Here is a 72,089-nt window from a genome sequence, read left to right as displayed (position 1 = left end):
TTTTGGGAATATGCCCACTGGTTTGCTTCGTGAACAGTGGTACTAGCATTAATGTTGCATTTAGTTTTAAATTCATTTGTTTGTTTGTTTATTAGGGTTTTAAGGTCATAAAATGTTTTACACCATTGCGGAAAATTTTGTATCGTCAATTTCCATGTTTTTAAACTGTGGGTAAAAACCAGAGCTCCCAGAAGAAAACCACAAAGGGAGAACAAGCAAACTCCACACAGAAAGGACCTGGACCAATCCTTCTGGGAATTAAACCCAGGACCTTTTTGCTGTAAGGTGACAGTGCTATTCACGTAACCATTTCGCAGTACTAGCATTCAGTTTTGAAATAATTTGTTTCCTTATTAGAATCTAATGTCATATTTCACACTTTACATTTATGACAGCACAGGTAGTTAGGTTACACATGATCCATCAGTTCACCATCACCGTCATGTGTTTGACTGAAGAACTGATCATAGTAAAATGTATTTTACTTTGCTGGTATTTGCTGGCATTCTTTAATCTACCAGTGAAATGTTCACCACGCCACTGGCTGCAACTCAGCCCCAAAGCATGACTAATCAACCTCTGAGTTTAAATCTTCTTTGCAAATTCTGACACTCAGTTTTGTGGTGAAGATGCAGGAAAGGTTTTATTCTGATGACTCTTCCATAAAGGTCATACAAATTTGTATTTTGTAAATATAAACACATTTTTGAATTTGATACCTACAACAGAACAGAGCAGAACAGACACATCAGATGTAAGAACAGCATATTTTCAGACTATTTTCAGATTGTTTCAGCTCAGTAGTGCCTTAATAGGGCCATTAAGTTAACAAAATTACAACCTAGTACACATCAACAACTTTCAAGACAAAACAATAGAAAAAATAAAATGAAATCCATGATTATTTCCAGGTCATATTTCTGAACACGATAAAACTTAAAATAGTATACATCTTTAACCAAATAAAATAAGAACTGTCACATTTAATCCCCAATATGTGTCACGAATGCAGCCTCTCTGTGCTCCTGTGTATGTGCCATTTTGGTCCCACCCCCCCTTCCCCAGTGCACGGCTTTTGGTTAGTTGCTTGGTATTGACTGTTTGGTAATCTTGTTCGTGGTATTTTGTCTTGTATGATGGTCAGATGAAGCCTCACTGAAGTTTTTGAAGCTTCTTGCTGATTGTGCTGAAAATGTTTTGAAGCATTGAAAATGGACATCGGCGCACTGTCAGTGAGATAAGGCACAGCACCAAAGCTTTGAATCAGTCCCACCCATTTCTGGTGGTTCATTGACGTTTTCGAAGCTTCCGACGTCATAGCCACGTGAGGGTGAGGACTTCAATACAAGCTCTGATACATTGAGTCGAATCAGGATTGTTTAGGTTATTGTTTCTTGTGTTTAGATTAGCATTTGCATTTAGATTAGCATTTAGCATAGGTCATGTGTTTGTGTCTGGTCTTGTCTTGTGTACCCCTGTCTTGTGTTTTGTGTTCACGTTAGTCTGTTCGTTACAATATAATTCTCATAGTAGGAGCACCTAACCGGAAGACTTTACCACAAAGGACAATACAAAACACTGACCTAATAGATGTTCGTAAAATAAATCACCCTCAAAACAGTTAATAGAAGAACTTGTGTGGCCAGGCTTGATCGATTACATATTCAATAGCAATACTGCATCAAACTGCTAAATGCATTTAATTCCCAGATAGGATTCTCTGATCACCATGATGCACATCAATTACACCAGGGCTGAGATCCACATTATTGAACTAATACAGGTTGCAGCTTTTTGCTTCAGCTTTACAACTTTCTGGAACAAGTAGAGGAAACAAAAGGATGATCATGAGTCACTTAATAGTAGGATATAAAAAAAGGTCCAAATCATGCTACACTGCCTACACTTCTACAGATACCAAAGATAGCTTAAAAGAGATATATTAGGGGAAGAAAAAAAAACACATAATAGAACAAACATTCTTTACAATAAAACATTACAATAAAAACAATTAAAATACTTGTAGTGTACATGCCAGATGGGTAACTCGCATAGGATAAAAAATAAATGAGAGAAAGAGTTGTACACCTCTACACAGATCTGTATACAACAATAAACTGAAACAAAGGATGTGAAAACCTAATAATGACAAATTTACCAAAGCTACCCAAACAAGACTTGGAATAGATGCACCAATACCACTGAAGAGCTAGAAACTAGAGCTGGGCAGTTCCTGAATCACTCAGGTTAATGATTCGAATCTTTGTACTGAATCAGGAATCACAAGTTCGAAATCACAATTAACCCGGATCCTATAAGTCCTCTGATTGGCTGCTGCTAAGTACACAAGGCGAGTGAGCAGCTCACTGGAAACACCACGGACTCAGATGATTTGGCTGAACCGACTTCACTCCAGTCCATGAATCTAAGTAATAAGTTAAATATTCCAATAAACAAGTGCTTAAACACACTGGTGTTCGTTCTGTGGCTGATTTTATGCACATGCTATTATTATTATTATTATTATTATCAGTAGTTGAGGTAATGCAGTATATTTTTTTGTAAGCAAAACAACAACAAAATATAGTTATATTATTATTAAAATGCAAATGTTTACAGGTTACTTTAGTGCTGTACCACTAAGGAGTATCATAGCCCCCATAGTAATTTATTGACTGTTTGCTTTGGTGCCACTGTGGTTGCCTGAATGGGTGAAGTTACCATGGCAATTTGTTGTTGACCATCCCCCTTGAACCCTTGACCCATTAATATACCCATCTGATTGGTATGTGGTCAAGGTGTCTCCCGCATGGTCAAGATTACACTTTGTAAAAAAGTGCCAACTTGTCACTGACAAGAGGAGTGTGAGGTGCCAAGAGAATTAAGAGAGAAGGATTTATTTACAGAAGATGAGGGCATGGAAGACAAGTGATATCAATTGCAATCAAGATGTCAGTACAAGTGACTCAACTGACTCAAGTGAACTGGATCACATTACTGAGTGACTCAGATTAACCCGAGTCCATAAAATGAACCAAATTTACCACCACTACTAGAAACTGCTTCTTCTGAAATAGTGGCTGAAAAAGCACCTGTTTCTTTAGGATTCAGGCCACCCTATTGGGGATAAAATTAAAAGGGGTAGTAATTCAAATAATACCAACTTTCAAATCTATTGTTTCAGCATATGCAGATTATGTCAACATGTTCATCAGCAATGAAGAGGATTTTAAGAAACTCCAAAGCAGCCTAAACATCTACAGCAATGCATCCTCCGCACAAGTAAACTGCAAAAAAGTGAAGCACTATTGTGCAGGCCCTGAAGTAAGAAAGAAACCCCACAATTAACAGGCAAAATGCATCAGTCTGCCTCAAAATAGAGGTAGCAGAAAAGAATGTCTTAGATTCTCTGAATTGTTGTCTCCTATAACAAATGTCATATTGTGAAAGAGTGCTAGTAATAAGCAACTTAGGGACACTGACCCTGTGGCCATTGCCTAGCAGTTTTGAATTCTGCTATTACCTGCCATTCAGAGAAAACTTGTAGACTTCTTTTGGACAGGCCAAGACATGAGGGAGGGCAGGGACTGGTAAACCTGGAGGGCAGAATCAAGACCTTTAGACCTCATACAGTACAGACATTGTTATACTATATACAGGTGTGCTGGAAAACAAGAGGCTGTACTTTATTGAAAAGTGCAGGGAGTCTGGGATTGGACAAGCAGCTGTTCTACATGGACACAGAGAGAACAGAACTGACAAACCTTACCACATTATAAATGCACAGAAACTAATACAAGTAACTTGTGAGGGGGAAAGAATCAACTTAGTCTTTTACAATTTACACTGATCAGCCATAACATTAAAACCACCTTTTTGTTTCCACACTCACTATCCATTTTATCAGCTCCACTTACCATATAGAAGCACTTTGTAGTTCTACAATTACTGACTGTAGTCCATCTGTTTCTCTGCATACTTTTTTAGCCTGCTTTTACCCTGTTCTTCAATGGTCAGGACCCCCACAGGACCACCACAGAGCTGGTATTATTTAGGTGGTGGATGATTCTCAGCAGTGACAATGACATGGTGATGGTGTGTTAGTGTGTGTTGTGCTGGTATGAGTGTATCAGGCACAGCAGCACTGCTGGAGTTTTTAAATATTGTGTCCACTGATTGCCCACTCTATTAGTCACTCCTACCTAGTTGGTCCACCCTGTAGATGTAAAGTCAGAGATGATCGCTCATCTATTGCTGCTGTTTGAGTTGATCATCTTCTAGACCTTCGTCAGTGGTCACAGAATGCTGCCCATGGGGCACTGTTGGCTGGATATTTTTGGTTGGTGGACTATTCTCAGTCCAGCAGTGACAGTGAGGTGTTCAAAAACTTCATCAGCACTGCTGTGTTTTATCCACTCATACCAGCACAACACACACTAACACACTGCCACCATGTCAGTGTCACTGCAGTGCTGAGAATGATCCACCACCTAAATAATGCCTGCTCTGTGGTGGTCCAGGGAGAGTCCTGACCATTGAAGAACAGCATGAAAGTGGGCAAACAAAGCATGCAGAAAAATAGATGGACTACAGTCAGTAATTGTAGAACTACAAAGTGCTTCTATATGGTAAGTGGAGCTGATAAAATGGACAGTGAGTGTAAAATAAAAAGGTGATTCAATGCTTTGGCTGATCGTTGTTGTTACCCCTTTCCAAAACAATTACACAAACACCATGACAAAATATTTCCTAAAAGCTGAAATCTCAAAGCTAGGACATCTTCTTGATTTCGCTACCAGATTATGTAAAACAGCACAGCAAGTATCGAACTGGAAAAGTATTAGGCAAAATTAAGAAAACCATACAGCAAGCTACAGGACCTAATGGAACACCAACGGCTAGACAGTGAGACACCATTTTCTTCAATCAGAATAACAATAAAAGTGGATAGCAGGAGATTAGAGATTACTAAACTTTAAAACTTTTGAAATAGGCACCTTCAAAAAGATAAAAGGCAAAAACCACCTGAAATATCCAATAAGAATGAGAGAATGTTAAAGGATGAGATTCCTGAGCAACCAGAAAGCAACAACCCCACAGTAAAGATTACTGTATAAATCATTTGTACCTAAAAAGACAAGAGATCTTCGATTGAGGGTATTACATGGAATAATTCCAACCAAAAAGTACCTCACATATTTCATCTCAGGTATGAGTGACCCATACCAAAGTAGTAGTAAACAGATTGTGGAATTCTGTTAGGTAAAATATCAAGGTGTCTATAAACTTTTGGTGACTTGTTCTTCTTCTTTAGCCTCTGTGTTGCAACAGAGGTACTCATTTCATTAATAGCTAACCACAGCACCTGTTTTAACAGTTTTTATTCCCCGTCCGAACAACCCCAACACCCCTAACCATTAACTTTGTTTTAAGCTATACTCGTAAATAATTCTTTTTGTGCTCTACCATTTGAATTCCACTAAGCTTAGACATAGGCTCACATTCTCACGCACACATCGGCTATATAATCGTAATTCTTCATACAATAAAATGAATACAATAAAATGAACGTTTCGTCGGTTCGAAACTTAGCTCTGCCATCCGATATGCTGGGCGCCTACACAAACAATGATTGGCTGTTGTTCATACAGGGTGAGAGCCGGACAGGGACTCCACATATGCATTGCACATAATTGATGCAATTACAACCTCTGCTGGCTGATTGATGCTGCCTGCATAGAGACGAGGGATTATGCGTTGATCAGGGTGTGTCTCTCCGTACACAAAGCTGATCCACATATGAACTTTCGCCTTGTCGGCTACTGTCGGAGGGTGTGTGTGTTAGTCACAGCTCTTCTCAGTCAGAGTGGCGGTCAACATCAGTAGAGAGTAATCCAAACTAATCCAAACTAAGTGTAATCCAAACTAATTATAATTGGATACGACTAGATTGGTTAAACATTTGTTTAACATGTTTGTACTCTGAGCAATTTTTAAGAACAAATATAAATGTATTATTATACACTTCTCTCTCTCTTTCTCTCTCTCTCTCTCTCTCTTTCTCTCTCTCTGTGAATGTATTTTTTAATCTTTCTATTCTGTGGGTATCACAGTTGTGAGCATTGCTGTGAGGAGAGGTAAGTTTCCATGGCAACCAGACCTGACTCTATGTACCAGCGCTGCCAATCAGCCTAAAGTGAAAAGAAGGAAAACTAGGAAAGTGAAAAAAGCTAAACATACATCTTTACAGAAAGCTACAAATGCTAGAGTTTAAAATTACATCATTGTCACATTCTAACAGTAAGCTCAGGAACACACACACACACACACACACACACACACACACACACACACACACACCAGGATTTATTGCATAGTCAAATCTGCAGTCATACCTAGCAGTACATTTCCACATATGCATAAAGAAACTTATATTAAAGCATAAAGATCAACTTGCTAAGGGTGAATTTAGGCAGCTAAATCATTTCTTCCACATATACACACATGGAATTTTCTTCCAGTAGTGGGTAAATTTGGAGTCTATCCTAGCTTTTCAACACAGTAACACCCTGGACGGGGCTCCAGTCCATCGCAGGGCAGACACACACAAACACACATTCACCTATACGACAATTCAGTGTCTCCAGTTAACCTGATTGCGTGTTTATGGACTGTGGGAGGAAACCAGAGCTCCTGGAGGAAACCCACGCGGACACGGGGAGAACATGCAAACTCCACACAGAAAGGACCCGGACCACCCCGCCTGGGATTGGAACCCAGGACCTTCTTGCTGTGAGGCGACAGTGCTACCCACCGAGCCACCATGCCGCCCCTGTGTTAATCTACTGTTCTTTTCCAGCAATAACATTTAAGTGTTTTAAAATTCAAACAGCTCCGCTGCATAACTACTATATCATTACCATGTTAGTTTCAATACAGTGCAGACATCTGGTCAGTTGGGGCCCAATAATGGGTTTCATTTCAATTGATTAATGAGGCAATAATGAATTATCTGGACCATCACACAGTGCAAATGTGCATTGTGATCAGAATTTTAAATACTTTTTTTTTTGAAAGAATAGACATTGTGTGCTCTGAACCAAAGACAAAAATGGCCATTCAGACTGTTATCAGCAACAGTCACTGCCCTTGTAAAGATAATTTTGGAGCAACATATGCTGCCTTCAAGATGTCATCTTTTCCAGAAACGTTCATGCATTTTTCCAGAAGATGATGCAAAATCACATGCTGCACACATTATAAACACATGGCTGTGAAAAAAAACAGGTACTGAACTGGCCTGCCTGCACTCCTGACCTGTCCGCAAGAGAATGTGTGAAGAATTTTGAAATGAAAAATACGACAATAACAACCCCGTACTGTTGTACACGTTAAGACATGTTTTTGAGAAGAATGGGACAAAATAACACCTGAAACACCTCATTGCTCGGTATCCTTGGTGCCAAAATATCTTAGTGTTGTGAGAAGGAACAGCATCATTACAAAGTGATAAATGCTTTACCGTCCCAACCATTTTTGAAATGTGGTGCAGGCCTGATGTTGGGATGCCTTTCTGCTGCAGGAACTGGCAGGCTTGACCATTTGAAGAATGAATGAGGAAAAATGTTATGCCTTCTTATGCCTTTTATTGGGAAATTGAACCTTGGTGATGGTTTTCACCAAGGCAACCAAGGCTTGCTTAAGAAATCAGTCCTGGAATATCCTGGAGTAGCCTTCCCAGTCTCCAAATGCAGCACAAAAGCCATCAAACCTTAATGGGCTCGAAGCTTTGGCACAAGAACAATGAGCAAAGATTCCACAAGTGAGGTATCAGATTCTACAATTGAGGTGTCAGAAGCTTGTAAGCACTTACCAAAATCGCTTATAAAGGGGTGTCAAGGCAAAACCAAGTATTTAGGCTAGGGACACATAGACATTGTACATTGTCAAAAATCTACATTTATTTATTTATTCATTGATTTTTTGTTAATATTGTATTTAATTCTATACACATCACCAGCATGGAGTGATTTTTTTTTCTGATTGCAACTCAGAACTCAACAATATCCTAAAACTACCAGCTACAATAAATAAAAATATGAGAAGGTGTAGTCATGTTGTGTAAGAGCAAGTTGCTACGGTTTCAGGTTTAAGTCTTTTTTATCTTAAGTTCTTATTATGCTCTGTCCTGGATCTGCCACTGATGTGCAACATTTTTTTTTTTGCAATTTCCCCCCCAATTTTCTACTTAATCTAGTCGTATCCAATTACCCTGATTGCATTATGCTTTCTCTGTACCGACACTACCCTCCACTGCTGACTGATGAGCAACGCAACTGACACACGCCCCCTCCGACACGTGTGCAGTACCGACTGCATCTTTTCACCTGCACGAGGCGAGTTCATATGCGGATCAGCTTTGTGTACGGAGAGCCACACCCTGTCCACATTATTCCTTGACTCGCAGGTGCCATCAATCAGCCAGCAGAGGTTGTAGCTGCATCAGTTATGAGGAACCCTGGTCTGACTTTCCCACCCTGTGTGAACAACAGCCAATCGTTGTTCATGTAGTCGCCCAGCCCAGCCAGATGGCAGAGCTAAAATTCGAAGCGATGTGTTCAAAATCCCAGCTCTGGTGTGCTAGCATGTTTTACCGCTGCACCACCTGAGCGGCCCAGGTGCAACAGTTTTAAAATATGCAGTAATTAGCAAAGCCACTCCTAGCAGTACCTTACAAATATAATGCAAGCAATTAGAGGTAAGGATCTTGTTCAACATTGACAACTTGGCATGGGTAGGGCATGAACTAGCAACTTTCTGATTAAAAGTCCAGTAACTTAACAACTGAGCTACCATGGGCAGTGATAGCTTAGTGGTTAAGGTACTGTACTAGCAATCAGAAGGCTGCTGGTTCAAGCCCTATAATCGCCAAGTTACCATTGTTGGGCCCCTGAGCAAGACCCTTGTTCACTCATAACTGTAAGTCGCTTTGGATAAAATGCCAAAAATGTAAATTTCCCATTTACATTCTTGGCATCCATTGGAAAATACATTAGTACATTAGTGGTGTTTCTCATATCACTGGGAAATTCACACTGTAAACCAAAAGTGCTATATTGTGCATTTTATACCAAATTATGTAAATAGGCAAGTAAACATTTATTTATATAGCATTTTTGCAAGATACACCTTTATTAAACTCGTTTTTGTGCTTCACCACAAAAAAAAAAAAAAAAAATGTAACAAACATGATACAATATAATACAAATTAAAATAGAAATGAAAATTTCACATAGAATAGCAGAAAAACTTGATGAGTCAGTCTGCAAAAGCTAATGCATCCACGTCTTGCGCCTTTTTTAAAACAGCTCCGTAGACCCAGCAGGTGTAATGTCCAAGAACAAACTGTTCCACATCTTAGGAGCACAAACCACAAAATCTAAATGTCCCTTTTTTCCCCACACATAGTTCTTTATTGAATAATCTTGGCTGAAACACCTCAATGCCTTAGCATTTAAATACAGAACTAACAACTCAGAAATATATTGTGGACCATCTCAATGCATTGCCTGGTATGTTAAGACAAAGATCTTAAAATTTACTCAGAAAGCTACAGGAAGCCAATGCATTGATTCTAGTACCGGTGTAAAATGTTCCCCTTATTTGGTCCTTGTTAGAATGCAGTCAGTAGCTTTTTGGACCATTTGAAGCCACGTCATGTCTCCTTGACTAAGAAATGTAAATGGAGCATTACTATGATTTAACCTTTAAAATATAACAAATGAATTATGTTCTCTGTATCATGAAAGGATTTTAAAATAGGCTGCACTATCACCAACTTAAAACATCATCCAGAACTAAGAGATAAGTTTACGATTAATTGTAGGCGGGTATTCACAGACTCAAAAACCATTTTCAAAAACCTGACTGGTGGAATATGTAAATGAACACACATTGATGAGTGCTCATAAGCTACATGATACATCAATTACACTAATTCTCACAGATGTTCACTTTTATAAATACTAGTGTTATGTAGACAGACACTGTGGCCAAAAGTATGTGGTCACTCCTCTTTATAATTAGGATCAGGTCTTTCAGCCACACTCATTACAAACAAGTGTATACATTGAAAATTTTATAAAATTGTATGCTTCCAGCTTTGTGGCAACAGTTTGTTTAATAACAATCTAATTCCAAATGCTCTGTTAACTAGCCACACATATTCACAAACATACTTTAAAAATATGTGCAAACCTTCAAAGTGTGTTTTTTTTTACTTTGATACACCGTTCAACGTATGACTTTCAACAACTGACTTTATGCAAATATAAAAATGTTTTCTTACCTGCAAAAGTCAACACATAAACAGCAGCATAAAAGAAAAAAAAGAGAAAATCACAATTAAAATTACAGTACAACATTAAAAAATAGCATAACGTCAATAACGGGTAAGGGAAGCACATTCTGTAAAGTGTTAGGTGAATAATTTGCTTTATTTAAAGGTACACAAAAATGTGATTTGAAGACTAGATGACTATATTATTATTACACTTACAAAGAATGCATTTATGTGCAATATGCAATTATTTTTTTTATTTTTTATGGACAATTCTAACACAATATTTCTTACAGTTGCTGTTGTTAACACCCTTCATTTAAACACAATATCCAATAATTACACAATGCATTTAAAAATAAGTAATTACTTTCATTTAATAACTATATATATAATATAATAATATATATAATAATTATATAATGGTGAACAAATTTAAATATGGTGTTTTCTATAAGCAGCTGTTCAGTTACAAAGCAAATAAACAGTAATGGCACACTTAAATTTGTACAGGTTTGTTCTCTGCTGGGGATGTATAAGTCTTTCTCGCCCTTCTTTTCTTTCTATTTTATAAAAATGCACCAGAAAAGTAAATTTTATTTTGTTAAACTCCACATTTGTTAATCACACCCAGTTCACTAGTGTTGAATGGAGAATTGGAGTCACCAGTTGCCATGGTAACCTGACCAGTGCTGGGCGGCATTTTTTTTTGTATTCTGCCTGTCCTTTTTATTCTGATGTACCCTGTAATTTGAAACCTTTTGTCAGTTTTCACCTAACATACAATAGTGGCCACATTGCCAGGGTGACATTAGCAACACCTTTGCTTTTAATATTAATCTTATAACAATCCTAGTTAAATATGCACATGTATATTTTAAATTAAATATTTATTTTTATATTTAGTTAAGCCCAGTGATGATAATGCTACAGCACATATTAGGGGTTAATTTTTCCTTTTGCTTCTTTTTACATACTGTAAAGATATGGGAAGTTTTTCCATGTTTTATAAACTTTCTTTTGGCTACTTTAGGACCCTCCTAAAATAATAAAAAAAAACATTCCAGTAGGTGGGTGTTAGTTTTAATTTTAATGTGATACCTGGAAATCTGGATTGACAGTATAAAGTGGTCAATAAAGTGGTTACTAATCATTTATTTATTATTTTTTATTCATTTCCCTCTTTAATTTCTTTTCTCTTTTATGATTGTTTATTCATCATTTTTGCACTCTCTTGGCTGTCGTCACTCCATAAATCACTAGCGTATTTACTTAGCACCATTAAAAATATATGTGTTTTAGATGCATATCACAACAGAATGTCTCCTTCAGTGTAAGGACTGTAAGAGGCAATGAAAAATGACAGCATCACCTGGCATTAGCTCATAAATCATTCAGTATTCACTCTTCACACTGAGTGTGAAAGCTAAAATGAATTTATAGGAGCAATGCACTGTGGTGACTTCAGTGACTTCAATCTGACTCTTTCAAAGCTAATTCAGTGGTCCTATATTTCACCTACAAGTGTCTGCATTTGTGGCACGGTGGCTCGGTGGGTAGCACTGTTGCCTCAGAGCAAGAAGGTCCTGGGTTTACTCCCCAGGTGGGGCGGTCTAGGTCCTTTCTGTGCAGAGTTTGCATGTCCCCCCCTTGTCTGTGTGGGTTTCCTCCGGGAGCTCTGGTTTCCACAGTCCAAAAACATGCAGCCAGGTTAATTGAAGACAATGAATTGCCATATATTAATTATAATTGCCCGGTTTTAATGTTATGGCTGATCGATGTAGGTTATACCCTAAAATTGCAAAGATTTTCTCTAATACACTTAAGCAGTGAGCTGTCTTTACTACTAAAAAAATCCAAGAAGTAAGAAAAACTAAGAAATCCACTAGTGAAACTGAATCTAAGAAGTGTGAGCTGAATCTGAAGACGTGTGTGCTACAGCTTTGAATTATCTCTCTGAACTTAGCACTAATCTCTAGAGTGCACATTAAAGCAAAACTCAGGTCTCTTAAGACAAAAAAAATAAACATTTTCATCTTACTTGCTGTATTATGTATTTTCTTCAGAGCAGTGTTGAAGTTTGCCCTTGACTTAACTGCTGAGGGCAAGCAAGTTGGCATATTGACAACAATCAAATGATGAAAAATGAAAAGTGATCACATAATGTCCCTGGGTGTTTCCATGTCTCGTCTACAATATGTAACCTCTCCCCAAAAGCCTTGAGCAAACTGCTTTTTGCTATTGCAATTTACAATTTAATAAATACAATTTATTTATGCACACTATTTGTCACGCGTGTACCAAGACTGGAGGAACCAAACAGCTGAAAGTCACACAGTGAGTGACCACGTGTTGGTGATCCGAGAGGCAAGCGTCTTGTGTCACGACTGGTATCGCAGCAACGATGTGCCACAGTGGAACAGCTCACCCACCAGTACAACAGTGGGTAAGCACAATCAATTTTAGACACAATCATGTGACAAACCCTGTGTCGAACAGGGTACAACAATCGGAGTGTGCAACACCTTGCATGGTCCAAAGAATGGGTCAATGGATCTTGGACACATAGAAAAGAGTTGTCTGGAGTGACGAGTCCGGTTTCCTGTTGAGACAGGTCCACATCCGGTGGAAACCGCATTAGGCCACGTCTCCTGGTTGCAAAGTTGGAGTGCTACAGGCCGGTGGTGGTGTTGTGATGGTGTGGTGAGCATTTTCTTGGTATGCCCTAGGACAGTTAGTCATCATAACACAATCCCTAAATGGTGAACACTACATTGGCCTGTTAGCTGACCATCTTTACCCATATCTTTCTTGACAACAGTAAGATTTTGGAACAGCACAATGCCTTATGTCATCGGGCTTGGATTGCTTAGGAATGGTTGGAGGAACACTACAATGAATTCTCCACACTGTCTTGGCTTCCAAACTTGCTTGACTGCAACAGCATTGAATATGTTTGGGATATGCTCTAACCGGTTGCACAATCTGCTCCCATTTGCCCTCAAAATGTCCAATTACTACCTTGTGTAGTCTTGTTCCTGACGTCTCGTGCTGTAGTTAATCAAAAAGGACCCGCTATTAGCCAGGTGTTACTAATCCAGTGATCATTAAGTGTAAATGTTACTCTTACACGCAATAAGACACACTGCAGTTAAAGCTTTGCACTAGACCAGTGGTTCTCAAACTGTGGTACGCGTACCACTGGTGGTACGTGAAGCAGCACGAGGTGGTACGCCAGATAATCTCGGAAAAGTAATTACATGCACCGAAAAAAAAAATTAATAATAATAAATAAAAAAATAACAAAATGTGTAAATTACTAATAAAATTCTTATAATTCTGTTTTAATAAAATCAGTTTAATTAAAACAAATCGTATTCAAACTAATGTGTTATTTAAAACATTCGGGGCTACGCAGACACCGTACTTCATTACGTCTATACTTCACGTTCGCGGTTTCCATCTGGAAATTTCCGAAACGTTATCAGTAAAGTTATCAGTAAAGTTATCAGTAAAGTTATCAGTAGATCTCTCACTTTAAAGCTCACTGATCTCGTTCCTGGCTGCTCCGCTAAACAGACGCATCCCACTCACTCACATGCCGATTCTATTGAACGGATCTTTGAAATAAACGAAAGGAGCCGAATCTTTTATTTCTGCACAATTCTTATCGGCTGTAATCCACCCATTCAGCTTCCATCAGTAAAGGGGAATTAATCGTAAATCGTAATGAAGGCTGTGTATTGTCGATATTCAAATCCGAAACACTTTCAGTATTGCGGAGAGCGAGACACACACACGCACACACACACACACACACAGAGAGAGAGAGAGAGAGAGAGAGAGAGAGCTGGTAGTATAATTACAAATAATTGAGAAATAAACTATAAACTTGTTTAATTCTGTTAAATCTGATTATTTCAATGTGCTTATGTTTTAAAGCAGAAACAAACACAGTCACATCTCTGTACAAGAGAGGATTTTTCTGAAACTTAATGAAATGCAACCACAGTCTGTCTCTTCCCTGTAATGTTTTTGCCTTTTGAAATTAATCTTTCTTATTTAAGTGATGTTTGAATTAGCCCTACATTTAATGCAAATTTGATGTTAATATCGAGGGTGTCTTACCTAGTTTACCTAGTAGCGTGAAGAGTCACTTTTTGAACGGCTCTTTGAAAGGAACCGAGCCAAAAGATCCAGCTCCCGTCAAGAAGCCATAATTCCCATCAGTAATATATATATAGAGTATATATATATATATATATATATATATATATATACACACACACACACACACACCTAATTAATGTGAGCCTTATGTGGTTCTGTGATGAGAAACATAGGTGGTACCTGGAAGTTTCGGCTTGATAATGGGTGGTACTCGGTCTAAAAAGTTTGAGAACCACTGCACTAGATGGTTTATAAATTGTGCCAGTTTTCCCACTCTCAGCACTATTATACAGTATATAGCACTAGTGTCTGGTTGATATTGATGTCTACAGACAACTACATAGTAAAAAGATGAAAAATGCAATGCTTTTTTATTACACATCTCAACCTCAAAGCTCTGCAACAACTACTTAAAGACTTAAAAATGTCATAGATGATCTTAGTCACCTGAGCTTAACCCCATTTAGCATTGATAGAGAAAACCAAGCATTTGGATAATGATCTTTAGAATAAAGTTAAACCATTCTGGGATTTTAAAGAGCTCAGCTTTAGAGAGCTGGACACAGTAGATATAAATTAGTTCTGAACATTTGGGATCTAGGGACTATCCTTGCTAATCAAATAGTTAATATTCTTGGAGTATCTCAGTTCCTTCATTTTTTCCACACACATGAGACATCTCATGGACTTTGGTCCTTCTGAGACTGTCTATCAGGATAAAGTTAATTACTGATCTTTTTTTAATAAAGGGTAGAGAGATTTCACATTTTAAATGATAAAGGATCTGTCTTTGCAGGCTGTCAAGACATGTCTGGTGTTGCTGGTGATTGGCATTTGGTGCACTTACTTTTTTAAGAATTTATAGTAGCAACTTGTCAGTTATTAGCTAGAGATCTGCAAATCAGTCTATGATTAGTCATGTTCCATTGTGAGAGCTTTGGACTACTGGTTGATAATCAGATCTAATTACACCTCTTTCTTCCGCTAAGCTCATTAGACTTGAAGCCTAGCAATTCAATATTTCAACAGAATTGACATGTAGTAACACTGAATAGAAAAGTCAGGGGGTGCTGTAGGCATTCAAATTCTCTTCATCCACTATTATAAAAAAGCTTTTTCCACCTAGCAGTTCTGCTCACTGCATACTGATAACACACCCCTTGTGCACTCAAACCCATTGACCAGAGAGAAAATAGTGAGCAAGATAAATATTACAGACACTGTGTGAGATATAGCAATTTCCTGTGATCAAGGGCTATCTGTCCTCTCCCTTTCACTTTTCGTCGCCATGCTGGTGTCATGCTGGTCTGTCTTTTCATTAGTTGTGCTCCATCAGTAGATTTATTTTAGATATATTTTAGTCAGGAAAGAAAACCTCTGCCTCAGTACTAAAATAAAAATGATTTACTTCATGAAATCAGTGAGGTGAGAAACTTCATACATCAGTAATTAATAGTATTTAATAAAAAAAAAGTAATTAATCCTTCTTTATGTGTATGTACAACGATCAGGCATAACATCATGACCACCTTCCTAATATTGTGTTGGTCCCCCTTTTGCTGCCAAAACAGCCCTGACCCATCGAGGCATGGACTCCACTAGACCCCTGAAGGTGTGCTGTGGTATCTGGCACCAAGATGTTAGCAGCAGATCCTTTAACTTCTTTAAATTGCGATGTGTGGCCTCCATGGATCGGACTTGTTTGTCCAGCACATCCCACATATGCTCGATTGGATTGAGATCTGGGCAATCTGGAAGCCGAATCAACACCTGAAACTTGTTGTTGTGCTCCTCAAACCATTCCTGAACCATTTTTGCTCTGTGGCAGGCAGGCATGTGCACAGACATTTTTGGGGGCAGGTGCTCAAGCCAAAACAAAGGGCACCTATCTCCAAAATTATTAATAAAAAACACAGTAGAATATTTAACTTATATATTTATTTTGTAACACAATCAATACACATCTAATCAAATAACTCAAATTATAAAATTGCATAAATAAATGAAAAACAGGCAAAAACAAGGCCATATTGTCTGCACTTTTTAATAACCAAACAACTGATACTGATACATCTCCCTCATTTGCTTTACTGGTAGATGGCCTAATCCAGGATAAAAGAGAGCTGCTACCCTGAGCTGCTTGTTGTAGTTCTTTTTCTTTCTGCTTTTGTAACCTTTCTTTTCCTGGCATTATTGATGCAAAATTTGTAAATGAGATGAATCAATGCTGTGCATAATAATCAAAAGTGACTTACTGAATCTCTATAAAGGGGAGAACACACTATACATCATTTTACTGTTTTCCTGACAGAGTTGAAGCATTACACTAATAATATACCATTACTAGTATCAATTTACCTCACCAGACTGTCATGTAGCTCAACTTAAGACCTACCTTTGATTTCAAATCAAAAACCCACTTTGGTTACTTAATGTTAACAATGGGCCTATTATTATGCCAATAAAATCAAATAGACAGCTAAACATTTTCCTATTTATTCATCATTGTTTGTACGCTGTTCTATTTTATAGAGCATTATATTTCACATTCTACATATATTAGTTTGTAATGTTAATTATTCCTCATTTGTAAACCTCAACTGTTGAAGAATAAATGCTTGCATGAAAATAACTCCTTGATTAAAGGTGACTTTTCCTACACAGTGTTTTGGCCAGGATGCTGTAATTATAAAATATTGTATGTTTGTGTCTATTTTCAACACTTTACTGTGAGAGCTACATGACTTGAAATAAAAGCAGTATTTATAAAACAAAGTTTGTAGGTTGTGAGGGACATTAATAAGTGTATATTAAAAATAGTTTGACATTATTATAATAAATTACATTAGAGTTTAATAGATTTATTTGTCTCCAATATAAAAATATTATTATTTTAATATTAACTTAAATTAAAATAAAATTAAAATAAAGGTCTTATAAAACAAGGTTAGTAGGTTGTGAGGAACATTAATATGTGTATATAAAAAATAGTTTGGGTTTATTATATTAAATCATATCAGCGTTTAATAGATTATTTTAGTTACAATATACAATTATTATGGATTTACGGATTTTAACTATAAATTAAAATTAAATTAAAATAAAAAGCATTATCTATAAAACAAGGTTTGTAGGTTGTGAGGAATATTAATATGTGTATATTAAAAATAGTTTGACTTTATTGTATTAAACTACATCAGAGTTTAATCGATTTATCCCTGATATACACTTGTTATGGATTCATTGATCTTAAGTATAAATTAAAATAAATTAAAAATAAACGCAGTAATTACAAAACAAGGTTTGTAGGTTGTGAGAAACATTAATTTGTGTTTATAAAAAAATAGTTTGACATGATTCCATCAATATATTAAAAGATTTGAATGGATTTATTGTAATGAGTGCAGAGTAAATGTTCCCTACGTTTTTCTGTTAGTTTGATGACGCTCCCTAACGCGTTAGCTGAAGTTGGCGCTTGTTTCTTTAAATAATTACATTTAACCTTAAAATTATTATAAAATAGTTTTTGTAGTATGTAGCCTACTTTCATCTGTGTAAGAATTCGTAAAATAAGAAGGTGTTACGTGTTTTTTCAACCATTTATATAGATCGGAATAGCGAATGTCAAACGAATGTTGAATATTAAACTTTGCCGCAGTTATTTGACATTCTCCTGCAAAATGTTAGTGCTCATGCTTTTTTTTCTTCAGGCTTTCACATCAAAATAAGTAAGACTTTAAATGAAACAAAACTAGTGAACTTGTCTAATTTGTAAAACAGTTAAACTGTCTTTAAATTCTCTGTCTGTCTGCTGCAGTTTGTCCACCTCCACCTTCATTAAATATGACAAACATCGGTGAACAGCTGGACAAGGCTTTGAAATCACGTATTTCATGACTCATGAGTACAGAACGTGTAGGCTCTGTGTTATGCATGGATGCTCTTTGTATGAAACACTGTGATTACCTGTCTGTAGTGTAGCAGCGGTTTGGCCTGGCGCTGAGCACCGCATGAGGAGGAGGAGGAGGGAGGGGCAAGGCGGGGATCAGATTGGGGCAGAATTCTCACAAGAACTCAAATAAATGCCCCTCAGATATCAAAACACTTTTGGGGGGAATTGATGACAGAGAGGGTAATTTTTTTTTTTTAAATATTGATGAATGTAGAAAAAAATTGGGCTCCAGCAGAAAGGGCACTTTTCTCATCTAGGGTGCTTGAGCACCACTAGGGGTCTATCTGTGCACGTGCCTGGTGGCAGGGAGCATTATCCAGCTGAAAGAGGCCACAGCCATCAGGGAATACCATTTCACTAGTGGCAAGATGCGGTCACTTTGCAGGTCACAAAATCGGCATGCATTGTGGGAGATGCAGTTTATGTACGATTTTACAGTGTATTTTAAGGCAATCATACATCTTTTAAGCTCTCATGGGCCACATACAATTACGTGGATTAGGCGTGCGGGCCTTGTGATGTGATGTGAAGGAAAAACACATCTACCTGAAATCAATACAAATGATAAACTATGAGATGTATAATGTATCAGTGAAAAGGCATTCTGGTAAATATAGCTGGGTTATTCTTGCATCTAATAGAGACACAATAGTTGCTCAGGTGGAGCAGCGGTAAATACGCTAGCACATCAGAGCTGGGATTTCAAATACATCATATCTAATCTTAGCTCTGCCATCCGTCTGGGCTGGGCGTTTGGCTGTTGTTCATACAGGGATAAGGAGCCGGATAGGGACCTCATAACTTGAGGTTGATTGTGTCTGCACAGAGTAGAGGAATAATGCTGATCAGGGTGTGGCTCTCCGTGCACAGGGCTGATTCGCATATAAACTTGGGTGGTGCAGGTGAAAAAATGCAGTCGGGTACTGCTCACGTGTCAGAGGGGACGTGTGTCAGTTCGCTCTCCTCAATCAGGGGTGGGGGTCAGCACCAGTAGAGAGGAAGCATAACGGAATTGGGTAAAAATTGGATGTGCTAAAAATCGGGAGAAAAAGGGAGAAAATGCATTAAAAAAAATAAATAAACACACAGTAATAAAATCAGCCTAGTATTCTTTTTTTTGTTGGAAATATTATAAGAAAATATAAGACTTTTTGAAAGCTCTGGCATTACAGCATTTTCTGCTACAAAAAGTCAAACATGATTGTTCTTCTTTCAAGAAACTGTTATCAGTTATCTATTGTCAACATCCAAATTCCACAGAGACGTTAAAAATGTAGACAGAACATTGCAACTGCACAATTTCTCTGTCTAACACACATATGCATAATTCATTGTCTGAACTGCAGCTAGGAAACATTATGTGAACCACTGAGTGTCAGAAAGAATGAAACAGTTTTATATGTGTCAGTGTGCTCCAGAGGGGCACTTTAAATATGTTACTGCAGCCAAATCATGCATCTCAGCCACAGAGAACTGCTTTCCCAGACACCTGAAGAGATATAGCTAGCTCCAGCAATTTCGGTAGAGCTGAAAAATGGATGCCACAATAGAAATTATGCCAAGAAAGCTAAAGCTCTTGAAACTTTTCAAAGACCCTTTATCATGATATAGTCAGCTTATATTTAGACTTCTGGCTTCTGGTTGAATTCTGATACAGTAACACAGATTAGCTATGCAGATTATTTCCCCAAATGTTTATTTCATTATTTTGATTAAGACTGATATCAGTTAAGATATCCTCACATAAAATCTTAAGATCTACCAGTTTTCCTGGTACACACAAAAAAAAACAAGTCATGAGTCACACCTTTGCACACAAATCCATCATGATAAGCATTCATAACACCTGATAATCCTACGTTAAGCACATCAGAATCAATTTAAGATAAGGTTTGAAGTTTATAAGAGGTTTACACTGAGAGAAAAGTTTGTGTTATGGTTAGATTAAAGTTTGTAAGGTTGGTGAGCCTTTTCACAAGTAATTGCCCCGTATGCCTAGTTCACACTACATGATTTTTGCCCTGATTTTCGCTCACCAAGCAGATTTGCTGGCTCGGGAGCAACTCGGCATTCGTTCCGCGTTCGAAACTCTGCTCTCAATTGCTATGTGTGAACTGCTCAACAACTCGATCCGAGCGACTGAAGATAAATATCTAGCTTGCTAAATATCTGGATATGAATTGGCCAACTGGCAATGAGTGTGGTGTCGAACAGCCAATGAGAACGCAAGATATGGAGTGAGGGGAAATACAGGGGAGGAAATGTAAAAAGGTGGGACAGGGGCACACACTCAAGTTTTACAGTATTTCTGACCTTATCGTTCTCTACAAAACGTAACACCAACGTTGCATTGCAAAAAATATTTATTAACCTCCAACTCACTATAGAACAAACAATTCCTGCTGGCCACGTAGCCAAATCAACTACGATTCATTTATTTTTCCTACTTGATTTTACGCTGCACATCGGCGCACAAACTTTGATGGCTCACTACTTGTTGACGTGCATTTTTGGATGTGGTATCATTAAACCTTTCGTCACTTCTCGTGTTTGTTTTTGTGACAAAGCATAGTTTGGGAGACCAGAGAAGCTCACCTACGATTCCAGTTGGTGATAGATCATGTAGTGTGTGACCCCCTATCACCGATCAGTCATGTACGTAGTGTGAAAGCCACACCGACTTAAAAGACTTCAGAGTGCAAGAGATCCAGTTGTGTAGTGTGAACTGTACTTGGCATTAGAGTCTAAATCCACCACTACTCTGCTCATTACTGCCATATCTGCTGTATCTAAATATCACTTAAATAAAACCTGACAGAGTAAAGCAGGCTAGAAGGTCACAAAACAGCACCTGATGCCACATTCTAAAGAGATATACCAATTGGCTAAACTCAAATTTAATAAGCTCTAATTTATTAGTATTTATTGACACATATGACTTACAACATTAGAAAGAGGCTAACAAGACTAAAATAAAGAGTAAGTGCTCATCAGAAACATGGTACTCTAATACTAATGCTAATTGCTAATGTTAACAAAAAGTTAATTACTAAATTAATCTACAGTCTAAGTATATTCTAACCAAGGAACACAAAAGCTACTAAAACATGATAAGAGCAAGAAATCTAGGAACACTGATATTCAGCAGAGCAGTATGGACAGGATGTTCTATGGCAGTCCTGATAATGTATAAAATGAGTTGCAGGTGTAGTAAATTGAGGTAAAGTATGGATGGGCATGCGATAAAGTATGCATCATTGGTCTTGTGATTCCCTACAAGGTACAGTATATAGATTCAAAACTAATTTATTCAAATATATCAGTCTGAAAAGGGTTGTAAAGCCAATGCTAAAGCTCAACAACTCCAGCAAACCACAGTAAGAATGTCACAGATCTGACCTCTGTGCACATGGACTTTGTTCATGTGCCACACCCCCCACTCCAGGAGCACATATTGTTTTGTATTCAGTCTCAAGCCAACGTCCCTCATGATGATTGGTCTCATGCTGCTAATTACTGGCAGCTGCACCTTGTTCAAGGGGTATGCAAAGGACATAAAAGAAGGCAGTGGTGGTCTTTTGGGAGACTATTTTGACTTTGACTCCATTTATGCCGCTTGGTTCTTTTTATTCCTTGGTTTGTCTTGTTCCTGTTTGTTAGTCTAGTTCATGTTAAGCTTTGTTTTTATGTGTTTATGTTAGCATTTAGTCTTTTTTTTTTTTAGAGAAAAGCTGAAACTACCCCAAATCTAATGTTTCACAGACATTTGAACAAAACAGAATAAGTGACAAAAGAACTACTCACTACTTCTCTGTTAATTTACATTGTTTTTATTTATATATTTTTTAAAAATTATAATTTTTGTAAAGCATTTTGTTTAAATTTTTCATTTGTTTACATTTGTATAATTATTAGTATTGGTATTTTATTATTATAATATTAGTAATATTGTAATATAATCATCATATTTTATAATAATTTCCGGTCCCAGTCAATAACATTTAATAGTAACACAATTACCACTCAAACTTCTATTCTCTCCTGCACGATTCCCTTCCATTCCTCTTCATCTGTTAACAATTTAGTCCTATTATTCTCTTGTGATTTCTGATTAGACGTTCAGGTTACATGAAGTGCTATTCTGAACTTTTTGACAGTCCTTAACATCTGCTTTCTATCGTCAATAAAAATTTGACTACTATTGTTCTGTTGTCTCCTTATGTCAAGAATTTTCAGGTTTTTTTTTTTTCTTTTAAACATGTGTGCTATCTTCCATCACCATTCACAAGGCAATTCCTTTTTATTTTGTACTGTTTTGTACTTTTTGGCTGTCGCAATGAACCCTCGGAACCAGCCCCGCTAATTAGTTCACTAATGTTAGACGCCCTCCCTCAAAACACTGATTATTCGCCAGTTCCTCTTGGTGGTCACTGATGTTAGATGCTAAATTCAAGGGAAGGAAAACCTCCCTTACTGGTATTAAAATCCAGGTTTAATGAGTCTCTGGGATAAAAAGCTTCAATAATGGAAGTTAATGAGAGGCCAAACTTCACTAAAGTAATTCTTGATTGTGGTAGGGGGTGCTGTTGCTATTGGAGACAATTTTGTTTGTTTATTAGCATTTAAATGTGATGTTTTACACTTTGGTTACATTCAGGTAACACATGATACATTAGTGTAACTTCAATGTCACCGTCACACCATCACAAACACCATCATGGGCAATTTTGTATCTCCAGTTCACCTAGCTCACATGTCTTTGATTTTGACTTTGGCTTTGATTTAATTACAGACAGGATGAACCCAGAATGTTTCATGTTTTGTCTGGTCAGCTTCATTGAATTTGTTAATATACATCCATTCCTGTATGCCATACCTTCAACACATTCCAAAAAAGGTGCGATGGTAAAGCTTTTACCACTCTGTAATGTTGATTGATTTAGTGTTTCAGGTGTTATTTTGTCCCATTCATCCTGCAAACATGTGGTAAAGTGTGCAGCGGTATGGGGTTGTTGTCGCATTTTCTGTTTCAAAATTCTCCACACATTGGCCCAGTACCTGTACCCTCTTCTTCCGCAGCCATGCCTTTGTAATATGTGCAGCGTATGATTGTGCATTGTCTTGTTGAAAAATGCACACACATCTGTGGAAAAGATGTTGTGTTAAAGGCAGCATGTGGCTCTATAATATTAATGGGCTTTTCTGCATTAACTCTGCCATCACAGAAGTGTAAATTACCTTTACCAAAAAGCACTGACACAGCCCCATACCATGACAGACCCTGGCTTTTGCACTTGGTCCTGTTTATCTTTGGTCTTGAGCACACAGCGTCCATATCTTTAAAAAGATCTGGAATACTGAGCAAAAAATAAGTTTCCACTGTGTGATGGTCCATACTAGAATCCTCCAAACCCAGAGTACTTGACACAGAGTCTGGACATGGTTAACATAAGGCTTCTCTTTTGTAGACTAACAGTAGACTATATCAACTTTTTTTTTAATTACTAGCCCTAAATAGCCCCAATTGCAACTTTTTGGAATGCGTTGAAGGCCTGAAATACATGAATTAATGTATATTAACAAATTAAATGAAATTCACCAGACAAACCATTAAATATCTTGAGTTCATACTGTCTGAAATTAAATAAAAGTCAATGTGAAACACTGTGTTTTTTTTTCTGATTTGTGGTTGGATCAGAGGATATTAGAGGATATAGTGGGGCATCACCCTCAGGGCAGCCCATTTGGAATGTTACTTTCATTCAATTAAATAGGCTGGAGTGAAGCAGCAAGCAATAATCAGCTAAATGCGTAGTATATTACATGCATACATTTATGCACATGTATTATTAAATTAGGACCCACATTAACTGACTGCAACTCTTAGGACACATTTTTAGTACACAGCGAATTCCAGCATTTAATAATTTGTAAAATTAAATTTTTATATTTTATCAACTGCTTTATCCTGGTCCTGGTAGATGCCCGGACAGCTGATAGCACTGCTGAGATTCAAACCCAGATCTCAGCGCTGGCCAAGTCCCTACCAAGTCCCTTCAGACGGTAGTGAAAACGGCCCAGCACATCACAGCAACCACACTCCCACCCATACTGAACATTTACAGCAAAAGATGTCGGAGGAAAGCCAGGCATATTTCCTCTGACCCCAGACACCCCAGCCACTTCCTGTTCTAGCCACTGCCATCTGGGAAGAGGTACCAAAACATTCGAGCTAAAACCACCAGACTTAAGACCAGTTTCTATCCACGAGCAGTTAAACTGGTCACACCTGCAATACCAACCAGAACATAAACATACACATACACAATTCTGACTGTCACTATCTAACCCTGCACCCTACACATTACAGGTACTTAGCTTCTCTCACAATAAACTCATAGGACTGTACCTTCTCATTGCACATGCACTTTAAGCTGTTCTCCTTGTTTACTTAAACCTAAGCTGCTAACACTACCTCAGACCTGCCTATGCACCGATGCACCTTGTCAATGCACATTTGTCTTTGTCCATGCACCTTGTCTTTGCACATCCCCTCTCCCCTATTGTCTTTGCACTATTGTCTTTCGTTTGTCTGCACTGGAGATGTAGCCTGGCAGTGTTTCATTATACTGTACCAACCTGTGCTGTATAATGGCAGTAAAGTAGAATTGAAGTGCCTGATTATTATTACATTTATTTTTTTATTTTTTTTGGATTTTAAGCTCATGTTTTACACTCTTCGGTTTCATGACAGACACGGTAGTTACTCATTACACAAGATTCATCAATTCACAAGGTTATATCGAACATAGTCATGGACAATTCACCTCACTTGCATGTCTTTAGACTGTGGGAGGAAACTGGAGCATCCAGAGGAAACCCACACAGACACGGGGAGAACTCCACACAGAAAGCATCTGGAACCCAGGACCTTATTGCTGTGAGGCGACAGTGATACCCACTTAGCCATGCCGCCCTTATTATTATAGACATGCCATGGTGGTTGAGAGTAGTAGTAACTTTGTATTTCTTTATGCAGATAAATGTCATCTTGCATTCATAGGCCTACACTTTTCAAATACACCCATACATTATTCTATGTAGGTTTTATTTAAAACTAAGGAGTCTTATATTATCTAGACAGCCTCCAGATAAGGTATCATTTATTACCATAAATATGTTAAAATATTAAAAAAAATTAAATGGATTTGTGTTACAGACTAGCACGGATTAGTAAGGACTGCTATGAATTACAATGATGCCCTGAAATAATCTTTTACATTTATAGAATGCATTTGTTTATAATTTGAATTTACTTTCCAATTTATTTTTAGTGGCGCCTTTTATCTTTATGCCTCTCTGTAAATGTTTGTGCAGACAAGAGCTCCCCCGGGCCACAATTTCCCATTACTTTGAATTTCTTATTAGTAGAGATTAACCTGTCTATAAAATACAAATGGGATTGATACCTGAACTATGCCATTACAAGCATTCAATTTAGATATGGTTTTATACACTTACTTTCTCGCTCACTCTGGTTTATCATTCACGTTCAGAGTTCTTATTCTGATATACTGTTATAATCAGGCCTTTTTTAAAACAACAGAGCCATATGAATGAATGTAGGATGAATAATTAGGCCACTAATGGAGTCTAACTGACCCCCGCTGACAGATACAGATAGAGGGAGGTAGAAATGGTTGGAGAAAGAGAGAGAGAGAGAGAAAAGATAGAAATGTAGTGTGAGCGAGACTAATGCGAAATTAATATGTCTAATCCACCCATTAAACCATATATGCTTCATCAGAACTATGAATAGCTATGAAAATCACACACAATTGAGTTCATTTATAGTAACAAACAAAGCTGTAACTCTCATCAGCTCTTGGTTTTCTTTAAAAATAGTTCATAAAAAATAAAATAAAATAACAAAAAGTACAACCCCAAATCAGAAAAAGTTAGGACAGTATGGAAAATGCAAATAAAATAAAAATGCAGTGTTCCATTTACTTTGACTTTTATTTGATTGCAGACAGTTTGAACCCAAGATATTTCATGTTTTGTCTGCTCAACTTCATTGTAGGCCAGCATTTTAGGCCTGCAATACATTCCAAAAAAAGTTGGGACGGGGGCAATTTAGGGCTAGTAATGATGTGAAAAAACTAAGTAATGATGTGATTCCAAACATGGTTTGGTATAAAAGCAGCATCCAGGAAAGGCTGGGTCTTTGATGAGCAAAGATGATCAAAGGATCTTCAGTTTGGCAAAAAATGCATGATAAAATGATTGACATGTTTAAAAACAATGTACCTCAAAGAAAGATTGGAAGGGATTTGCATATTTCTCCCTCTAAAGTGCATAATATCATTAAACGATTCAAGGAATCGGTAAGAATTTCAGTGTGTAAAGGCCAAGGGCGCAAGTTTGAGCTGAACGCCCGTGATCTTCGATCCCTCAGACGGCACTGCATCAAGAACCGCCACTCAACAATAACTGATATAACCACATGGGTGAGGGATTACTTTGGCAAATCTTTGTCAAGCACAACAATACGGAGTTACATGCACACATGCCACTTAAAACTTTACCCCAGAGGCATCTAGGATGGACCATCACACAGTGAAAACATGTATTGTGGTCAGATGAATCAGCATTCCAGATCTTTTTTTTTTAAATGGACGCCGTGTGCTCCAGACCAAAGATGAAAAGGACCATCCAGACTGTTATCAGCAACAAGTCTAAAAGCCAGGGTCTTTCATGGTATGGGGGTTAGGGTTAGACTGGTACATGATGATATATAGTTCTTACAAGATCTGTTTAGCTCCATATTTTAAGAACCAGGCTGGCATGCATAGATCTCACAAGCTTCTAGAGACACATGTGAACTGTTGCACTCCATGCCCACAGTTGCTAATGGTACCATACCATAGTCCCCCAGGAGGCAAGACTGGAGATCCTTAATCTGGTTTAATTTGTAAAGAAAACTTGGTTTTGATAGTGAGGATGCCTTCTGGAATATAGGGGGAAGGCAATGTAGCAACTGCAGCCTTATTGGCTGGTTGTGACAGAGTACTGCAATATGCTGGGTCATTGGTATCTGCACTTGGGGTATTGTAGTATGTTGTGGATGTGTCTGCTATCGTATTTTAAGTAGTCTTGTGGGAATATGGGTTTGTGTATGTAGCTAGTGTGTGTGCTGGGGGTGGGGGGTAGTTCACCTACCAGCTAGAAAACGTGTAATAACCTATAATATAGCATGCTTTATGCTGGGGAGATGTTATTTTCTTAAAGCATTATATTATCATTGTCAACTCTGAATTTTACTTAAACTTACATGTACCATGTATTAGCTTAGGTAATGTAAGTGCAGCACTGTACTATAGGTACAGGGGACCTGGGTTGTAATTTAACTTTGTATAAACATGCTGAAGATTGGCTGGCTACTGTCATTAGGTAAATTTTATTCACAATTTTTGAAATTGATTAGTTCCTGTAAAGGGTTTTTCTCTGCTTTGTGCACAGTAAGTGTTAAGTAAACCCTGAAAGAAATGTATTAGGGAGTCCTAATCCAGCTGGTGTCAGGATAAAAATATATTCCCTGACTTTTTTAATAAATTTGCTGGAAGCTTCTTTATCCTTTTTAAATGATTTTTATTACATTTGCTGAAAGGCTCTTTATTCTTTTTTAAAAGATTTTTTAATGCATTCACTGGAAGCCTGTTTATTCTTTAAATAATCTGAAAATAATCAAGCAGCCCACTTTGCTTTAATTTAATCACAGTGGTTTAAGCCAGGAATAAAACCCAGACAACTATTTCAAGTTTATTTTCTAAACCACAGAATAGCAGCAAATTATTCACAATTATTTATTAATTAATTGGAGGCGGCTCAGTGGGTATCACTGTCACATTCAGCAAGAAGGTCCTGAGTTCGATCCCCTGGTGGGGCGGTCCGGGTCCTTTCTGTGTGGAGTTTGTATGTTCTTCCTGTGTCTGTGTGCGTTTCCTCTGGGAGCTCCGGTTTCCTCCCACAATTGGAGATACAGTGGTACCAGTTGGTTCTGGGAGTGGCGTTGAGTTTCAGTGTATTTTTTCTCATAGTATGTATGGGAAACCTGTTAATGCATTCCATGGTCCCGTGGACTTGCATATATTTTAGACTAATGAAAAATAATGGTTTTTTTTATTTATTTTACACTTACACCGACCAGGCATAACATTATGACCACTGACAGGTGAAGTGAATAACACTGATTATCTCTTCATCATGGCCTGTTAGTGGGTGGGATATATTAGGCAGCAAGTGAACATTTTATCCTCAAATTTTATCCTTGATGTGTTAGAAGCAGGAAAAATGGGCAAGTGTAAGGATTTGGGTGAGTTTGACAAGGGCCAAAGTTCCTGGTCTGCAATGGTCAGTATCTATCAAAAGTGGTCCAAGGAAGGAACAGTGGTAAACCGGTGACAGGGTCATGGGCGGCCAAGGCTCATTGATGCACGTGGGGAGTGAAGGCTGGCCCGTGTGGTCCGATCCAACAGACGAGCTGTAGCTCAAATTGCTGAAGAAGTTAATGCTGGTTCTGATAGAAAGGTGTCAGAATACACAGTGCATCGCAGTTTGTTGTGTATGGGGCAGCAAAAAGGGGACCAACACAATATTAGGATATTAATATTAATATTAATGTTATGCCTAATCGGTAACACAAATATAATATAAAAAACACTAAAATAAAAAGATTCTTACAATTTCTCAAAACCCCGAGCTGTAACACAAGTTTAAAAGTGAAACAGGAGAAAAATCCAGCTAAACACAGATACATGTGGATGCTTACAGAGTGAATTTGATGGTTATTCCACACAAATGCAGTTTCGTCTCATTTGCGCACTTTGATGACGTAATACCACACCGCTCAAGCCGAGCGCTGAACAAAGTGGTTGTTCATTGTTAATTTGGAATTAAATAAATAAATGGAAAAAAAAAAAAAAACTGAACGTTAAGTTTAAGGGAAACGTTGAGTTTAAGGGTACAAATTTCTCGACAAAGGGCGTTGAGTTTCAAAGATTTTGAGTTTAGGGGACGTCGAGTTACAAGGTACCACTGTACAAAATTGTCCGTGACTGTGTTTGACACTATACTTATGAACTGATGAATTTTGTGTAACAAATAAATACTGTTTCTGTCATAAATGTAACCAAAAGTGTGTAAAACATGACATTAAAATCCTAATAATTAATAACAATAATTAATAAATTGTCTGTTTTACCACTGCTTTATCCTCTTCATATTCATGGTGGGTACAATTAGCCAGGCGAAAGGTAGGAAACACCCTGGACAAGTCGCCAGTCCATTTCAGGGCAAACACACACTTTCACACCTAGGGCAATTACCTAGGAAGCGCCACACCTAGGTAGCTCCAATAAACCTGACTGCATGTCTTTGGACTGTGCGAGGGAACCACAGTTCCTGAAGGAAAGCCATGTGGACACGGGGAGAACATGCAAACTCCACACAGAAAGAACCCGGACCGCTCTGCCTGGGAATTGAACTAATTATAATGTTTTTTCTTGTCTTTGACTTAAAGCCCATTAAAAAAAGCCTATTGGCACTTGGGTCCAGAAGTCTAATGCATTTGCTCACTAAGATATCAGACTTTCAAGTTTAAATCTTACCTGTGCTATCAACCAGCAGCCACCCCACACAGGCACAACTGGTTGTGTCTAAGGGAAAAAATGCTGCCTCTGCTGGCTGGTGAAGTTACCTGCACAAAGTATGGTTGATGTACAAATGATAGTAAACAGTGGTCACATAGCACAAGCTTGTGACAGCTTATATTAAGCAAGGGCAAATGCGTTTTGCATCATTTGATGGTAGAAGTATATCAAATCTGACTGACAACAGTATGTGGATATGGACAGAGCAAACCATCTGAAAGATGTTTTGGTGCATAGTCGTGATGCAACCATGTAGCAACACAGAGACACTTTTATAACTGTATTAAAAAATGCAGTAGAGGAGAGAACAAGCAGCTTTTGCTTCAGGGAATCCCAGACTAAGTTATCTCCTCAGTAATGATGGCAGGTTATTGTACCAATATCAGCCCCGTCAAACACTATAAACCTATTATTGTCTCAGGGGTTAGATAGCAGGTACATGATAAAGCTTGTCTCGTACACCTAATGCTTTATCTGCATACACCGGGCCATTATTCAGTGCACCTTGACACTGTAACTGTACTGGAGAGATAACACAATTTCCCAAAATACATTCACTCTGGGAATTCTTTTTTCATTATTTTATGCAGAGCAGACAGTGAAAGACCTAAATTATTAGCAATCTTGATTTAAAAAATGTGATGATACATTCTTGAGGTTTGAGCCATTATTGCTTGAAAAGACTGAGCCTTTGGTTTATCATCAACATACAACCATAGTACCTTCACCTGTTACCAATTTGCCTGCTAATTATACAATATTTCAAAAAGGTATAACTTAGCTCTTCTATAAAAATGTCACTTTTTACTCCTGTCCCAACTTTTTTGAGTGTCTGACAAGTCACCACATTATGAATTTGTTCATATTTAAAACTGGAGGTTGTACACCTTCTACAACTTCACAATTTGAGGGATAATATTACATCATTAATTTGCTCCAGGTGGAAGATTTCCTACAGTATGTAGTCATGGTTTTCTTCTCAGTGTTTGCTGGCTCCTCTGTGGGCAAATCTGCTTTCCTCTGAAACTGGGGCACCCGTACTTGCTCTGGTCTGATTTTCTGCTCGCTATAGATGCCACCACTCTTTTCTCTTTTCATTGGAACCCATTACAGAAAGAGCTGAAACCAGCATTGTTTAGCCAAGGGAAGCTGCTCACCCTGATCCTGGCTTTATTTAAATCCCACCAAAGATTTTCTGCTGGATTTAAATCTGATGAAGACTGAGTAAGTCTGGAAAGAGTAAGTCATTCCAGAATATTCCAGGAGTGATTCTCTAACCAAGCTTTGGTCAACTTAAAAATGTGCTCACGGTCACCAATTATCACCAAGGTTTAATTTTATTACAGAAGGCATAACATCCCCCCTCATATTTGTCTAGATATTTATTGAATCCATGATGCCAGTCACACAATTAAAATGGCCAGGTCTTGCAAGAGAAAAACATTCCCACATCATCCATCACCCACCTCCATGTGAACAGTATTCTTCTGATCATAAGCATAACCTTTTTGCACCACACTGCTAATCAAAAGACCTGACAATTGTAGTTTTGATTTGTCCCAGAGCTGTGTGAAGTAGAGTTGTCCCAGAGCTGTGTGAAGTTCCCAGTGGAATACCAATATATTCAAATTAACCCTTCCTCTGCTAGTCAAGAGTGACTGCATCATGAAGTCCAACCATGAAGTCATTAGTTGTGATCTTATTATGGTTGCCACTGATACATTTGTCTCAGCCTTCATCAGGTTATTTTGTAGAAACACATGGTTTTTTAAATTTGCTAAGGCATCTGGATAAATTTTTGGGCATTTATCCATTGCTAGACAGGTTTCACTCACTCACTTTCTTAACCGCTTATCTGATTTGGATTGCGGGGGTGCTCGAGCCTATCCCAGCTTTTCAATAGGCGCAAGGCACACATAGTAACACATAGTAACCCTGGACGGGGCGCCAGTCTATCGCAAAGCAGACACACATACACACACACGCCCATTCACCTATAGGGCAATTCAGTGTCTCCAATTAACCTGACTGCATGTTTTTGGACTGTGGGAGGAAGCCGGAGTTCCTGGAGAAAACCTCCCAGACACAGGAAGAACACAAAAAACTCCGCACAGAAAGGACCCGGACCGCCCCGCCTGGGGATTGAACACAGGACCTTCTTGCTGTGAGGCGACAGTGCTACCCACCATGCCGCCTTAGACAGGTTTGCTTATATTATTTATTCATTTATTATTTTTTTTATTCAATGCCATGGTAATAGTGCATGGCACATGGTATCAAATGTGGCACTTTACACTAATCCTTTCATGTCCAAGTAAAGTCAGAGGTGACATTAATTTGCTTACTCAAATAAGTAACAAAGATGATTTTTACTACAACCCCAAATCAGAAAAAGTTGGGACAGCATGGAAAACGCTAATAATAAAAAAAAACAGAGTTTCTAACATTTAATTTGACTTTTATTTGATTGCAGACAGGATGGACCTGATATATTTCATGTTTTGTCTGCTCAACTTCTTTTCATTTATTAATAAACATCCATTCCTGCATTTCAGGCCTGCAACACATTCCAAAAAAGTTAGTACAGTAAAGCATTTACCACTTTACGACTGTAATGTTGCCATTTGTTTTCACCACACTTAAAATACAATTTGGCACCAAGGATACCAAGTGATTTAGTGTTTCAGCTTTTATTTTTATTTTACCTTAAGATGTGCAACAGTACGGGGTCGTTGTTGTCGCATTTTTCATTTTAAAATATGGCTTCTTTTTTGCACAGTAAAGTTTTAAGTGGCATTTGTGCATGTAACTCCGTATTGTAGTGCTTGACAAGGGTTTGCCAAAGTAATCCCTCACCCATGTAGTTATATCAGCTATTGTTGAGTGGCGGTTCTTGATGCAGTGCCATCTGAGGGATTGAAAATCACGGGCATTCAGCTTAAGCTTGCACTCTTGGCCTTTACGCACTGAAATTCCTTGAATGGGTTAATGATATTATGCACTGTAGAGAAATATACATTTCAATAATTTTCTCATGCATTTGTTGACAAACTGGAGATCCTCTGGCCATCTCTGCTCATCAAAGACTCAGCCTTTCCTGGATGCTGCTTTTGTACCAAACCATCATTACAATCACCTGTTGACATCAGCTGTTTGGAATTATTTCGTTTTTTCACCTCATTACTAGCCCTAAATTGTCACCGTCCCAACTTTTTTGGAATGTGTTGCAGACCTGAAATGCAGGAATGGATGTATATTAACACATGAAAATGAAGTTGAGCAGACAAAACATGAAATATCTTGGATTGAAACTGCAATCAAATAAAAGTCAAAGTGAATGTAAGAAACACTGCATTTTTATTTTATTTGCATTTTCCATACTGTCCCAACTTTTTCTGATTTGGGATTGTATTAATGTTTGTATGTAGCTGTCTTATTTACATAGTCTCAGTGGCCTCCTGTTATTCTTTGTATTTTTTCTTACCTGCTGTGTGATCCTTGCCCCTTGATTATCATAACCAACAGTTTCTTGTTGGCTTATTTTTTTATTAGTACTCCTTACCCTAAAGGTCATGCATGTGTTTATACACCAGTGATTTTCAACCTGAAACAGTCAAGCTACTTGTGGCCGTTGACATCTAAAATCCACAATACCAAAGATTACTATACAGTTAATACTGACTATTACATTTGTGACCTGACAGACCTGGCAAAATTGTTGCAACAACTTGGTTTTACATAATTTATTAAGGTTATGTTGCAAGGATATGGCTGTGTAATTAGTTTATAACTAGTATAGTTATTTGAGATAGTGTTATGAAATAACACTATCTAAAATAACTCATAATGAAACAAGTTTGGAAGAAAATGACATGGCTGAAACTCCATTCCCTTCTCTCCACCTTGATGAATCCTTGGCCAGGCCCATTGCTCCCTATTTCCTTCACATTTCTTCACTTGTTTCCTAACTAAATAAATTAAAGGTAGAGGGGTGCTCAGCACAAAAAGGGAGCCACCCTGGGCTCCAGCCCAGAATTCTCATAATAATGTCTATAGTTTTAGAATGCAAATGTATGGCTCAAATGTGAGACCTGCAATAAAGCATTTATTCATCACATTTCCTTCAGCTTTCCATCTAATATAATAAAAATGACTTTTTTATATTTTATTAATTTATTTAATTTTGCGGCCTAATAAAGCCAATTAGCCCTTCATCTTAGAGTGCTGGAGCACCTCTTACCAAAGCACTTCTCTAATGCATCATGAGGACTTGGATGAATGTGTTTACCTGCTGCAGTGTTTGTGTTTAAGATGTTCCAATAATGTTTGTGTTTCTACCTTTTTTTATCCACTTTTCTTGGTGAGAAATACAAACACAGACCGGTATCTAACCTCTCAGCTCTTCTGTTCCTATTATTACCTTGCAATCTTTTGTCCTGTTGCCTCAGGCCATCTATATAGATATAATAACAAAACCACTGTAAAATTGCTTTTAAATAAGGTACACTGTAAGACCAGAGTTATGTGAAAGACAGGGTCTGATAAGTTTGGTGTAGCCCGATCAGAGCTACAACCTTAAACTAATTAAAAAACTACTCACATGTTTGGGATGAATTAGAACATCAACTATGAACTAGACCTTCTTTTCCAACATTAGTGCCTGACCCAATAAGTGCCTTTCATGAGGTGAAAAAAAAAAATAATAATGATGTGATTCCAAACCAGGTGATTGTAATCATGGTTTGGTACAAAAACAGCGTCCAGGAAAGGCTGAGTCTTTGATCAGCAAAGATGGTCAGAGGATCTCCAGTTTGTCAACAAATGTGTAAGAAACTTATTGAAATGTTTAAAACAATGTACCTCAAAGAAAGATTGGAAGGGATTTGCACATTTATCCATCTACAGTGCATAATATCATTAAATGATTCAAGGAATTGAGAGGAATTAAAGTGCGTAAAGGCCAAGGGTGCAAGCTTAAACTGAACGCCCATGATTTTCAATCCCTCAGACGGCACTTCATCAAGAACCACTACTCAACAATAGCTGATATAACCACATGGGTGAGGGATTACCTTTGTCAAGCACTACAATACAGAGTTACATGTACAAATGCCACTTAAAACTTTACTGCATGTGCAAAAAAGAAGCCTGATGTTAACCATGTCCAGAAGCAGCGTCGGCTCCTCTGGGCTCAGAGGCATCTAGGATGGACCATCACACAGTGGAAACATGTATTATTGTCAGATGAATCAGCATTCCAGGTGTTTTTGGAAAAAAAAAATGAATGCAGTGCGCTCCAGATCAAAGACAAAAAAGACCATCCAGACTGTTATCAGCAACAAGTCCAAAAGCCAAGGTCTGTCATGGCATGGGGCTGTGTCAGTGCCCCTGGCAAAAGTAATTTACACTTCTGCAATGGCAGCATTAATGCAGAAAAGTACATTGAGATCGTAGAGCAACATATGCTGCCTTTAAGAAGTCATCAGGGACGTCCATGCATTTTTCAACAAAACAATGCAAAACCACATGCTGCACACATTACAAAGACATGGCTGCGAAAGAAGAGGGTACGGGTACTGAACTGGCCTGCCTGCAGTCCTGACCTGTCAACAATAAAAAATGTGTGAAGAACCCTGTACTGTTGCACATCTTAAGACGTGTTTGCAGGAAGAATGGAACAAAATAAAAGCTGAAACACTAAATCACGTGGTATCTTCGGTGCCAAAACGTCTTTTAATTGTGGTGAAAAGGAATGGCAACATTACAAAGTGGTAAATGCTTTACTGTCCCAACTTTTTTTGGAATGTGTTGCAGGCCTGAAATGCAGGAATGGATGTTTATTAATAAATGAAATTAAGTTGAGCGGACAAAACATAAAATATCTCAGGTTCATCCTGTCTACAATCAAATAAAAGTCAAAGTAAATGTAAGAAACTCTGTGTGTATTATTATTTGCATTTTCCATGCCGTCCCAACTTTTTCTGATTTGGGGTTGTATTTAGTCTTCATATCCATTACAGTTCCATAAACCAGAAGCCCAATATTGAAAAATTTTGCTTTGAGAGGGATGAATGTAATGTAAATGACCAGAAGTAAATTATGCTACACTCCTGGCTAAAGGTTTATACCAGTGATCTTTCAAAAGAAGTGCAAATGATTTCTTGCTTTACCACTTTGAAGCCATAATCCTACACATTTCTAAGGCGTTAAGTAAATCCCAGTTGGTCTTTTTGGGATTAAAGGTGGATCAGTACGCTCAGTGCAGTGTGTAGTTTTAAAGCACAGCTCACTAGTTTTACATCACCAAAGCATTACAGCAGCAAAGAGGAAAACAAACATAGGCTTATGTTTGCAAATCTCTATGTACATAAGCCATGTAGTATGTGAAGTTCATTGGTTAAAACTAGTCTAAGTATGCAGTCTAGTCTAGCACTGACCTTCTGTATATTGGATTTGTTATCAACTAATAATTAGCATTTAATTTTTATGTAAACGTGATTGAGTGAGTGAATAAATGAGTCAAGCAGTGGACCCACCCCAACCAGAGATGTTCAAAAGTCACAAAATATGAGTCAGAGTCAAGTCACAAGTCTTTAGGCTAGAGTCTGAGTCAAGTCACAAGTCTTTAGACTAGAGACGGGTCAAGTCACAAGTCAATATAATATACACAAAACATATATTGGAAATGTAGCGTAGGAGGTTCAGATAAAAAACAATAACAGATTAGCAACTGTATTTTGCCATTTCACTTATTGCCTTTACTTTCCTAACAAGAAGGTACCAGTTAAAAGCTTAAACTGATACGTTTTGTTTTCATTGCAAAACAAAAGTGCACGATAAATCACGGCACAGTGGCCAAAATCCAAAACACAGCAAAAAAAGCATAACCACTATGATGCTATTAAATTTATAACCATGTTTTGTCCCATTAGGAATATAATCCGTTATTTTGTAAATGTGCTTATAATTAAAAACCTCCAAACTTTTCCCGGTTGTGAAGTTAAACACTAACTCGTTAGAAAGCCAATCAAGAGTTTCACTGACACATCATCTGTGTGACGCAAACTAAATAAATGCAAATAACTTTCTTTTCTTATTAAAATATCAGAAGGTCTGATTGGTTCAGAAAGCGGTCTTTCAACCATTATACGCTGTTCTGTAGGAGCATTGCATTCACCCCAGTTGTTTCTGTGAACTGCACTATGTAGGGTATTCCACCATTTTAAGTAAGATTCCAATCCAAAGGTAATGAAAATGTTCAAATGAAGTGAACTTCAAACTGTGTAGGGAGTAGGGAGCGACACTTCATCACTACGCCGGAAGCTGGCTGTAACATTTACCCATTGTGTGCGTTGCGGGTTAAGACGGCCGGAGCATTATTAGAGAGCAGAATATTTATAATAATAATAGTATTATAATATATATATATAATTTATATAAATATATAATATATATATAATTGTGACACATAACTAATGTTTACACATGCTGACGCTATAGGGACTTGTTGTGTACGAGTCATTTATTTGCGAGTCCGAGTTAAGTCTGAAGTCGCTGTGTGTGCGACTTACATCGACTCGAGTCCCCATCTCTGACCCCAACTCTAACTGTTTGGCTATTGTGTTTTAGCTTCCGTTGTTGTTAATGTGTATAAAATGTAATTGTAAGTTTTATAAAGTCTTTTATCACTTGTGTGTGGTTTGATTATTTTAGTGTGGAGAAATCTCAGTGGCATGCTGTCCAATCTTAACCTCATTGAACACACTGGGGATATGATAGAGCATTGACCTATTCATTTAACAGCTATGCTTAACCTGTGTCTAATAAATCCTGTTTTGATGGAAATTACACAAAAACCCACAGAAACACTTCAAAATATTGTGAAAAGTCAGAAAATGGAAGCTGTAATAGCTGCACAGGCAGAAACAACTTCATATAAATGCACATTTTGTGATATACACCGACCAGGCATTATATTATGACCACAGACAGGTGAAGTGAATAACACTGATTATCTCTTCATCACGGCACCTGTTAGTGGGTGGGATATATTACGCAGCAAGTGAACATTTTATCCTCAAAGTTGATGTGTTAGAAGCAGGAAAAATGATCAAACGTGAGGATTTGAGTGAGTTTGACAAGGGCCAAATTGTGATGGCTAGACGAATGGGTTAGAGCATCTCCAAAACTGCAGCTCTTGTGGGGTGTTCCCGGTCTGCAGTGGTCAGTATCTTTAAAAAGTGGTCCAAAAAAGGCACAGTGTTTAACCGGCGACAGGGTCATGGGCGGCCAAGGCTCATTGATGTACGTGGGGAGTGAAGGCTGGCCTGTGTGGTCCGATCCAACAGACGAGCTACTGTAGCTCAAATTGCTGAAGAAGTTAATGCTGGTTCTGATAGAAAGGTGTCAGAATACACAGTGCATCGCAGTGTGGTGCGTATGGGGCAGCAAAATGGGAACCAACACTATATTAGTAAGGTGGTCATAATGTTATGCATTATCGGTGTAAATGCACATGTTTTGAAATGATAGGTGGTCATTGTCCACCTACTTTTAGCCAGTTCTGGTGTATAATTCTCACAATGTGCTTATGAATTAGAGTAAGTGAAATGAAGAAATATGAGTTGATTATTTCATGGCATGGTTGTCTTTTCCCCATCGGTCATGGACAAGTCTGCAGTGAAGCTTTGGCACAGTAGAGAATACTGCCTCCAGCAGTCATGCACTTCAAGGCCAACCTGTCAATATAAGAGAATAAACCAGCCTTTATGTGCGGTCTCCAGAGACAAGGGGATAGAGATGGAGTGGGATTGAGAAAGAAAATTGAATGTTTTTTTGCAGCTGAAGAAGAGAACAAATTGAGATAAAAACAAAATCAGACAGCATTCAAACTGCAAGGTCCAAATGATCTAATTAGCCTGAGTGTTAGGAGATAGCAGATGCTCTTTTATTTAAACATTTTCAAACTCAAGGCTGCTTTACAACTTAACTATAACAGAAAAAGTAAAGAAATGGAAAAAAGAAATGAGAAAAAAAAGAGAGGTCACAGCTTCCTGCAGTCAGTCAGTGACTCAGTCAGTCAGTAAATAAATAAATATCATATATACACTAATCAGCATTAACATTAAAACCACCTCCTTGTTTCTACACTCATTGTCCATTTTATCAGCTCCACTTACCATATAGAAGCACTTTGTAGTTTTACAATTACTGACTGTAGTCCATCAGCATACTTTTTAGCCTGTACCACCACAGAGTAGGTATTATTTAGGTGGTGGATCATTCTCAGCACTGCAGTGACACTGACATGGTGGTAATGTGTTAGTGTGTGTTGTGCTGGCATGAGTGGATCAGACACAGCAGCACTGCTGGAGATTTTAAATACCGTGTCTACTCACTGTACTCTTTTAGACCCTCCTACCTAGTTGGTCCACCTTGTAGATGTAACGTCAGAGACGATCGCTCATCTATTGCTGCTGTTTGAGTTGGTCATCTTCAAGACCTTCATCAGTGGTCAAAGGACGCTGCCCACAGGGCGCTGTTGGCTGGATATACACGTACGTTTTGGTAGGTGGACTATTCTTAGTCCAGCAGGGACAGTGAGGTGTTTAAAAACTCCATCAGCGCTGCTGTGTCTGATCCACTCATACCAGCACAACACACACTAACTCACCACCACCATGTCAGTGTCACTGCAGTGCTGAGAATGATCCACCACCCAAATAATACTTACTCTATAGTGGTCCTGTGGGGGTCCTGACCATTGAAGAACAGCATGAAACGGGGCTAACAAAGCATGCAGAGAAACAGAACTACAGTCAGTAATTGTAGAACTACAAAGTGCTTCTATATGGTAAGTGGAGCTGATAAAATGGACAGTGTGTGTAGAAACAAGGAGGTGGTTTTAATGTTATGGCTGATCAGTGTACATTACACAGCATAGTATGACACAAGTACGACCAAAAGGCAGTTGGTAGCTCAGCGGTTAAGGTACTGGACTAGTAATAATACGGGTGCCAGTTTAAGCCCCACCATTGTTAAGTTGCCACTGTTGGGCCCCTGAGCAAGGACCCTAACCCTCAATTGCTCAAACTTATCCAGTGATCATTCTAAGTCACTTTGGATGAATGTAAATGTAAACATTCTCTCTAAGGCAGCTGTAGCCTAGTGGTTAAGGTACTGGACTAGTAATCAAAAGGTTGCTGGTTTAAGCCCCAGCACTGTCTCTTAATTGCTTGGACAGTATACTGTCACTGTACTGTAAGTCGCTTTGGATAAAAGCGTCTGCTAAATACCAAAAATGTAAATGTATGATACGTATGTGTACATCAGGCCATGAGGTTGTTGGACACCTTAAATCAATATGTGAATAAGTCCCCTTCATGATAAAAAAAAAAAACACCAATCACACTACTGGAAACCTTTTCACAGGAATAGGTGAAGTGTCTGTGTACATTCAGTAAAAAAGAGCATTTGTGAGGTTACGTACTGATGTTGGACAAAAAGTCCCAGCTTGCAATCCACATTCCCAATTGATCAAAAAGACATTAAGGGGGGCAGGCTTTTGTGAAGGCTACTCAAGTTTATCCACCACAAACTAGTCAAACTGTGTCTTTATGGACCTAAGCTTAACCTGTGGTCCAAGAGACAGTAAGAAAGAGATAGTAAGTGAGTAAGTGAAGTGCACAGACACACAACGAACAATGCGTGCAGGGCAGAACTAGGCTTATATCCACTTATTATAAACATACAAAAAAGAGCAATCGATTTCTGAAAACATCTCAAAGGGAACGACCCCCAATCTTATCACTATAAAGCCCTGAAACACCAAGAGCTGAGCAAAGATACCAGTCACCTCATCCAATTGGTCCTGAGTCAGTGCACCGACACATTACTAATACACACCAAAACATTACTAACTCACACCGACACTCAACTAACACACACCGACACACCACTAACATAACAAAGACTCAGGAACAGGAGAAATCTGCAAATCCAATTAAAATAAACCAAATTACAAGACTCAGAATGAAGTATCTTAGTTATTGGGAAACTGAAACTAAAGTCCAGAGTAAAATTCAGTGTTATTTGGCCCTAAACAGACACTACAGTGCAGCATGTTACCTAAGCACGGTGTCTGATCCTAAATTAAGAAACACCTTGACGAGGTACAGACTAAGCACACACGACCTGGCCATGGATACGAAGCGACACACCCGGTTCTGGCTGCCCCGAGAGGAGAGGCTGTCCCAGCACTGCACTCTCAGTACAGTAGAGACGGAGCTGCACCTCACCCAATGTACCAAATACCACCACATTCGGTCCCAGTTCTTCCCCAAATTTAATAACATTATCAAAGACTTTAACTCCCTCCCAGACCTCGACAAACTGCCCCACCTACTGGGGGAGCACAAAGAGAGCAGCACTCTAGACACACACCTGTCACCAGGTGAGGGACAGTGGCTGACCTTGTCTCACACACACACTTTTGTTCTTTTACTGCTTAAATTTAGTTCAGACCACCATATATTGTATTTTTTCTATTACCACCTATTTCCTAAATATGTTACCAAGCTTTGGCAATACGAATGTCCATATTTTGTCATGCCAATAAAGCTACATTTGAGTTGAGTGAGAGAGTGTGTGTAAGCGAGCGAGCAAGAGAAAGAGAGATAAAATAATTGAGAAAATTGAGAGCAGTTGAAGGAATGCAGAGAACTAAGAGACAGAACAGCGAGAGCTAATGAAGTTCTGAGCTAGACTGAGGCAAAATGAATTTGCTAAGCCCCTGTCATTATTGTTGTTTGCTAGTAAATAAGTGTCACAGTGAGCGGCCTGGATCAATTCAAAGCATGATTAATTATTCTTTTAGCACACCTTGGTCTCCTAGCAAGAGACTAACTACTTTAGAAATTTGTCAACAAAGTGATAGAAAGTTTATTAAGTGCACACACTTACAGATTAATATTACATCAATATACACTGATTTAGGCATAACATTATGATCACCTTCCTAATATAGTGTTGGTTCCCCTTTCTGCAACAAACTGTGATGCACTGTGTATTCTGACACCTTTGTATCAGAACCAGCGTTAACTTCTTCAGCAATTTGAGATACAGTAGCTCGTCTGTTGGATCGCACCACACAGGCCAGCCTTCACTCCCCATGTGCATTAATGCGCCTTGGCTGCCCATGACCCTGTCGCCGTATTACCACTGTTCCTTTTTTGGACCACTTTTGATAGATACTGACCACTGCAGACCGGGAACCGGGAACACCCCACAAGAGCTGCAGTTTTGGAGATGCTCTGACCCAGTCGTCTAGCCATCACAATTCGGCCCTTGTCAAATTCGCTCAAATCCTTACGCTTGCCCATTTTTCCTGCTTCTAAGACATCAACTTTGAGGATATAATGTTCACTTGCTGCCTAATATATCCCACCCACTAACAGATGCAGTGACGAAGAGATAATCAGTGTTATTCACTTCACTGGTCATAATGTTATGCCTCGTTGGTGTATAGTATAAGGCCAAAAGTAAGTGGCAGTCAGTTCTTATTATTTATTTTTAGGGGTTTCCGTCACACGGTGTAAGATAAATTATATTATTAAAACTTTTTGACAACAGTTTGGTGAAAGCATTTTCCTGTTTTACCTTGGTGGTGCCCCTGTACACAAAGCAAGACATGGTGTGCTGAGATTATTGTGGAGGAAATTTAGTGCCATACCACGTTTATCAACTAAGGGAAATATTAACTGCATACCAGGTTCAGTGTCTGACCGTACAAATGTTCCATTGAGTAAATATGCACAAATTCCTACAGTCACCTTCTAAAATTGTGTGTGTGTCAAGTGTCTACATACAGCATATAAAGTTGGTTTCCTTTTGATACTATAACTGTCTCCACTCCTTCGGGAAAGCTTTCAGTTTGATTTTGGAACATAAAAGCTATGATTAACTTCCGTTCAAATACAAAAAAAAGAGTGAGATCAGGCAGTGGTTTGGATGATCAGGCATTTAATTAGTGATCCAATACATCCAAAATGTGTTAAATGAGGAAAGGTTGAGGTTATGGCTCTGTGTAAGTCAGTCAGTTTCTTCCACATGAGATCTGGCAGACTATTGCAATATGGACCCTACATTTGTGGCATTTTTAAATGCAGAAAGATACTTCTTTAAACCTTTCTCTTGGTTGAAAGCACATAACCATATAGCAGTTTAATGTAGGCCAAAGAATAACTAGTTCTTTCTGTAAAAAGGAACATGACCCCACTAAAAATTATAGTGCGCACTATGTATTCTGGCAGGAAGCATTCTGCTCAAGGATGCCAGACACAGCTTCAACCATAAGAATGTAAAATGGAATGTAAACTTGATTAATTATCCCATAGAACATTTTAACTGCTTTGCTGTGAAACCCTTTAGCAAGCAATGTCCAACCTAGTGTTAGCATGATGTTCTATGTATCTTATAAATAAATAACATAATAGGCGTTCAGGTGGCGTAATGGTAAAACAAGCTAGCACACCAAAACGTATCTCAGTTCAGCCATGGTGGATCATTTTGAACACTGCAAAGACACTGACATGGTGGTGGTGTGTTAGTGTGTGTTGTGCTGGTATGAGTGGATAAGACACAGCAATGCTGATGGAGTTTTTAAACACCTCACTGTCACTGCTGGACTGAGAACAGTCCACCAACCACAAATGTATCCAGCCAACAGCACCCTACAGGCAGCGTCCTGTGACCACTGATGAAGGTCTAGAAGATGACCAACTCAAACAGCAGCAATAGATGAGCGATCGTCTCTGACTTTACATCTACAAGGTGGACCAACTAGGTAGGAGTGTCTAATAGAGTGGACAGTGAGTGGACACAGTATTTACAAACTCTATCAGCGCTGCTGTGTCTGATCCACTCATACCAGCACAACACACACTAACACACCACCACCATGTCATTGTCACTGCAGTGCTGAGAATCATCCAACACCTAAATAATACCTGCTCTGTGTTGGTCCTGTGGGGGTCCTGACCATTGAAGAACAGGGTGAAAGTAGGCTAAAAAGTATGTAGAGAAACAGATGGACTACAGTCAGTAATTGTAGAACTACAAAGTGCTTCTATATGGTAAGTGGAGCTGACAAGATGGACAGTGAGATTTTAGAAACAAGGAGGTGGTTTTAATGTTATGGCTGATCGGTGTATATATACAGTGTATCACAAAAGTGAGTACACCCCTCACATTTCTGCAAATATTTCATTATATCTTTTCATGGGACAACACTATAGACATGAAACTTGGATATAACTTAGAGTAGTCAGTGTACAGCTTGTATAGCAGTGTAGATTTACTGTCTTCTGAAAATAACTCAACACACAGCCATTAATGTCTAAATAGCTGGCAACATAAGTGAGTACACCCCACAGTGAACATGTCCAAATTGTGCCCAAATGTGTCGTTGTCCCTCCCTGGTGTCATGTGTCAAGGTCCCAGGTGTAAATGGGGAGCAGGGCTGTTAAATTTGGTGTTTTGGGTACAATTCTCTCATACTGGCCACTGGATATTCAACATGGCACCTCATGGCAAAGAACTCTCTGAGGATGTTAGAAATAGAATTGTTGCTCTCCACAAAGATGGCCTGGGCTATAAGAAGATTGCTAACACCCTGAAACTGAGCTACAGCATGGTGGCCAAGGTCATACAGCGGTTTTCCAGGACAGGTTCCACTCGGAACAGGCTTCGCCAGGGTCGACCAAAGAAGTTGAGTCCACGTGTTCGGCGTCATATCCAGAGGTTGGCTTTAAAAAATAGACACATGAGTGCTGCCAGCATTGCTGCAGAGGTTGAAGACGTGGGAGGTCAGCCTGGCAGTGCTCAGACCATACACCGCACACTGCATCAACTCGGTCTGCATGGTCGTCATCCCAAAAGGAAGCTGACGCACAAGAAAGCCAGCAAACAGTTTGCTGAAGACAAGCAGTCCAAGAACATGGATTACTGGAATGCCCTGTGGTCTGACGAGACCAAGATAAACTTGTTGGCTCAGATGGTGTCCAGCATGTGTGGCGGCGCCCTGGTGAGAAGTACCAAGACAACTGTATCTTGCCTACAGTCAAGCATGGTGGTGGTAGCATCATGGTCTTGGGCTGCATGAGTGTTGCTGGCACTGGGGAGCTGCGGTTCATTGAGGGAAACATGAATTCCAACATGTACTGTGACATTCTGAAACAGAGCATGATCCCCTCCCTTCGAAAACTTTTCCAACAGGATAATGACCCCAAACACACCCTCCAAGATGACAACTGCCTTGCTGAGGAAGCTGAAGGTAAAGGTGATGGACTAAACCCAATTGAGCACCTGTGGCGCATCCTCAAGTGGAAGGTGGAGGAGTTCAAGGTGTCTAACATCCACCAGCTCCGTGATGTCATCATGGAGGAGTGGAAGAGGATTCCAGTAGCAACCTGTGCAGCTCTGGTGAATTCCATGCCCAGGAGGGTTAAGGCAGTGCTGGATAATAATGGTGGTCACACAAAATATTGACACTTTGGGCACAATTTGGACATGTTCACTGTGGGGTGTACTCACTTATGTTGCCAGCCATTTAGACATTAATGGCTGTGTGTTGAGTTCTTTTCAGAAGACAGTAAATCTACACTGCTATACAAGTTGTACACTGACTACTCTAAGTTATATCCAAGTTTTATTTCTATAGTGTTGTCCCATGAAAAGATATAATAAAATATTTGCAGAAATGTGAGGGGTGTACTCACTTTTGTGATACACTGTATATAAAGGAACATACAAATATGAATACCTTTACTGTCATTGTTCAAGTGCAATAAAATTTAATCTCAACACTAAGTGGTACTCAGATCAGATTGAGTAAAGTGTACATATAAACACATCAGTCTTAATCTATAATACAAATTAATTTTATCAGATTGAAGAAAATCTTTGCATGTAAACTTTAAAAAGCCCCTCAAAAAAAAGCACATTTTATTTGTAAACTTTTAAGCTCTGTGGATCTTTGTTCTGGAAACCAGCAGGAAGCTGGCTAGCAAATTCAGCCTTTAAAAATGACACATACTATTGTACTTTTCCTGCTACTATCAAAGACAGGATAAAAGGAAAACTGCTCACTGCTCTGTCAAGCAATTCTTTTAAATTAGCAATGGATGGGTAGCATTGTGCCATCCTCCATTTGCACTTTTCTCGCATTTTTTATGAGTAGACTGCTGTGCCTCTCTCTCAATTTCATTTATGCTTAGTGAATGAAATAAAACAGTAATTTAAATTCGTATTCTGCATTGAACGTTGCTGGTAGAGTCTGAATATTTAGCATAGAAGTTCATGGTGTACGTGAGAACCATATAAATGATGTTCACTTTTTACTCCATTTTTAGATCTTCCTCACATAAAGAGACAGCCAAAAGATTCTTTACTATTTTGTATGTTTTCCCTTTATGCTAATCACTCAAGCTGACATAGACTCCTGATGTTTGTGCAAAATCTGATGATCCATGATTTCCCAGCAGGATTTCACAATATTCTAAAGGGTACATAGTGATGTTATTGATTGGTTGGCTTTGTATGTCTTCAAGGGCCTTTTATAAATGTGTGATGGGATTTAGATTACATGACATGGGAGGAAATCCATGACAGTCATGACTTTTTATCTTGGTTTACAAGTTGGACTTTATAATACTGGTCTATGGTCTAAGTAATTGCAAAACTGTCAGGTTTGAGATATTTTATGAAAAAACATTTTACAAAATTCAAAGCTTTGAAAGCTTTGAAACTAAGCACTGCCATCATGGGGTTCTGGCATTTACCCACCATGGAAAATTGGTGGTGGGTTCATACATTAGATTATTAGATAAAAGGCACATGACAGCCCACTTGGAGTTTGCCAAAATGCACCTAGAGGACTCTCAAACCATGAGAAACAAGATTCTCTGGTGTGATGAAACCAAAATTAAACTTTTTGGCCTGAATACCAAGCGTCACGTCTGGAGGAAACAAGGCACCACTCATCACCTGGCTAATGCCATCCCTACAGTGAAGCATGACGGTGGCAGCATCATGATGTTGGGATGTTTTTCAGCAGCAGGACCGGGGCGACTAGTCCTGATAGAGGGAAAGATAAATGCAGCTAAGTACACCGAGATCCTTGAAGAACACCTGCTCCAGAGCACTCTGGACCTCAGACTGGGGTGAAGGTTTACCTTCCAACATGACAACGACCCAAAGCACACAGTCAAGACAACAAAGGAGTGGCTTTGTCCTTGAGTGGCGCAGCAAGAGACAAGACCTGAATCCAATTGAACATCTGTGGAAGGAGCTGAAAATGGCTGTGTACCGACGCTCCCCATCCAACTGTCCAGAAACAAGTGTGCCAAGCTAGTAGCTTCTTTCCCAAGATGCTTTGAAGCTGTAACTGCTGCCAAAGGTTCATCAACCAAGTATTAGGCTAAGGGTGTGTACAGATATGTAACTTCTAAATAAACCATTTTTGTCAGTAAAATAAAATAGCATATTTTCTAAACCCTGTTTTCACTTCATTATTATTGGTGATTGAGTTCTTTTTTTGCCTCACACATCTACACACAATCTATTATAGAATGAGTCTGTAACGTAATAAAACATGGAGAAGGTAAAAGAGGTGTGCAGACTTTCCGGCCTGACTGTATACAAATGTAATAGTTTTAAATATGAATATGTGCTAATACATAACATATTCAAAGAGTCAGCAAATACTTTACATTGCTGTAGGTGTTTAACCCCCTCATATCTTTCTTAGAAAGCCTAACACTTGTAGAGTATAAAACTAAATTTTTACTTTTTTACCCTTTTTACTAAATTTGCCTTTGAATCAAAAGCAGGCCTGGATTTTTAATGTCTATGTGTGTGTTTAGATAGTTTTATAATCCCTATATTCTAATAAAACATCATTGTTTGCTATTAACTTTTAAATAAAATGAAAATACATTTAAAGTGCAATTGTGTCTTTATGGCTGAAACAACAGCTATACATTTCTGTCCAGCAGCAGCTCTTGTTCAGAAAGATTTCTTTTTTTCTTCTTCTTTACCAAATCCACCCATTTAACCTTGTAAAGAATGGATTTAAATGGGCCAATCGATAGCAATTTTAAACACAGCCGTCTTGTCACCCTCCACTTCGTCATGCTCTGCTGTGAAGGAATGGCAGTAGACAATTTACCGAGCTCTTCCACAACAACGGGAAAAGAGCCAGAAGTAATGGAGCATCCCACAACCTGAAGGGCCTGATGGGACATGGACTCTGATAAATGTACCTGACAGAGAGAGAATAGAAAAAAACAGCTCTAGGCCACTTCCTCTTAGCTTAACCCAGACACCACAGCTAAAACACTATGACACCTGCACTGATTGGTATGGCTTAAATGCTTATCTGGGCTGGTTTGAGCTACATAATTATTGACAATTATATATTATTATACACCGATTAGGCATAACATTACGACCACCTTCCTAATATTGTGTTGGTTCCCCTTTTGCTGCCCCATACATAACAAACTGCGATGCACTGTGTATTCTGACACCTTTCTGTCAGAACCAGCATTAACTTCTTCAGCAATTTGAGCTACAGTAGCTCGTCTGTTGGATCGGACAACATGGGCAAGCTTTTGCTCCCCACATGCATCAATGAGCCTTGGCCATGCATGACCCTGTCGCCGGTTTACCACTGTTACTTCCTTGGACCACTTTTGATAGATACTGACTTCTGCAGACCAGAAACATCCCACAAGAGCTGCAGTTTTGGAGATGCTCTGACCCAGTCGTCTAGCCATCACAATTTGGTCCTTGTCAAACTCGCATTTTTCCTGCTTCTAACACATCAACTTTGATGATAAAATGTTCACTTGCTGCCTAATATATCCCACCCACTATCAGGTGCCATGATGAAGAGATAATCAGTGTTATTCACTTCACCAGCCAGTTGTCATAATGTTATGTCTGGTCGGTGTATATTACATAATAATAATTATATTATTATTATAATTTTTTTATATATTTTAAGTGGCCTCACAAAAGGTCCAGAACATCAGAGAACACAGCAACAGTTGCCTTATAACTACAAGCAGTGTGTACCCAGTATACTATGTACCCAGTATACTCCAATTATCAGCTGAAAAGTAATATCAAGGTTATTATTATAAATTTATTTATTAATCCCGAAACATAGCCAATCATGTAAGTATGTAGACACCCAAATGGCTGATAACACAGCAGGGGTTTCAAATCATGGATCATAGTGGTTGTGGGCTACAGCAGTTTACCACTGCACCACCCAGGTGCCCAATATTATTATTGTTATTATTATTATTATTATTATTATTATTAATATTATTATAGTATTATTATTATATTAGTATTATTACTACTGTAATAGGTTAAAGTACAAACCCAAATCAGTATGAAAAAAAAGGTGTCACAAATGCAACCTCTGTGCTCCTGGAACTCATGTGCACCTGCCACGCCCACCTCCTCGGGAGCACGGTGTGTGTTCAGTCAAGCCAACGCCCCTTTGGTGATTGGGCTCTGGTTAATGATCCACAGGTGCCTCTTGTTTAGCTCAGGGCATTTAAGGAGGTCTGTGGTGGATCAGTCAGGCGGAGACTATTTTGGCTTTTCCCCAGCGCATGACTTTGTTTGTAAGCTTGCTCAACTTTGTTTGGTATCTTTTAATTTGGTCTGTTTGCTCCTGTTTGTCTGATAGCTTCTGTTAGCGCCTGTTAGTTCCTGTCTGTCTGTTAGCTCATGTCTGTCTGTTAGCTCCTGTCTGTTTGTTACTGTTTATGCCTTGTTTTGTCTTGTTCCTGTTTGTTAGTCTATGTTTAGCTTTGTTCATGTGTGTTTAGTGTTAGTATTTGGTTTAGCGTTAGCATGTTTGTCTTGTCTTGTTTAAGTGTGTCTTGTGTAACTTTATCGTGCCTTTTTGTTATTATTAAATATCTTAAAACCATCTCTGAGAGTGTGTCCGCTCCCTCTTCTCTCGTCCAAGCCCTAATACGTTACACTGAGGAGCAAAGATGTGGAGCAAAGATGGGCAGTACATTTTCAGTTTGTCAACAAATGCGTGAGAAAATAATAATGAGAAAGATAATATCATTAATCAATTTAAGGAATCTGGAGGAATTTCAGTGCATAAAGGGCAAGGGTCTAAGCCTAAGCCGAACACCTGTGATCTCAGATCCCTCAGATGGCACTGCATCAAGACTTGTCATTCATCACTAGCTGATATAACCACATGGGCAAGGGAATATTTCAAATGTCACCTTTTAAGATGCCGCTATAGTGCAATAGTGCCAGCCTGTTGCAGCAGCTCCTGTTACCATCTGAATAAATTTTAAAGCAGAAATAGATTCTGTGTGAGTGAAACGTTTTGTGCTTACCCTTTTGGTGTTTTTAAATTTGCTGTGCCTGGTCACCCATGCTAACAGGAGCGGGAGTATTGTTTACCTTCACAACAGCATGATAGTGCTCTCAAAAACCACACTATCACCCAGGGGGAGACCCCAAATCCCAGACAAGATGAAGAATAAACACAGAGCATGCAGGGTCTGTGCTTTACCAAAAGCGAGAGAAAGGAAATATAAACCATACCTTACTTCGATTGTTATAGAGAATGTGAGATCCCTGGTAAATAAGGTGGACAAGCTCAGTGTGCTGATTGATTGATTGATTGATTGAGTACTTTATTAATCCCCGAAGGGAAATTATGGTGTCGCAGCAGCAATAACAATTATGACAAAAAACATGTAAAGTGACATTACAATGAGATGAGAACACAACAGGATTATCCAGAATTTTATGGAGACATGGCTGCAGAAACATATTACGGACTCCTGCTCTACCATCACCAGCTTTTGTGTACTGTATGGGCTGTCTCAAGAAGGTTCTGGAGCTGTCGAAAACATCCTGCCTTGATCCAGTCCTAAAGAGACCTTCTCAATCTGCCCTCAATGACTATAGACACATCTCACATTATGAAAGTAATGGAGAGACTTGTTCTGGTCCATCTCAGATCTCCTCCCTGGACCCACTGCAGGTTGCCTACCACCATGAAGTTTGGTGTTGAGGATACCATTATCTGTCCACTCTCATTCCAACAAAGCTGGCAACTCTAAAGAAATAAGCTCCAAAAGATGCAAGTAGACATCTCCACAACCTCCTGGATTATTGATTACCTGACAGACAGACCACAGTTTGTGCGACTAAGAGGAAGTGGGTCTGAACAGGTGGTTAGCAGGACAGGAGCACCACAGAGGACTGTACTCTCACCTTTCCTTCTAAGGCTGCTCTAAAACTCTCTCAGAAAACAGAAGTTCTCAGATGACTCAGAAGTGGTGGGGTGCTTTAGCGATAGATATTAGACTTGAGTACAGGGATCTGGTTGATCATTGGTCTAGAATTAACCACCTCATCTTAAATGTGGCCAAGATGAAGAAGATGGTCTTGGATTTTAGGAGAACCAGGGCTGTTTCGAAACCCCACTTCATCCTGGAAGAAAAAGTGAAGGTGGTGGAGGGTTGCAGATACAGGGTGTTTACCTTGATGACAGACTGGACTGGAAGTGTAACACTGAGGCTGTCTACAAGAAGAACCAGAACTGACTTTATTTCTTAGGGAGGCTCAGGTCTTTTAATGTAGGCAGCAAGATGTTGCACCCATTTTCCCCGTCTGTTGTTGCAAGTGCAATTTACTATGCAGCTATCTGCTGTTGAAGCAGCATCAGAGACAAAGACACTAAGAAGATAAACAAGCTGATAAGGAAGGCTGGTTCTGTGCTGGGTTTTGCTTTGAAGCCTCAAGAGCTAGGTGTTAAGTGCAGAATATTTCACAAACTTCTTAACAATCTGCTCAACCCCTTGCACGATCTACTGATTAAACAGCAAAGTGCTTTCAGTGGGAGGCTCAGCCATCTCCGCAGTATTAGCGATCGCTACGGGAAGTCATTTCTGCCCACTGCAGTGGCAATTTATAATGACTCACATTGCTGTATGGAATGGAGAAATATCCTCTGAAAGACATTAACCCAGCACATGGTACTATTTGATTTGCACAATGCACAACTGCACACCATACTTTTAAATTGCACCATTTAATTTAAACTACCTAAAGTCTATTGCACTATATAGAGGTATATGTGATGTTTGTGATATATGTGAATGGCTGCTGTAACGATGCAATTTTCCTTAGGGGATCGATCGATCGATTGGTCAATCAATCACTTAACTGTGCAAAAAAGAAGTCTTACATTAACCATGTCAAGAAGCAAGTTATCAGAAAAAGTTGGGACAGTATGGAAAATGCAAATACAATTAAAACACAGTGTTCCTTACATTTACTTTGACTTCTATTTGATTGCAGACAGTTTGAACCCAAGACATTTTATGTTTTGTCTGCCCAACTTCATTTCATGTGTTAATATACCTCCATTCCTGCATTTCAGGCCTGCAACACATTCCAAAAAAATTTGGGACAGGGTGAAATTTAGAGCTAGTAATGAGGTAAAAAAACTAAATAATAATCTGATTCCAAACAGGTGATATTAACAGGTGATTGTAATCATGGTTTGGTACAAACGCATGCACAAATGCACTTAAAACTTTACTGTGCTAAAAATAAGCCTTATGTTAACCGTGTCCAGAACCGGCGTTGATTTATCTGGGCTCAGAGGCATCTAGGATGGACCATCACACAGTGGAAACGTGTATTGTGGTCAAATGAATCAGAATTCCAGGTGTTTTTTTCGGAAGAAATGGACGCGTGTGCTCTGGACCAAAGACAAAAAGGACCATCCAGACTGTTATAAGCTACAAGTCCAAAAGCCAGGTTCTGTCATGGTATGGGGCTGTGTCAATTTACACTTCTGTGATGGCAGCATTAATGCAGAAATGTAGTGAGATCTTTAAGCAACATATGCTGCCTTCAAGACGTCGAAGTAAATGTAGAAAACTTTTTCTGATTTGGGGTTGTACTTGCCTGTGATAAATGTCACAATGGTCAGTTTTAATGCTAAGTCTGTCATTAAGATTCAGTGTAAAACCCAAGATAAAAGCCAAGGCTCTGCTTTGGTAAATACATATGAATCCACACTCTTACATATACAGTATATGCCACTGCTGCTGGTGGACCCCTAAAAGCTACCACATACAGACAAAGCAAATTGGACTCAAATTACAGTTATTTGATGGAAAGTAGGTCAGCTCATCTTTTCTTAAGACCAAAATACATGATTCATTTTCTTTTATGCACAAGAACGTACAAAGCAGAAGGTATGAGGCAAATAGTCCTACCATTTCTGAGTCTATTCAGTAAGAGAGCACAGTGAGATGTACGATTGATTGCACTTCTGTTTTATGATTCATGATCAGTCCTTTTAAATCAAACCCAAAAATCTGTGAGCAGAAAAACATGTTTGGATAAAGAGAATAAGTACACATGGTATGTACTGTAGATTAACATTACTTTTTGGGTAAACATGAACAGAACAGAGCATGCTGTCACACTGGTAAATCTTTGGTCACATAAACTGGGTGTTTTATTGATTTTTTTTCAGTGAATTACCATGCTTTGCCCATATGCTGTGCTTGTGAAAGTACTTGGCAGTATTTATATTAACAATGAGGAAAATGGTTTAATCCACTTCTGCTTGACTGAATTGCTTGAACTTTAAGAAGAGGTCTGATGCTTATTTCCAGCTATAGGATGCTATAATTACACATGAGTACTGTTGAATTGCATGCCTGAAGACTAACCTCTTTAGAAACCATTGGTGAAGACACTTTCAGTACTCTCCCCATCTTTAATATCTCTCTACAGTATATCATTTGCATTTTGGTTCTGTTTTGCCTTTACAAAACCAATTCTTTGTTATTATTTTATTTATCATTTTTTAATGGATGGATATAAAATCCCCAAAGGCCAGCTCTCTATTTTATACTCTATTTAAATAATTTTTGAAATCAGTTTGACTGTAAACTGCAACTATGCCTGACCTCACTAATGCTTCTGTAAGTGAACATCTTATGCTAAATATGTATGCTTGATGTCTTGATTCGTTAGATTCAGATTTAACTGTTGTGGCCATAACAGCCTCCACTTTCCTTGGAAGACTTTTAAAGACATTAAAGTGTGTTTGTTGGAATGCAAAAGAGCATTTGAGAGGACAAGCAATTACGGTGGGCAAAGTACATTTGCATTTAGGGCATTTAGCTGATGCTTTTTTATCCAAAGCAATCCAGGTTTAATGACCTTGCTCAGGGGTCCAACAGTGACACATTGGTGGTGTTAGTGCTTAAACTAGCAAACTACTGACCACTAGTCTAGTACTTTAACCTAGAAATACCACTGTTACCTTTGTTAGACTAGACTTGTCAAACCATGTCTTTATCAGCCTGGACGGCACGGTGGCTAAGTGGGTAGCACTGTCGCCTCACAGCAAGACCAGGTCCTGGGTTCGATCCCCAGATGGGGCGCTTCTCCCCATGTCTGTTTCCTCCGGGTGCTCGGGTATCCTCCCACAGTCCAAAGACATGCAAGTGAGGTAAATTGGAGACACTAAATTGTCCATGACTGTTCGATGTAAACTGATGAACCTTGTGTAATGAGTAACTACCGTTCCTGTCATGAATGTAACCAAAGTGTAAAACATGGCGTTAAAATCCTAATAAACAATGTAAACCATCACTAATGCTTTTGTTGCACTAAATTTGTCGAACCATGTCTTCATCAGCCTAACTTTGTGCACAGCACCACTGTCATTTTCCAAACTGCTGAAAAGTTGGAAGCATAGAGTTTTTTTAATATAACAGACTGGGTGGCATGGTGGTGCAGTGGGTAGCACTGTTGCCTTCCAGCAAGAGGGGCCTGGGTTTGATTCCGTGGCTGAGCAGCCACGGTCTTTTCTGTGTAGAGTTTATATGTTTTCCCTGTGTCCAAAGTTTTCCTCAGGGTGCTTCAATTTCCTCCTAGAAGTCCAAATACATGCAGTCAGGCTTAGTGGAGCTTTGTCTGAGTATGTATGTGATGGACTGGTGACCTGCCTGGGGTGTTTCCTACCTCTCACCCAATGAATCAGACCCACTGCAACCCTGACCAGGGTAAAGCAGTTGTAAAATAGACATAAATGAATGAATGAATGAGAACTAATTATTATAATACATTTTTATACACCTGTAAGCAATGTGTTTGCATGTAACACTTAATTAAAAGGGATGTTCACATTCTTTTGGCCATATAGCATATTATAAAGCTAAAGTTTTCAAACTATGTTTAGTTTGATGTGACCTACAGGTGAATCCCAACTGTTTTAGAGACAGGACTACACATAGTCATGCAGTCTGAAGCCCCACAGGACATCATTTTTTTATAAATAATCATGTGGCTCCGTGTGAGGACTCGGCTCTCGCCCCAGGTTATGTATGTATGCACAGCATGCATGTGTATCAGTAAATAACCACACACACACACACACACACACATCCAGAATCATTTGCTTAACCGTGATGGCCTGTCAAAGATTCCCTGAGGAGCTAAAAACTTGGGCTGGCATAGTCAGCTAGAAGGTGGTTCAAACCGGCAGAGATTTTTATATCCACACCCCTCAGGTTTGCTAAGAGGTTATAATTACACAGTCTTAATTATAATGATAGACAATAGCAATAATGATTTGAGGAAATTATCAAAGGTTATCTATTAGTCAGTCAGTCAATCCGCAATACAAAAATATTTTTTTAGTAGTATTCAGAACCCTTGACTTTTTGCATTTTGGATTTTATTTTGAATGGATATAATTGCCATTTTATACTTAAAATTTACTCCAAATCACCATTTTAAAATTGTATTTATGTATACTTTTGGCTGTGTATATTATTATCCTCATATTTTGGGTTACCACATTATGGGTTGCCACAGTGGATAATTCTGACAAAGTCATTACGCTGAATACCCTCTCTGACACAATCCAAACGACTACAGACCTGTGGCCCTGACATCCCACGTAATGAAGGTCCTAGAAAAACTAGTGCTGTCATACCTGAGGTCTCAGGTCAGCCCTTTCCTGGACCCCCTGCAGTTTGCTTACCAACAGCAGGTAAGCGTGGACGATGCTGTGATTTACCTTCTGCAGAGGGCTCACTTCCACTTGGACCAGAGCAACACCACAGTAAGAATTACTTTCTTCGACTTCTCAAGCGCTTTCAACACCATTCAACCTTGCACACTGGGGGAAAAGATGGAAAACATGCAAGTGGACAAAACCATGATCACCTGGGTATTGGGCTACTTGACTAAAAGACCCCAGTTTGTACAGCTGGGAACCTACCAGTCAGAGCCCCTGATCAGCAACATTGGAGCACCACAAGGAACTGTGCTTTCCCCCTTCCTTTTCACCCTGTACACCACCAACTTCCAGTACAAGTCAGACCTCTGCCACCTTCAGAAATTTTCTGATGACTGCACAGTGGTTGGGTGTATCAGGGCTGGACAGGAGGATGAGTACAGAGACCTAGTGAGCAGCTTCGTGGAGTGGTGCGGGAGGAACCATCTGCTCCTAAATGTGTCCAAAACCAATGAGATGTCTGTGGACTTCGGGAGGAATAGGACCACAAGTGGATCTGTTACCATCATGGGTCAAAATGTGGAACTGGTGGACACTTTTAAGTACTTGGGTGTCTGGCTTGACAACAGACTGGACTGGAGGGCTAACACGGAGGCTGTGTACAGGAAGAGGATGAGCAGACTCTACTTTCTGAGGAAGCTCAGGTCTTTTAATGTGTGCAACAAAATGTTGGCTATGTTTTACCAGACTGTTGTTGCAGGGGCTGTGTTCTTTGCAGCAGTGTGTTGGGGAAGCAACCTCAGAGCAGGGAAGAAACTCAATAAACTGATCAGGAAGGCTGGCTCAGTGTTGGGCTGCTCACTGGACAGTTTCGAGTTGGTGGTTGGAAGGAGGTCACTGAATAAACTCAAAACCATATTGGACAACCCATCACACCCCCTTCATGAGCTGTTAGTCGGACAGCGGAGCACTTTCAGCAACAGACTCATCCAGCTCCGCTGTAACAAGGAACGGTACAGAAGATCGTTTATACCAGCAGCGATCACGCTGTATAATTCTTCACTGGTTCTGGACATCATTGAACACTATCTGGAACACTAGAACACTAGTACTATCTGGACAGACTCATGGAGCATGTTTTAGCACTCTGTTCATAAAGACCATACTACATATCTGTTAAGTTTTTTATATGACACTACGTTTTTTTTACTTTATTTTATTCTATTTATTCAATTGCATAGTGTGTACAACATTACTTGTGTACTTGAATTCTTTGTACTTTAATACTTTTTGCTTTAATGTACCTGGAGCTGCTGTAATAACTGACTTTCCCTCTGGGATTAATAAAGTTATCTATCTGTCTATCTATTTATCCTCTGTACTACCATGTTTTTACAGAAAAAAAAAAAAAAACATTAGAATGCAATTCGAAATGATTGAACGCAGTCTGGTAGAGCCAGATGTGCGCCTTTAAGGTCTATAATGCCTTGTTCACACTACACGATTTTTACCCTGATTTTTGCTCGCCCACTGGTCGCCGCTAGAAGTGCCGGCTCGGAGGCAACACAGCGTTTGCTCTGGGATCGAAACTCGGCTCTCGGTCGCTGTGTGAACTGTTCAGCGACTCGAGCACTCACAGACTCAAGAAAAATATTTAGCATGTTAAATATCTGGACCAGTCGCCAAAATCCTGTAGTATGAAAAGCATTGCAAGCAGGTTGTGAGTGGCAGCGAGTGCTATGTCGAACTACATCCAATGAGAACGCAAGTTATGGGGTGAGGGGAAACGTGGGACGGGCATAATATGGTTTCTATCAGAATACATCGGCACACACACAAGCTTTACAGTATTTGTGATCTTATTGTCCACGCCAAACCATAATACCAACATTGCATTGCAAAAAAATATTCATTAACCTCCAACTCACTACAGAACAGACAATCCCTGCTGGTTGCATAGCCCAATCCACTCAGATTTATACACATTAGCGCACAGACAACTTTGATCGCTCGCTTATTGTTGACGCGCATTTTTGGACGTGGTATCATTAAACCCCTCGTCACTTCTCGCGGGTGTTTTTGTGACAAAACATAGATTCCTCCTGGTGATAGATCTATAGTATGTGACCCCCTATCAGCGATCAATCATGTAGTGTGAAAACCACAACGACTTAAAAGACTCCCAATTGCAGGAAATCAAGTTGTGTAGTGTGAACTGTACAGCAATCTGAACAAATTGAAGGTCGTGTACCTGTGAACCTGGCATAAGGGCCCACAATTTACACTGCATTTTCAGGACAAAAGCCAAGCCACAAAGTTCATTGTCTGTAGATATATGTGATTAAATTGTAGCAAGACATTCAAACGGGGGAAATAAAACAGGACACGCACAGGTCTCAATTATGTTAAACTGGAGGCAATTTGGCACAAGCTTGAACCCTCCTAGAGTTGGCAACGCAGCAAAATTAGGCATTAATGTTAAAGGAAAAAAACTTGATGAGGGAAGAAGGTAACCAATGGTCACGCTCAAAAAGCTGTGCAAAAATCCTGTGCAGCGATGGGAGCACTATCTCCATAAATCAAGACAGAAAATGAGTACAGTGTTGAGTAACGGGCACTTGACGGCATGCTTAGGGTGTGCTAAAACGATTCTCTGTTCTGAAGATGAAAATTGAACTTTTTAAGCAGAACGGCAAGCACCACGTCTAGCAAAAAACAGGGCACCATTCAGGGCAATGTCTTTGAGTGGCTTAGCTAAAGCCCAGTCTAAAACCACATTGAACAACTGTGGAAAGACGTGAAAATGGCAGCTTGTAGATGCTTGACATTTGAAGGAGCTTGAGAGCTTCTAAAGCCATGTGTATAAAAGGGTTCTAATGTGTGAATAAGAGATTTTTATCTTTTTTGTATCTCTCTCAAACTCTAAAACATGTTTTCACTGCCATTATGAGAGATTAAATGAAGAGTAAAATTGTTAAAAACATCCACTCGAAATTTTATTCCCAAATACAATCAAGTGTGCAAAAGGTCCAAATACTTTCTGAATTACCAGTACATACAGTATATACACTGATCAGCCATAAAAGTAAAACCACCTCATTGTTTCTACACTCTTACTTACCATATAGAAGCACTTTGTAGTTCTACAATTACTGATTGTAGTCCATATATTTCTCTACATACTTTTTAGCCTGCTTTTACCGTGTTCTTCAATGGTCAGGACCCCCACAGAACCACCACAGAGCAGATATTATTTAGGTGGTGGGTCATTCTCAGCACTGCAGTGACACTGACATGGTGGTGGTGCGTTAGTGTGTGTTGTGCTGGTATGAGTGTATCAGACAAAGCAGCGCTGCTGGAGTTTTTAAATACCGAGTTTTTAGATCCACTCATACCAGCACGACACACACTAACACACCACCACCATGTCAGTGTCACTGCAGTGCTGAGAATTATCCACCACCCAAATATTACCTGCTCTGTAGTGGTCATGTGGGGGTCCTGACCATTGAAGAACAGGGTGGAAGAGGCTAAAAAATTATGTAGAGAAATAGATGGACTACAGTCAGTAATTGTAGAACTTAAAAGTGCTTCTATATGGTAAGTGGAGATGATAAAATGGGCGTGTGTAGAAACCAGGAGGTGGTTTTAATGTTATGGCTGATCGGTGTATACAGTATGGCCGAAAGTATTTGAACAACTAACCCTGAGCTTGTTGGATATCCCATTTCAAACACAAATGGTACCAAACTAGTGACCTCTATGTGATCTTTTGTCACAGCTAGACAACAGCTATGTTCTTAGAGCAATAACAACAACCACTCTTTAGAGAAGAATTCTCAAAAGATTTAGGAGTTGTTTAAATTGAACCCCATAGAAAATCTTGGTGGAATTTAAAGAAGGCTATTCTAGCACATAAATTCAAGAATATTAGTGAACTGGAGGCCATTGCCCATGAAGAATGGGCTAAGCATCCTCAGAAACACTGCCAGAAGCTGGTGTCTGGCTATGCATCACATTTGCAGTTGGTCATAACAGCAATATGGCGCTTTACTAAATACTAAAAACACTCGTCATGAACGGGGTGAATAATTCTGAGACTGCAGTAGTCATTAAAAGTGTGTCACGAAACAAGCCTCTCTGCTCCTGGACTTTGTTTATGTGCCACGCCCCTCACTCCAGGAGCACATGTTGTTTTGTTTTCAGTCAAGCCAACGCCCCTTTTTGTGATTGGGTCTCTGTTAATAATCCACAGCTGCCTCTGGTTTAGGAAGAATGCTCAGGGGATTTAAGGAGGCCTGTGGAGCAAGCTAGTGGAGACTTTTGGTTTGCCATGCTATAATTTGGTCATTTGTCATGTCGGTTTGCTGTGCAGTTTATGCCTTTGTCTAGTCCATGCTCTTGTCTGTTTATGCTAAGTGTTGGTTCATAGTTCATGTTTAGTGTTAGTCTTGTTTAGTCTGGTTCATGTTTAGCGTTAGCATAGCATTTAGTTTAGATGTGGCTTTGTTCGTGTATGTTTAGCACATTTAGCATTGTGTGTTTGTTTTGTCTTGTGTAACCCTGTCGTGTCTTGTTGTTATTATTAAAATGTTGTTAATACATCTCTGCGTGTGTCTGCCCCTCTCTTGTCTCGTCTAGTCCTAAAATCATTACAAACTGACATTTTATGTTGAATTTGGAGAAACCATGCACAACATATTAGTTGTTGTACTATTACAATTATTATTGTTCAGTGCGTTTATTGCACAAACAGCTGAAAGTTTGCAATTGGGGTTAAAAACTGCAATTTTTCACTGTAGTTGAGTTGTATACATGGCTGCATGTCATTGTGGAGAAATTTCTATGGGGTTCAATTTAAACAACTGTGACAGGCACTCCTAAATCTTTTGAGAATTCTTCTCTAAAGAGTGGTTGTTGTTATTGCTCTAAGAACATAGCTGTTGTCTAGCTGTGACAAAAGATCACATAGAGGTCACTATTTTGGTACCATTTGTGTTTGAAATGGGATATCCAACAAGCTCAGGGTTAGTCCTAGTGGACCCCTTCTATGCTTTCTGCACAGATGCCTCATCTGCTAGCCAGGGTCCTTACACAGCGTTTGAAGACCCCACCCACTTATTCCGATTATCCCACCAAGCTGACGCAGTGGCCAATTTGTTTCTGCTGTAGGCACTGCCAGTTGTGCCCGCTAGATGCTGCCTAGTTGACCGGTGGCGAAGCTTAGATTCAGACCAAGGTGTTCAAAATCTCGGCGTTGGTGTGCTAGCGGAATATCCTGCTGCTCCACCTGGGCGCCTGAGCATTTCTAAATCCTCAAGAACAGGACACCATTCCATTACAGAGCACCACACACTTTGACATTTACTTATTCAGTCAAAGCTAGCATAGCTTAGAGTAACCAGTTTGCTCTCTGCATGTGTTCAGGAGGTAGGAGGAAACTATAGTACACTGAGAAATCTCAGAACCTATTACAGACAGTAAGTTGAAACAAGGATCAAACCTTAGACCTCACAAACCCACTCTACCCACTCTGCACTACCTGCTTCCCCACACTTATTGCATTATAATTGTGAAGGATCATTTTTATTCACCTACCACTGCTTTATCCTGATAAGGGTCATTGTGGGTCCAGCTTCCTCAGAATCACTGGGCGCAAATGCGGTAACACCCTAGACAAGACTTCAGTCTACTGCAGTCCATCCAATTACGCAGCGGAATTTATTTATGTCACTAGTAAGCAGTGCCCACCAGTGGTCCAAACTCAAGTCAGTAATTGCACCAAAATCAATAAATTACTAAACTCTGTTGTTACAGTAGCCAAATAACTACATACAGTTGTTCATCACTAAAAATGAACCGAGAAAGATACAGACTCCCCTTGTAAGAAGTATTTATTTGTTTGTGCCCACATCTTACTAGCTAAAAGCACATTTTGATGTCTCTAGTCTTAAGTGTCTATAATGGAATGCACAAAGGCACCACATAATGCCCACTCAAAAAGTCTCATTTAGATACTCTGTGAGGAACAGAACTGCTCATTTAATAAACATATGTGCAACTCTTAAATGCATCTTCATTTGAGTTATTTGAAGTAAGCAGTTACACAATAACTATGTACTACTAAATACTGCATTTCATGGCAGTTCAATTACAGATGCATATTATAGTAATGGGCAGACATGGGCAGCCATAAACACATGCCTTACCTTTATAAGGGGCCAAATTGCTATGGCCAGACAACTGGGTTGATCTACAAAATAGTAAAGAGTGCTCACAAGGCTGCTGTGGTGATTACTCACTGACTGTGGTCTAAGAAGGGACAAGCAACAAACAACAACAACAAACCATCGACCTGTTGTTAGGCAGCCAAGACTAATTGATGCCAAAGGACATGAAGACTAAGGCTTCTAATGCATACCTTCAGAAGAGCTACTGTGCCCATTCCAACACAAATTGAGTAGGTAGATATGAAGGTTTATTTGCTTAGATTTGTATTTGTTTAAATGTTCATTTTAAAATGATGAGTAGATAAATGAACTTTAGCTTAATATGAAAAACACAATTGCTTTTAGGACCACTAACTTTACCACTGATGGAGAAGTGGTGGGCAGTGTTTGCCTACTGGAATAAATTTTTTGGATTCAAGACTCCAAAAATACAATACAGACTGGTACTTGGCAGAACATAAATAAATGAACTGGAAAAGATATTCAAATGTAAATATCTGTCACTCTAAATAAAAATCAGAACTGTTTAGACTATGTTCATCTTAGTCATTTTTTATGAATGTAAAAGCTGGACAATAACAGAGCATGACAGGAAGAATATCAATGCCTTTGAACTTTGGTGCCGGCAAAGACTTTTAAGAGAATCTCAGATGCCAATTAAGACAAACAAATGGATACTTGTCCAATCAAACCTGTATTTCTGAAAGCCCAGATAATTAAACTGAAGCTCTCTTATGGGTACATATTTAAGGCAAGGCAAATGTATTTGTATAGCACCTTTCATACACATAGCATACACTTTTCCACCAAAAGAACCATGGTTCTTGAACCGGTTCTGTTCAGGTTTCTTCGAACCTTGGTGTTTTGTAGAGAACTGAACCGCGTTTCCACCAGTTTTTGGGAACCAAGCCTACGTCATCAATGGTGGGCGTTACACAGCTCATCTATTGGTGATAAGAAGATGTAGACGTGTTTGTCACAGTTGTATTGCGCTTCGCTGTCACCCAGACTCTCGACGCAAATAGCCGATTTGCTCAGCGCGCCACAAAAAATCCACAAAAAGCTTCACCTAAATCAAGCGTAACGTGGCTGAATGTACTAAAAGTATGACATGGAAACAATCGATTTCTCTCTGTTATTACTGGTTATAATGTAGTGCTCTGTGTTGCCCAAATTCATCGCTCATTGCTTTAGTACAACAAGCCATGTTACGCTTAATTTAAGTGTTTATACTGTCACTTTTGGGTCACTTTTACCACGTCATATCACACAGTTCATCTCATTAATAATATCAGCAAATATTAGCTGCAAACTGGCTCAAAATATAATCAGCTGAACTTTAAAAGATGAAAGTGGTTTAAATTCTATATAATGTTATAATGTCTCATGTGAAAACGTCCACTCCAAACCTCTACACTGTGACGGCCACAGATGGACGTCACGGTTCGCGCTGAAAAACCCAGTACTCTGTGGTGCTAGATTAGAATGCAAGTTTGCTGTCTGGAACCTCTTTTTTTTCGGTGGAAACATGTGGAACTGGTTCAAAATCAAGTTCGGGAACCGTAATGGAACCGCGTAAGTGGAAAAGGGGTATCAGAGGCTATTTAAAGTGCTATATATATATATATATATATATATATATGTGTGTGTGTGTGTGTGTGTATGTGTGTGTGTGTGTGTGTGTGTGTGTGTGTGTGTTATATTGTAAAACTAAGTGTTTCGGGGCTCTTCGAATGCTCTCTGTCAACTGATTCCATTTAACTACAGCGTAGTAGCTAAATGCTGCTTCTCCATGTTTAGTCTTTACCTTAGACAGGCAGGACTAACTGACTAGTTCCTGAAGATCTGAGAGCTCTGCTCGGCTCATATTGCTGCACCATACCAGATAAATATGCTGGTCCTATGCCACTGAGACATTTATAGACCAGTAACAATACTTTAAAATCTATTCTGTAACAGTGGTATCCAGTGTAAGGATTTATGAATGGGGTTGATGTGTTCCCTTCTTTTACTCCTAGTGAGAACTCTGGCCGCTGCATTCTGAATCAGCTGAAGCTGTTTGATGGTCTTTTTTGGAAGTCCAGTTAGGAGAGCATTACAGTAATCAATCTTACTGGAAATAAAGGCTTGAATGAGTTTCTGCAGGTGTGGTTTAGACAGAAAATCTCTGATCCTGTTTATGTTCTTAAGATGGTAAAATGCTGATTTGGTAACTGCTTTTACATGACTGCTGAAACTGAGATAAGAGTCTATTAGTACACCAAGGTATATAATAATAATAATAATAATAATAATAATAATAATAATAATAATAATAATAAATAATAATTAATAATAATAATAATAATAATTATTATTATTATTATAATAATAATAATAATAATAAAGAATAATAATAATAATAATAATGTGTGCCTGAGCTTCTAAATGTTCTTTTGAACTGAGCACAAATATCTGCTAAAACATCATAAAAAATATTCTAATTAGCTGTGTCCAACAATAAAGCAATAAATACACTTGAAGTACCAAGAATGTAGACAGGTTTATTCAATTAACTAATTAAAATAGAATAAACAGAGCTGGTCTTGCAAGCAGCTAAAAATGAGTCAACAAGGGCTTTTTACATTAACCTCTTTTATAAAGGGTTACCTTGCCATTAATCATCTGACCCTTATTTGCCCTCCCCAGCTAGCTAGATTCACATTATATAACTACCATTATTTACTTTTCCTCTCATGCCTATGTGCTCTATTTCACCCAACATATCAGTATGGCTTTTAACATATTATTATGGCTCTCTGGTTCTTTTGTTGACCTGTGTATATACAGTAGGTATACCATAGTTTTTCATTCATGACATTACTCTAAATAATATGACAAGAAAATCATGTAGTTTGGCGATACTGCACATGCTGATGCATACTTTATATAAAAAATGCCCCCTGTTTACATTGATTAATACCAAACAAAGATAGAAAAAGCATACCATGCACACACTCCAAAATCATGCTGAAAGCATTCCCAGTAAAGTAGACTCAATGATGATATGGGAGTCTTCATATTGCAGAGCATGATTTCCAAATGAAATGTCTGAAATGCTTTTAGTCATACACTATATTGCCAAAAGTATTCGCTCACCCATCCAAATAATTGAATTCAGGTGTTCCAATCACTTCCATGGCCACAGGTATATAAAACCAAGCACCTGGGCATACAGACTGCTTCTACAAACATTAATGAAAGAATTGGTCGCTTTCAGGAGCTCAGTGAATTCCAGTGTGGTACTGTGATAGGATGCCACCTGTGCAACAAGTCCAGTCGTGAAATTTCCTCACTACTAAATTTTCAGTCAACTGTCAGTGGTATTATAACAAAGTGGAAGCGATTGGGAACGACAGCAACTCGTAAAATGACAGAGCGGGGTCAGCAGATGCTGAGCGGTATAGTGCGCAGAAGTCGCCAACTTTCTGCAGAGTCAATCGCTACAGACCTCCAACTTCAAGTGGCCTTCAGATTAGCTCAAGAACAGTGTGTAGGGAGCTTCATGGAATGGGTTTCCATGGCCGAGCAGCTGCGTCCAAGCCTTACATCACCAAGCGCAATGCAAAGCATCGGCTGCAGTGGTGTAAAGCACGCCGCCACTGGACTCTAGAGCACTGTAGACGTGTTCTCTGGAGTGACAAATCACGCTTTACTGTCTGGCAATCCAATGGACGAGTCTGGGTTTGGCGGTTGTCAGGAGAACGGTACTTGTCTGACTGCATTGTGCCAAGTGTAAAGTTTGGTGGAGGGGGGATTACGGTGTGGGGTTGTTTTTCAGGAGTTGGTCTCGGCCCCTTAGTTCCAGTGAAAGGAACTCTTAATGCTTCAGCATACCAAGAGATTTTGGACAATTTCATGCTCCCAACTTTGTGGGAACAGTTTGGGGAAGGCCCCTTCCTGTTCCAACATGACTGCGCACCAGTGCACAAAGCAAGGTCCATAAAGACATAGATGAGCGAGTTTGGTGTGAAAGAACTTGACTGGCCTGCACAGAGTTCTGACCTCAACCCGATAGAACACCTTAGGGATGGATTAGAGCGGAGACTGCGAGCCAGGCCTTCTGACAACATCAGTGTCTGATCTCACAAATGCGCTTCTGAAAGAATAGTCAAAAATTCCCATAAACACACTCCTAATCCTTGTGGAAAGCCTTCCCAGAAGAGTTGAAGCTGTTATAGCTGCAAAGGGTGGGCCGACATCATATTAAACCCTATGGATTAAAAATGGGATGACACTCAAGTTCATATCTGTGTTAAGGCAGACAAGCAAATACTTTTGGCAATATAGTGTATGTCCACATTCTTTTGACCACATTGTTAACATGGTTTTTGCAAGTGTAATGTAAACTTTTGAACTGAACTGTACACTTAAAGGCAGAATGATTAAAGGCTATAAGAAAAGCAATGACTTCCAGGCAGAAAGCAAGCACATACGGACACACTCACTTGAAGTACCCGGCAGCAAGACTGATCAAACTGATGAGATCAAACTGGATTTCTAACCTCCAGCTCTTCCTCTGTTTCACCCTCCTTCATTCTATTACTATCTTCCTTTCTCTCTGACTCATGCTTCCCAGCCCCTCTAACAAGCTTCCGCTGCACTGCTTTTAGTGGAAAGCAAAGCAATTTGCACTCTGACAGATTCTCTGCCATCTTGTCTGTTCTTTCCTGCCCTATTTCCACCAAGAGACAGAATGTTTATGGTGAAGACCATCAGCTGGTTTACACTGCAGGTGCAAACTTTGCACTATTTCTACCAACAAAAGCACTGGATATGTATTTCTATTCTATTTTCCATCCCTGTCAGCCAAAACAATACAAATCAATAATTTGTTAATATAAGAAAAAAAACCACAATATGAACAGGAGTGCTTTGTGAATCTTAATGTAGCTGTGTCACAATTTTCATGTCATGGCACAGTTCTTTCTTATGGAGACTTCTCCCCATGCTCTTCCTCTGTGTACTCTGGTTTCCTACCCCCAGTCAGGCTAATGGGAGATACTAAATTGCTCCTAGGTATGAATGTGTGTACAAGTGTTTATGAGGGTGTTTGCCCTGTGATGGACTAGCAACCTGTCCAGGGTGTGTACTACCTTTCGCCCAGTAAATTAAACCCAGTAAGATCAGATAAAGTAGTGGTAAAACAGACAATGAATGAGGGAAGGATAGTCTTATTTATTAGAAGGTGTGTTACTCATGCCAGTGATGCAACTGTCAGTGCTCACTGAATCTAATATGTGTTACCATTGTATAGCAGTGTAAAAACATTATTATCATGTTGATGTTAGGGTGTCTGCGGCGTCGGATGGACTTACCACCTGTTCTCAGCGTCGCAGACATTACAGTACAAAGAACAGCGTGGCTTCTAATAGGAAGTCCGCTGATTAGTGCGTACGACCGGCACCTGTGCGCTCACTATTTAAGTGGGCGTCGCCAGCTTGCCGGCGTCGCACCTTTTGTTTCCGTAAACCGACTTTTGGCTGCCTTGCACCAGCCTTTTCCTTTGTAGTTTAGCAGGTTCCCTGGCGCTGTACAGCGGTAGGGGTGGTAGGTCGTAAGGCCGAGGTATATAGCGCTAGGTTCTGGTGGTGCGATTTCGGGCAGTCCTCGCGCTGCAGTTATTTTGCTCTGCGCTCCTCTGGTGCACTAGTCGGTTAGCCGCTGGCTAATGCTAGCGCCGCTGCTCTTTCTCAGCAGTGTCTAAGGCGCTTCCGGATCTCAGGTTTCTCACGGCGCGTTTGGCTCTCGCGATATAGAGCCGCGCCTCCACCGGAGCGATCCGGGTTCGCGTCCGGGCTCAGCAACGTTTTCGTTGCCTCTCTTTTTTTAGCGGCTCATTCCCAGTCTCACGCTGGTGACAGTCACGTCCGTGCTGTCAATAAGCCCTGTTCTTTTTCCAATTTGGGTTTCGTCAGTCTCGTGGGCGTTTCCCCGAGATTCGTAGCGTTCGGCGCTCCTTTTAGGCGCTTCAGCTTATGAAGACTATATCCTCGTCATAGCGAGGTGCATTGGTCTTTGGTCAGCGAGCCAGCGATCGGGGTTCGCGGCTCGCGTTTTGTGTTTTTTGCCATTTGTTCTCTCTTTTTCCTTTTCAGTTGCCAAGACGTCTTCGGCTGCGTTCGGGGTTCCCGAATTGTTTTTTGTTGTTTAACGTTGCTATAATTATTTACTATTATTATTATTATTCTTTAATAAAAGATTGTTTATCTCCGCATCTTGGGTCCTCCCTCTCTAACACATTCATAACAGAAAGGTGCGACCAAGATGGACCCAGCGGAGATTCCACCCATGGCTGACGCCCTCCATCACCAGGGGGTTGCTCTGGGGCGACACGAACAGGCTCTGTCCGAATTGACACAGCGGGTAGCCGACATCGCCCAGCTGCTGTCGAACTTGGTGACCGGTTCGGTCCTTCCCAGCCCCCCCCCTGTGCCTTCAGCCCCTCCAGCTCCCCCTGTAGGAGTTGAAACCTCCATTCCGCCCCCCGAGCGTTTTTCAGGAGAGGCGAAGAAATGTCGAGGCTTCCTCCTACAATGCTCCCTCACGTTCGAGCTACAACCCTCCCGCTTCCCCTCCGAACGCTCCAAGGTTGCCTTTATCATATCTCTGCTTACCGGCAAAGCCTTGGAGTGGGCTACTGCCCTATGGGAACAGGACGCCCCTGAGTGCGCCTCTGAGGCTGCCTTCAGGGAAGCCCTGAAAGACACCTTTTTTCACCCCACCGGGGGCAGGGAGGAGGGTCCACGATTGCTCGAACTGTCCCAGGGGGGGCGCTCAGTCGCCGATTACGTGATCGAGTTTCGCACTCTGGCGGCTGAGTGCGGTTGGGACGAGGGGGCATTAGTCGCTATTTTCCACCGCGGGCTAGGAGATAGAATTAAAGACGAGCTGGCTACTCGAGAACTTCCCACTTCTCTCAAAGCCTTCTATCTTCTGGCGACCTCAATCGATACCCGACTCCGACAACGTGCCCGGGAGCGGGGGTACCACCAACCCTTTTCTCGGCCGCAAGGTCAGCCCCGGGCCTTGTCGGGAGATCAGGACCCGGAACCCATGCAACTCGGGTCTACCCGGGGAACCGCGCTACGACCATCCGACTCTGCCACGAGAGCCCGCCCTCGGTTAAACGAGTAGGCCGCTCTCGTGGCAGGGAGTCGAGGGCGAGCCATCCCACCATCCCTGGGCAAGGCCTTTTTCTCAGCGCATCATTGCGCTGGGAGTCCGGGTCCACCGATCTCCAGGTCTGTGTCGATTCAGGCGCGGTGGAAAATTTCATTGACTATCACCTGGTACACGGGTTAGGGATTGTGCTCCAGCCATTGCGAGTGCCCATTACGGTTCACGCTGTGGACGACCGGGCGGTGGCCGGGAGCCCTATCACGCATCAAACGTGTCCTCTCACAATGTGTTTGGGGAGTCATGAGGAGCGGGTCACCTTTTTAGTGACCCAGGTTCCTCAGCTCCTAGTGGTATTGGGGCACTCATGGCTGAAGAAGCACAACCCCCAAATCGATTGGCAAACCGGGTCAATCTTTGCTTGGGGAACGCGGTGCCAAGATGCTTGCCTGTTGCCAGCAAGCATGTCATCGGCCCCATCATCGTCCGTAGAGACGACCCCTGATCTGACTCGGGTACCTCCCGTGTACCATGACCTACAGGAGGTATTCAGCAAGTCCCGGGCGCGGGACTTGCCCCCACACAGACCTTTTGATTGCGCTATAAACCTGCTTCCTGGTACCTCTCCTCCTAGAGGACGCCTCTTCTCCCTGTCGGGACCGGAGAGGATCGCCATGGAGGAGTATGTCAAGGAGGCGCTCGATCAGGGGTTCATCCGACCTTCATCCTCCCCTGCTGGGGCGGGATTCTTCTTTGTGGGAAAGAAGGATGGGACCCTGCGCCCCTGCATCGATTATCGGGGTCTGAACGCTATAACGGTTAAGGATCGTTATCCGCTGCCGCTGATGGCCACTGCTTTTGAAGCTCTTCAGCGGGCTTCCATTTTTACGAAGCTGGATCTACGCAGCGCCTATAACTTGATCCGTATCCGGCGAGGGGATGAATGGAAGACTGCGTTCATTACGCCCACAGGGCACTATGAATATCTGGTGATGCCCTTTGGGTTAATGAATGCCCCCGCGGTCTTCCAACGCTTTATCAATGAGGCCTTGCGAGAGGCCCTTGACAGATACGTCTACGTTTACCTAGACGATATCTTAATTTTTAGCCGGTCCATCGAGGAACATGTCAGGCACGTTCGTCGGGTTCTCCAGCTTCTGCTCGACCGTCACTTGTTTGTCAAGCTGGAGAAGTCCGTGTTTCACGCCCCATCAGTTTCCTTTTTGGGGTTCATAATCTCTCAAGGTGTCCTGCAGATGGACTCGGTTAAAATAAAAGCAGTGGAGGACTGGCCAACTCCTAGTTCCGTACGCCAAGTGCAAAGATTTCTGGGCTTTGCAAACTTTTTCAGGCGATTCATCCGGAACTTCAGCACGGTCGCCGCTCCCTTGACGGCCCTTACGGGGAAGGGTCCGTTCAAATGGACGGTGCAGGCCCAACAAGCCTTTAATAGGCTAAAGACTCTCTTGACAACTGCCCCAGTGTTGCAGTTGCCCGACCCCGAGGAACCCTTCATAGTTGAAGTGGACGCCTCGGATGTCGGAGTAGGGGCGATATTGTCCCAGAGAGTGGGTCCAGAGAAGAAGCTCCACCCTTGTGCCTTCTTTTCGCACCGTCTAACTCCTGCCGAGCGTAATTACCCGGTTGGAGACAAGGAGCTTTTGGCCATCAAGTTAGCACTTGATGAATGGCGACACTGGCTCGAGGGGGCAAAACATCCCTTCCTCGTTTGGACAGACCATAAGAATCTGTCGTTTATCCAACAAGCGAAGCGGATGAACTCTCGCCAGGCCCGCTGGTCCCTTTTCTTTGGTCGGTTCCACTTCACCCTGTCCTACAGACCAGGGTCGAAGAACACCAAGCCTGATGCTCTGTCCAGACAGTGGGACTTGACCAGACCTGAAGCGGAGCCTGGTCCTATTATTCCCCCGAGCCAGATTGCGGCCCCAGTAACGTGGGGCATATTTAAGACTGTTCGGGACGCTCATGCGGTTGAGCCTGACCCAGGTGGAGGTCCACCTGACCGACTGTTTGTACCATCAACAGTTCGCCGTCAGGTGTTTGAATGGGCTCACGCGTCCCCATTTGCGGCACACCCAGGAGTCTATAAGACCCTGGTGCTATTGCGCCGAAAATTCTGGTGGCCGGGGATGGAGGGGCAGGTCAAGGACCTAGTCCGAACCTGCGCTGTCTGTGCTACTAACAAAAGCACAAGAGAGCGTCCTCGTGGACTCCTCCATCCATTGCCAGTACCTTCGAGACCGTGGTCCCACCTGGCACTGGACTTTGTCACAGGGTTGCCAAGATCCAGGGGATTTACGGTGGTACTGGTGATCGTTGACCGGTTCACTAAATCTTGCCTCTTCGTTCCGATGCCCAAGCTCCCGTCCGCCATGGCCACAGCACAGGCCGTTCT

The sequence above is a fragment of the Trichomycterus rosablanca genome, chromosome 8 (assembly GCF_030014385.1).
Source record: "Trichomycterus rosablanca isolate fTriRos1 chromosome 8, fTriRos1.hap1, whole genome shotgun sequence".
In the NCBI taxonomy this organism is placed as follows: domain Eukaryota; kingdom Metazoa; phylum Chordata; class Actinopteri; order Siluriformes; family Trichomycteridae; genus Trichomycterus; species Trichomycterus rosablanca.
Note: the sequence above shows the minus strand (reverse complement) of the source record.